The 62,419-nt window shown below is 39.1% G+C and overlaps 2 protein-coding genes across 2 annotated transcripts; both read right to left on the bottom strand.

Annotated features, from left to right (window-relative positions):
* Positions 1-2,750: 2,750 nt before the first annotated feature.
* On the bottom strand, positions 2,751-26,853 carry LOC119657931 (polycomb protein Pcl). The gene is made up of 8 exons (XM_038065119.1): positions 26,577-26,853; positions 14,968-15,861; positions 14,813-14,912; positions 14,523-14,695; positions 14,267-14,462; positions 13,987-14,210; positions 13,025-13,922; positions 2,751-6,872 (listed from the first exon to the last, which is right to left on the bottom strand). Exons 2-8 carry the CDS (start codon positions 15,849-15,851, stop codon positions 6,381-6,383), a joined length of 2,967 nt encoding a protein of 988 aa, XP_037921047.1. The 5' UTR covers positions 15,852-15,861; positions 26,577-26,853; the 3' UTR covers positions 2,751-6,380.
* A 4,927-nt stretch (positions 26,854-31,780) lies between these two features.
* On the bottom strand, positions 31,781-50,319 carry LOC119657313 (dihydropyrimidine dehydrogenase [NADP(+)]). Its single transcript, XM_038064171.1, has 11 exons — positions 50,179-50,319; positions 43,186-43,369; positions 42,930-43,100; positions 42,353-42,699; positions 41,763-42,294; positions 41,572-41,704; positions 33,671-33,855; positions 33,412-33,618; positions 32,221-33,342; positions 32,007-32,164; positions 31,781-31,947 (listed from the first exon to the last, which is right to left on the bottom strand). The coding sequence occupies exons 2-11, from the start codon at positions 43,336-43,338 to the stop codon at positions 31,863-31,865; spliced, it is 3,093 nt and encodes a 1,030-aa protein (XP_037920099.1). The 5' UTR covers positions 43,339-43,369; positions 50,179-50,319; the 3' UTR covers positions 31,781-31,862.
* Positions 50,320-62,419: the final 12,100 nt, after the last annotated feature.

Raw genomic sequence — 62,419 nt, 5'->3', positions numbered from 1 at the left:
ATAAAACATTTAATTACATTTTTTATTCGTTGACATTCTTGTACGTTTTGCCGGATGTACTGTTAAATGTTGGTTGGCGAGTATAGTTAGCTAGGGGAACCATCTGAGGAAGAAAGAAAAATTTAAGACACGCGATGTTTGGCATTAACAATATACCACACGACCCCATCAATCTTCCCCAATTGATAATCAAAAAGGCATTGAAGCGTGTGTCAACTTTACTGAGGTTATATCTACTTAGCTAAGAATGTATATAGAGAACTGATGTTCTCGCCTAAAGCAACGGAATTAGCGCTCATATCTTCGGTGGTGAGAATGTATCTCTGTGGACCATTTCAGGTGAAAGCTTCAAATCTGCGGACAAGTTATAGACATTTTTATTTTCACTGCACTGCATATAGCAATCGAAAATAAAATTGAACCAATCCCGCAGTAGTAGTAAAGGAATAAAAAGAAAATTTCATTTACCCCTTGTTTCCTCCAACTAAAGTATGAGAAGTTACCTAGCAGAAGAACTACTATCCCGGGATCGAGGCTACCGGCTCTATCCACCAGTACCAGACATCCTTTCGTTCACCGAAACTTTCATCATGGCTCGAATATCGACTGGACGGGAAGGCTCATGATACCATAAAGTAAATTGAAGGATGATAAAAAGTGAGTCGCGGAGCATTTGGGAGTGTTCGGAGAAAACCATTGAAAAGTGCTAGATTCAATTATGAAGAGAGTGTGCCTTTTATTCTAACAAGGAGGATTTGCGTTATAAGATGCGCATAATTTGATTTATCTCTAAGAAACTCCAACTACTTGTTGATTACGTGGAATAATTTTTGGAAATCAGTTTATAGGGACTTCGGCGACTTCCAACTAGCATGGGATGCATGCTACTTGGATGGGAATCGTCGGAGACCCGTCAACAGAGAAAAAATGTAGCAAATGCAGCTAAAGTTTCATCAAATTCGCCAGAGTTGCTACTCATTTCTTTCCCGATCATAGCACCCGTTCATTCTCCGATGGCCGACCGCGCAACCGTAATCCGGAACATCTTGTTTCTCCGACCACCAGATCGCAGCAAGAAATTCTTCTATTGAAATTTCCCTAGCGTCTTCTAAAACTGTAGCACAATGCTTCCTCATATTGCATTCTGACATTAGTTGGGAATTCCCCAACAAATATTTTTCCGACAATATGCACCTTTGAACTGGCGTTGAACGCCCCTGCCATTGACCTTTCGATGCGAGAACGGAAACCATTATGAGAAAGGGCATTAACATTACTACTAACAGTTTTTCCTATCTTCCCCTTTTGGGCCCGGTCAATTGGTACTTAAGAATACAATCAAAGTATTTCCTGCTTGTCGTAAGAAGCGACTAAAAGGGATAGAAATTTATGGGCTTGCAACCTGCAAATTTTAAAAACTTATTGCTACAAAAACGTCAACAACGCCTCGGATAAGGACTGACCTGGCTACGACCTTTGGCTGTCGAAAATGGACTATGATTGGTTTCTGGAATGTGCGCAAGGTCCTCGAAGTCGGTAGCGAGGGTCCTTACAATGTTCGCTTTGTCTAACTTGAGCGGGAATTCCAACGATATAAGCTGAATATTCTGGCCCTAAGCGAATTAGCAGGGGAGGCTTCCTAAAGATGACATTGTGATCGTGATGGGTGATCTGAATGCCAAGGGGAGATCTGACAACACCTTGCTCGGACATGTGATGGGGAAACGCGTCATTGATGGCACATTATTCGAGCACAGAGCCTGTCATAAGATCAGTTGGATTTCAACTGACCGACGAGCAATCACGTCGACCACTTCGCGATCAAAATTAGATTTAGAAGTTGTTTTCTGGATGTGCGCAATAAGAGATGCGCTGACATCGGCCTTGAAACGGATCACCGCTTACATTCGCCTTCGCTTTCCGTCCGCCGCTTTGGGGATTGAGGAGCTGCAACCCTTGAGTTCAATATCGACCGCTTGTATGACCCAGTTGTCGCTCGACAGTAGAAGCTGTCTTGTTGATCGAACGGCAGATATACTGAGTAACTCGCCTAAGCAATCGATGAGCATTGGGTCGCCATCAAAAACGCTCTTTTCTGGGGTGTAACTCGTATAAAGGTCGTCGGCCACGTCCTTAAGGGTCGTGCGATTAAACATGTTTATATTTGATTTCCCAAATACTGGTTTCCAGGCATTAACACACTATGCAGCATTAACATATTCAATATTTTTAACCTAATATTGATCATTTCACTTTTCTCATGCGCAAATATGTATATTTATATTATCAATATGCTGACATATTGACCTAGGTCAGTTATTTCTCGGCTTTCCTTTTTCTCCAATCTGCACAACCAGAACACATAATCTACAAATTCGCATTCATCTCGAAATCATTTTTTTCCTTTTTTGCCTCGATTCCCCACTCTCTCAAAGACATAAATCAACTCTTCCTCAGACACCAATCTTCTACCGTAAATCGAAAACATGATTCTGCCTCGATACAAACGAACTCATTTTCTATTTTCTTCCAGCTTTTCACGTCCACCACAATCATCTTCTTCCTTAACCGGATAAGAAGTCAATCCTCCAGTAAGCTCTTCCACACTCCATCCGTCCAGTAAATCAAAGTTCAACCTCGTCAGCTGGTCGGAATGCCGCTGATTCTTTTTTGTTGACGCCGACCTTGAACTTTAAATTCCAATTCGGCGTGACAAAAGTACATAAAATTTGTCCCTTTTATAAAATACAAACCAGACCCCACCCAGAAATGAACGGCAACCTCAATATTTATGCAACTTATGACGTCAACATTCTGCTTGATATATAAACTTTGATTGAATGGACCTGAGAAATCGAAACAAAAAGCCCCTTTTAGTTACAACAAATTTGCACCTCTTACTATTGGAATAATTGATTATTAATGAGATTCTAAGTCTGACCGGGCATTGAACATCTCCTATCTGCATTGATGGACAGAATATTGAGGGTGTTGATTATTTAGTAAATCAATTACCTGGGTATCATCATCAAACTGAGGCTTTTCCGCACCAATGTTCGCCCTCTGCTGCTAGACGAAAACAATATATACAGAGCGATTATTTCTGTTGCTCGGTTACTCTGTAATGGACCGGTGGGCACGTTGATTAGAAGACGAAAATGGGACGACTAGATATTTTTGAATCGAACATGATATTTGAAGGATTTTATTTATTTTTATATGCAGCGTACTGTTCCGAATTTAATTAATCAAAAGGGTCATTTTCGTATATTTCTAATAGTTTAATGGGATTCATGGATTATGTGAAGAGTTTAGCGAACGTCTTTTTCTTGGTTTCCATTAAATAGTAAAATAGTCACCAATTTCCGAACCCTTTCATTTTCTTCTCAGGAATAACAGCTAATAAACCTATGTTATGCTATGGAAGTGAAAGTTGGATCTTAATCGGACTTTGCCTGTAATGTCAGTATGAATTGGTAAACATAAAAAAACTACTTTTTAAAGATTACAGCAAACAAATTCGTTGTGCTTGTGTTTTTAAACAGGACTGGAAAACGATATTGCCACATCTAACTTTTCCTTACTAAACAGACAGTCAAAAGTTAAATCGGGAATTATTCAACTGTTCTTATTAAACCAATATGGACATATGGCTTCCAAGTATAGGAATATACTATCGAATTGAACTGCACAGAAGAGCAAAATTATACAAATTCAAATGAGAAATAAATAGGTAAAATGATTGCGGTACTCACATGATTTGCGCTTGTTCGTCTTATATCGTATCTTCCCCAAATAGGTATATTTGCAAAGTTTTTGTTTTCTAACCTTTATTCTTTAGGTACAAATTGATATTTCACGATCAATTTCATCCTATAAAAGAAGACTTGATTAATATGAATCTGAAATCAAAACACTTACCTGGTTTTTGTCTTCAACTTTGCGATTTCCACACTTTATTTCCACAGAATTTCATTATTTTATACTTGAGAGTTGAATAAAGGTTGCTTGCTAATATTTGAAAACTACTATTTGAGTTCCACGAGATTCGCGCAAAATTCAAATAAATTCTCCTAAACATAAATTTCATCTTGTAGTTGCAACAAGGCCGATTTCCACTTTTCTCATTATTCTAGCTAAACTACAATGCAAAAAGTCGATTAGGGTATCTGATAGTTGTTTTTTTTTTCAAATTTAATGGAAGTTAACTAGCTATTCCGAATATAATACACATAGCAGATGACAGATAAATTCGCATCAACGACTGAAATTTAACATCTATAAAAGAAATCTCAACCAATAAGCTGAAATCTCACTAATTTTTTCATTAAAATTTCCTCTTTTTCAGCTTCTAAAGTTATGATATTTTTACATATCGAAATACAGGCCCTTCAAGTAAAAGGCTTTAGCCTGTATTCATATGAAAACATCAGGAATCAGGAAGAGAAATACAATATTTAAAAATAAATAAACATTAGTAGATAGTTGTGTTCCAACAATGAGCCTTAATGACTTCACGACTAACTCTCTGTATTTTTAGACAGAGCGACCAGACCATAAAGCCATTAATGTTCTAAAATTAGCCATCATTATTAATAATTTTGTTTTTTGAGAAAATACATTAATTAGAACTAGCAACCTCCAATGCTTAAATTAGACTCAATTCTTATAAATTGCGAATACATTTCCTAGATTATTCATTGGCAATGGCAATGAATACCTCACAACGCTATTTCTAGCTGCGAATAACAATAGAAACTTATTATTTCACAACGTATTGATACTTAATACCTATGAAATGGTTTACTCATGAGCTTTTTACAATTCAATTCGGAATATATGTTTTGTTTTGCAGTAAAAGAATATATTTGCATTTAACTTGTCCTTTCTTCTTTACTGGATATCTTTGTAATATTTAAAACCTGTTACATGTGGAGATGTCTATCCGTTCTATTGTGTATGCACTATGAGAAATTACAGCTGTCACAAAATATACCTTTTATCTTTCAATCAAAATGCAGTTGTATAAAATTATAGTTTTTGGCAGTAGAATCTTTCTTATTGCTACTGTTCTATCTTTGCTTCCGTTCGTTATGATTTTCAAACTATTTTAGTTGAATTTATATACGCCCGTTTTACAAAATTGTGGTATCAATGTCGTGATCTTATTGTAACTCAAGTGAGGTAGCGCATTTTTTCTCCTTCTCTCAATAAGAGGAAGTCCTTATTTTTCAGTCTATATCAAACTAATTGTCCTTCGGCAACTATTTATTACCATATGATTTTTCTAGCCTTGATTTTGCTGTAGTGATTTCGAAGCGTATAGAACTTAGGTCGTAATTCCCACATTTTAAATAGAGAAAAATGTCTAGAGCTCTAGAGGAAAATTTTGGCTAATATCTCGGAACTAGCTTTTGATTTGATTATACCAATTTTATGAACACTCATGTAAACATTTCACGAATAAAATTGTCTCTTATTTCAATAAATGCGACTCAAAAGATTGAACTATATAATTATTTCCAATTATCAATAAATTTTATGGTAATTTGATTTGTATAGTTGAAATTGAATTGGTTGCGATTCTGGATAATATTTCAGTGCTTTTCAATTCACTCTTTAATTTCCTTCTACACACCATATAATAGAATGTTTGGGTATGTGCGCAAAAATTAATTTTAATATTAGCAATTCTAACTAAAAATCTACCTAGAATTTTGCTTTACTTAAGTTCCTAAACTCTTTAATTTTAAAAGGATATTTGCTAAATTTCGGATAATATGTTCCCTGTTTTCGTATATTTTCCATTTTTCTTTTTAATTGTTATTTAGAATCTACGAACAAAACACATTTCGCTCCTCTATTAAAATCTTTTCAATGACTGAGAAACTTCCGTTCAAACAGTTGGTGTTTATTCGCGAATATATGCGAAATCTTACATATTTCTATCCACGCGCTCGATTAAGTTTCTAGATTTTACCGTGAAGCTTCCTACGCTTGACTCTTTAAAATAAATATTCTATATTGTACATTTAGGACAACGATCATTTAATTCATACGAGTGTTTGTAATTTTCTACATTGTTTTATTATTCGGCAGTGATAAAAATATTATCTAAATATTCGTAGGCTCCGATCAAATTGCGAATGAAGCAATTGTCAGATGTTATCAACATACAAAAAGAAAACAGTAACAAGGAAAAATTGGAATGAATATGCAAAATAAACGGCCGTGTTTGAAGTGATAAAGAAAAATAATTTCGAAGTATAAATAAAAACGCTCAAGATCCTTTGAATTCATTCGCCAAAACTTCCTGTTTCAGTTGAAAGTAAATGTAAATTTAAAAAAAAACATCACTTAAAGAAAGTAACGAAATTGACTTATGAAATTCCTTCCCATTCAATCAAATACTGAATTTTACCGTTTGGTGTGTAACGTTTCGCTCGCACGGCAAAGTTTTCGCCGCTTGCGATCCGATTGACGGCGCCAAAATACATATTTACCGAACTTTTTAGGTCCGATAGAGATACATCTGTCGATTGGCTCCCACTCTTGGTGGGTGAACCCGGTATGCTCCTGTTATTTGCCATATTCGAATTTGGTGCGGTCAAACTAGTGTTGGAATTTCGCCGAGAAGACTCAGCATAGTTCTTTTCGCGACGCTGACGAAGCCGTCGACCATTGAATACGTTTGATATGGAACCGAGATTCGTAGGAGAAGTTGCATGAGGTGTTGTACTTGATGAAGATGACCCGTTCGCTGTTACGAGTGTAGATCTGATGGCGGCAACTGGCCATTCTTTGTTGTCGCTTCTTATTGGTAGGTAAGCTGCAGATTTGGGTAGTGTTTGTATGGTTGTAGTACTTATGACCTGCAATTTTAAGATAAAGCAAGGAATCAGGGAGTTACATTATCGATTCCATACGCTGTTTGGAAACTAAGAATTCATTCAAAGTAATCCTTCTAGTCGAGAAAAGAAAAATATAGAAATCCGCAATCTGCAATGTTATGATAATTATACTGGACTTATTTCCGCTCGAAAACCAAAACACATGGAGACGGAAGCGACAGGTTTTAACTCTCCAAGTGGTAAGGAGTTACATACTTCGAATCCATACCGCGACTTTGAGCAATCAATTCGTGACCGAGGTACACCAGATTCATGCTCCCCCGTGGAGAAATTCGTGGATGAAACCTTCTCCACTTCGATGGAAAGCATGCACTCAGTGTTTACGAGCAACCAGAAAGGAGAGTGCTTTACGAGCAACCGGAAAGGAGAGTGCAGTAACTCCCATAATTAGAAGAGCTAGAAAGCTATGGCCGGTCTGTCGGTGGTACTGTTGCCTAATTCTTCAAGGGGGTGGCAGGCTTGGCAGAAGGAAATTTCAGCGGCAAAGGACAGGAGACTACAGACTCAACATTACTTGTTGGAACTATCTCATCCGCTTCAACCAGGAAAAGCGTGAGAAAAGGAAGCTGGGCATGTGAATGCAATGCAATGTCTAATTCTAGTCGGAACCTGGCAAGCCTTTCAGCTGATAATCCCAACGAGACCCTCACTGGACATAGTATACTGTTCAGTTAGCAGCGGTTTTCACATTAGACTACGCTTATGTCTATAAACATAAAGGTTGATCAAATTAATCTGCAGCATGCTCTTCCTATCTACTGGCAACAAGGCAGGCAAAGTTGCAGGACTGCCCTTATATATTCCTGGTGCAAGAGCCATGGGTTTGAGTTAATGAAATTGGCGGTATTGGATCAGTAAAGGGGACCCGAGACCGAGAAGCTGTGCCTTATGTCAAATTTGCTAAAGGCAACCATTTTCAAAGGATCTGATAATGTATGCAGAATAAACTGATCTTAATAGGTTGTGATGCGAACGCTCAACATATTTGTTGCGACAGTAGCAAATGCAATCCTAGAGGAGAAAAGCTATTTGATTTTATTACTTCAGCTAGTTTGATGACCGCGAATTTAAGGTTCGTCCTTAAGTTTTTGGGGCCGAGAAGGATTCACTCATTGGCCTAACAATCTGCACTTCGAAGTTGTAAGAGTTGATTAGATATTGGTGGGTGCTAGACGAAGTCTCACTCTCAGATCACCGTTAGAGAATTTAAACCGGCTGTTGCAGGAGAACACACTTTAATACAAAAAGGGAATCCTAGGAGTTCAAAGTGGACGTCCCTACGCGACTAAGCACTCTTGGGCGATACAAGATCAATTGAAAACTGTGAATCGTATTTCCCGAGGCAAAATCGGCAAAATAGTCCCCTGGTAGAAGCAAGAACTGTAAAAACTCAGGCAATCAACCAGACGACTTCTGAATCGTGCTTGTAAAAACAATAAAAATGAAGAGTGGCTAAACTTCCGGATCTCATAACGTGAATATAAGAGGCTCGTAAAACTTTCGAGAGTGCGAGAATCATTTAAAGCATACTGTGAGAAACTGGAAAGCGAAAGAGAGACTTCCAGGCTGCGCCGGACAAATTAGACTCTCGTGTAAAGTCGGATGGGAACCTTCACCAATCCAAAATGGAAGTACATTATCCAGAAGAACAGAAGACGGAAATTATTGGGAGAGACTTGACGGTATCTGTAAAACTTTCAACATGAAGTTGTTGCAAAGGGGAATTGAATGAAATAGCGAGAGCTGTTACAATATCCTTTGAGCACTTCAAAACATCTAGCATAGATGGCATCTATCCAGCGATGCTAAGCTTCTAAGAAATATTTTTCGAGGCTGTCTCGCTCTGGGCTGCGCGTGTACTATTTAGCAGAAAATTAAGCAATCTTCATACCTAAGCCTGGGGTCAAGTTGAGCCTTACATTTGCAAAAAAGCGTTAACGTCACACCCATCAAAAGTGTGGAAAATCCTGTGCGGTTCTTCACTCTTTGGCTTCAAAGACAGAGGACGCAACTCTGAAAGGCGAGTACCCGATGTAGATGTTCGCATTCCCAAAAACGGCCACCAGAGAGCAGCGTGTCGATGAAACTAATTAAGTGGACCTATTCTATGCTAACGCAGAGATTTCTGCGTAATAAACATAAGAAATAAAAGGCTGTCCCCAAGAAGGTTTGCTATCGCCTCTTCTTTCAAATATGGTGATCGACTCACTACTATCTGAACTGCAAAATCTCCCAATACATGCCCAAGCTCATGAGGAAAACGTGGCTAGGCTAGCTATTTGGTCGGGATCTCGAAACGGTGCGTATACAATGCGCCGTTGATGTAATTACCAGTTGACAAAAAAAAAACGCAAAAGCATTATTTCTCTTCACTTTTTAGTGATAAGAAATACCTTTTCAACACTTCGAAGAAGTGAAATATTTGGGAGTTATTTGAGACAAGAAGCTTCTTTGGAACAAATATGTAGCGGTAAAGATGAAATGAGCTCTCATTGCCTATGGGCTGTGCACACAGGACTTTAATCGACATGGTAATGGCATACAGGATGGTACAGGTAGTAATTTAAATATACAATATGTTACTATCATTAGGTCATTTTCGCTATGCATTCGTATTGTGATGATTAAGGTGAAACGAAAGAAAGAGTTTTTACTATAAGTTGGCTTCACTGCAAAGAACTGTGTGTAGGTATTACCGATACCATGAGCATGACATCCGGCGCAGCTCTAAATGCATTATTCAATTGAATTCATTTATTCAGAGGATTGTAATGAGAGCAGATCATAGACTAATTCGATTAGATCTATGAGGGAGCAATGGAAGTGCGGTTCACAGAGCATTGGAAGAGTTATTAGGCAAACTGAAGCTAGTTTTCACAATGCTTTTTGATGCTTGAATTCCCAAACATCTGTTTGATAGTAGATATGAAATTATCCTTAAACCTAGAGAAAACTGAAATGAACCAAAAGAATACGTGGCGGGACATACTGAGATCTTTTGCATCGATGTCTCAAAAACAGAACATGGTTCTAAAGCAGGAGTCTAAATATCGGATAAAAACGAGAATTCATTCAAATTATTCCTTCTTGCCGTGAAAAGTACCAGAATTATAGCTATCTATATCCATTACTATCAAGAATTTCAGCAGCATCAATTGGACATTTTCATCCTCACTCCTGGTAGAGGCTACTCTCTGGACCTGAAAATCGGTTTCAATCAGGTTTGAGCGAAGAATTTCCAACCCAAGCAACGAACGCCACAATATATTATACTGTATACTAACGAAAGTACCCAATACAGAAAAAAAGAACTCCCGCATTGTGGCCATCACAATTACAATCATGTTTGATCTTCCACTTCGCCTGGTAATAGCCGAAAACTCTTGCTACAAAAAACTAAATTAAATATGGTACAAGATCTGAATGCCAATATACGTTAAGGCAACACTTTGGTCGAATTTGAATATGATCTTAAGAACAATAATACTATAAACCCCCCTGTGAGTTAGGGTTTTAGAATACTCTCAAACCATTCCCTGATTGACGTAAAAGCCCACTAAAAGGAGGTTACAATCTGGATATTTTGAAATTCCATTACTACCGAAATCTCAACAATGCGTCATGCCAACGTAAGGAGCATTACAATTGTGCAGAGTTACGCCGTAAAAGGTGTTGTCAGAAGGGGAAGGATGCTTTCTATGAGCAATTACATGCAGTTCAGAAGAGGCTTCCTAAAGGTGACATTGTGATCATACTCGGACTTGGTAACTTTAACAACATCGGCGAAAGGTTTGTTTCTGCAACTTTCACCCCAATCGCCACATTTGCGGCCGATTATTCGAACACAGGGCCTAACACGAGGTCAGTTGGGCTTCGATTGATTGACGAAGAGCATCGATTTAGATCGACCATATTGCGATCAATATTCAAATTCAATATTTTTGGCACAAACTCTAAAGAATCTAATGGAAAATATTGATAAGCACTGGATCATCAAGAATAATCTTGTCATAAGGATGAAGTTGTCCAGAAAGGACTGCCGAAACATGAATCGGCGAACGTAAGAGGCTAAGAGCGAAGATGGATGCGACGAGTTTCGTTACTGCCAAAAAGTGCAGCGTAGTGTGCGTTATGAGGGAAGCAGGAGCTGCCGAAAACACGGTTTCGCCACCGTATACCATAACACGAACGAAATCGTAGACCTTTCATTCCGTTCCGTTCAATGAGACGAAAAGAGTTGGATTGAAGATAAACGGATCACCGTATCATTGCAGCGTGTCCTATTTGCATCGAGGGCGTTTATAAATTAGCATATGTGTGAAGTGTTGATTCTGCCAAAGGTCGATTGACCCATTAACAGTGCGAAATTCGCCTTCGCTATTTTGTCCAAAATTTGGAAATGAAAATATCTCAACACTAATATCAAAGTATGGTCCAATATATAGTCTACTATATGGAAGTAGTACATGGAAAATGTTCACCATTTTTACTCAAAACCTCGAAGCCTTCATCAATTCATGTCATGACATTGTGGCTTGAGACAATAACCAATAGAGAACTTCGACGACGTACGGGTCAGATACTCGCGGACGCGAGCGCAAGCGGAAAATCATAAAGTCAATTGAAGCAAATTGCCCGAAACCGACAGCGATACTGCGTTAGTATGGTTGGTGGGCTATACTTCACACAGGGGTTTTCGGCAACCATAAAGACATCGTAAAATGTCAATATCACATTGAAATACTAAATACGAATATATTACGGCCTTCGTATAAATGAAACCGATGTGCACTGGAATATTTTTTATAAAAAATATACCGAACTTTCCATATCCATATGGCTAGCATACGATTAGGGTTAGACTAAACGAGCATTCTTAGGAATCCACAACGATGTCGTTTGACAACGTGCGTTCGTCGTCGAACAGTATTTCAAGAGAAGTAAAAGTGTAATTGCGATGCAGCGTGCTTTTAAAGGATCATTTAATTTAAAGCATCATGAGAATCCACCCGAACGGAAAACCATGTTGAATTAATTAGAAAAAATTCTTAAAGCAGATTGGGCATTGATTGATGTGATGGTACCAGAACCGAGAACGCTATCGAAAACGTGCACGTAGTATTGATACCAATCCCGCACAGATTAGGGCACCGACATTTTCTAGCTATGAAAATTACCCTCACCTCCATGCGATGAATTATTAAAGATCTGAACATGCAGCCGTATAAAATTCAATTGTTTATCCAACAACGTTGACATTTATTTAGCTACGCTACTATATAAACAAGTCGGAGAACCACAAGCTGATCACAACGTACAGCGTATATATGCTCGTCTCTAGAAACTGAGACTGATATACAAATTATTAAGGAAAATTAAAGGGTAGTTGTTGCCATACATATCTCAGGCACTTCGCTTTATTGTGGCATTGGTATTTGACGCTATACATATAGAACATATCCTATGAATGATGTCTTCCGAGTAGGTAATTTCAAATTGGAGACTTTGACCTGTTATAGCTTTGCTAGGAATTGTAATGTTTCTTCAAAACTTTTCATAATTATCCCCTGTATCATCCTTTACTCGTACTTCTTGAATGAATTTAAGGGGTCTTTTTGACAAATTTTCAAAATAAAGTAACATACCATTATTGACTTTATTTAAGCAGTTCAAGGAATGGGAAGTACGGTTATTTCTAAAAAGGTTTTAAGAACGAGACCTGTTACGTTTCATAGTACCTACATTTTGGGTCCTGGCTCGCTTATCTCTCATCTAATATGTAGATTTCGACTAGTTCTGAAAAGTTGAGCCCTTTCATATTGGCGCCATATGATCATATTGTAATAAAAAATACATCCCCCTTTCACATGTATGGGGAGCCTTCCTTTAAACTCACAGACTGCACGTTCAAACCAAATTTCGAGACAATAGGCTTAGCCGTTTCGGAGTAGGTTGGTTATAATGTTTTTCACTGTATTATTCCTATTTCATGAATTTAAAATCGCGGACTTCAAGGAAAGCAAGTTCATTAATAAAAATGTCTATAATTTGTAAGCCTTGTTACATTGTGAACATTTCCTATTAAGAAGAAAATAAACGTATAGACGACTTACCTCTACATTACCCGAACGTCGTCTCAGCCTTCGTCTCTTCACTTCCATATTCGGTCCTATCATTATGTCTTTGGCACTCAGTCTTCGTTTCACAGTCCGTACAATTCTGAATTGTCCAGCAACTTGATTTAAATCCACGTTGCCAAACAATTTTGAATTCAAAATTGGCTTTTTGCCCCCACTTGAATTATTATTATTATTGTTGCTACTAGCGCTGCTGCTGCTACTTCCACCCCCACTAGTTATAGTTTTATGAACTACCAGAGGACTGTTGGTGTGGCTGGTATTGTTTTCATTCTTTTTGGGGGTTAAACGAAACGGATTATTCCTTCCCTGGAAGTTTTTCGGTGGTGGAATAATAAGATCCAATGTGCCACGGCTTGATGTGTCATCAGATGAATCACAAATATCAATAACTTCAGCATGTTTTTTCGCTGCATTCTCGGCAGTGGTTGCTATTGAAGCTGCTTGCTGGAATGGAGATTTTCGCTTGCGATTACGTTTAGTCCTGGATAGTGTGCCATCAAGAGTTTCCTCATCTTTCATCTCGACATCTGCATCATCAGCAGCACAGTCGTTGCTTTTATCTGAAGAGTCTGTGATGGCTGATGTATGATCGTTCCCTAAGGAATCCTCTTCGGGAATAAGAATAGGAGAAGTTTCGCGGCACATTTGCTGCATTGGTTGTTCTTTTTGCAAAATTTCTCGTGTTGCAGCTGCTAATTGTTGCTGTTCACGTTGTTTCTCCCTCTCGATAGAAATTTTCAGAGGTAATTCATCATCCGAAGTAAACTTTGTATCACTAACTCCACCACTGGATTCATTATCAGAATTTTCACCCAAATATTCAATACCACTCATTTTGGTCTCAATATCCTTGGGAATTTCAATCGGCGACCTATGAACGAAAAAATAGGGAATTCGCATTTCAAATAAAAAAATCATGGTTGACTGGTGTTTACTCTATAGAAATGAAGTTCAATTTGGTTCGATGCCTGAGATAGTGTTCACTAATTTCGACATCAGCAGGAATAGAAACAGATGGTGCTATTGGTGGGATGCGATTTCTTAGACCCCATACTGATTGTCGTTTTTTTATTTCGCGACCGCATTTAAATCTTGGACTATTGGTTGATAATGTGCTAAGTATTTTGTCCTTTATCTCTTTTGCAGTCAAACTGCGCATCTGTAAAACCAATACACATTAAGGATATCATTGGAATTTACAAGTTATCGCCTTACACTAGGATCCAAATGCAGGAATGGCCAGTTATCAACAGCATAAGGAACAATAACTTTATTTGCATGATAGTATTTTTGCTGATTGTAGGTTGTAATATTGAATAGGAGTAAGTGAACCACATCGATCCATTTCATAACTAATCGACGTAAAAACTCCACTCCGTCATTACACATAGAACACACGAATACAAAAAATCTGAAAGGTACAAGTCAACTTGAATATTTGCGCTGCTATTTAGTTATGGATCTCACAAACCTATCACCACGATAAAGAGGATATTCTAAGCAGCGAACACATTTTTCATGAAACCATTGTTGACATTTACAACATTGCAACATTTTTTTATGCCACTCTCCATTCCCACCACAGTAGCAATATATTTGTTCCATATTAACACGGTGGTGGCTGTCCCAAGTTAACGAATCAATCTGGAAAAAAGGAAGATGCAAATTTTAAAAGATATCAATTTTTTTTAAAGATGAGGATTACAGTTGTATGTAGGACATGCTTTCAAAAAATTGAATAAGAAATAGTGATGAACTTACGTCATAAGGCAGCTGTGATTTGTCGGTTAGAATTTTGCTTAATGGTTCTATCCGTGGTGGTTGGAATTGCCTCACCTTAACACCGTTTCGCGCTGTACATCTTGAATAAAATAGTCGGTTTGAAAAGTTCAAATTCAAAAGGACTAGACTGTTACCTTCTGCAATACCAAACTCCATTCTTCTGAAATCTTTCTTCGGTACATTTCTGATGATACCCTCTGCCACATCGTTCGCATACTTCCACAATATCATTCTCATTTACCTTCTTGCATACAACACACATAGGATCATCGTTCGTATCGGTTGTGTCTATTTTCTTTATATATTCAGCTTCTGCCCAATACTCCGTACAGTCGTCCAATCGAACCAAACACTGACTTCGAGTGATTGCAATTATTGTCCCCAGATAAATTCGACCATCTTTGCGATGAACAAGAACATCCTCACCAGGCTTGTACTTAGATATGAATTCAGATGAATCTGACATCATTGATTCATTGTCATCGTCGTCGTCATCTAAGATATTGCTTGTGCTCGAGACAGGCTCATCTGTGGTTTCCTGTTTGATTTCTACTCGCTCATCTGGGAAGATGTTTTCTTTTTTGTTTTGTAAACCTGAAGTCGATGGAATTGCATTGGCAGATCTTGGATCGTTGAAGTGATTATTTATGCAAATATTTATTCTATCTAGGACTACAGTCGAACTACTCGCCGATGTTGGTATGTTGCTTGTCGAACGTTCGCCATCAGAATTATGTGTTACAATTGTGATGGACGAACTTTTCTGTATATTTTGATGACTCTTCAGCCCGCTCGGGTCATCTTGCGAATAATTATTTGTTATCAAAATGGTTTTTGGAGCCGAAGCATTGTAGAAACATGAATGATCCGTTTCTTTATGAAATGGACCGGGTTTGTCTGGAAGCCCGGTACATCTTTTCTCGTAATCACTTTTGTGTGTAGGCTCGTTTGATAATGATTCCTTCTTTACGAATTCTGCCATATAGTAGGTGGAGTTTTCCGACTTTAAATTAGACATTGTTTAAATTCTGTTGAAAGGAGAGAATGTTATTTTCGAATAAGTCATGTGAAATATTTTTTTTTGTATATTGCAAACAGCACATTATATATGTATGTATTTTATAATAAGGGCAACCCAAATGCCCTGGAAAAGGTGCATGAATAGTTCGCAATAGAATTCGGAAAGTATAAACCAATTTTTCGACTCAATTGTAGACGATATGCTTTTATATGTGGTGGAATCCCCACTTCAGCCTTTTACATTCCTCGTTAGAACGTGTCGTGAGCCCAAGTAAAAGGCGATTTAACCTACCTGGCAAGTATTAACTTTCTTGTAGGTCAAGCTTAAGGAGCAAACATTATCCGGCTTTAATTAAATGCTAGTCACTAAAGAGATCGTTACTCCGAATAAGTGAGCTTTAAATAAGCCTTAAACATTCATAATGGACAACTTGATTTAAAAATGGGCAAATGTTTTAGGTGTTTCATTTTGGAAATATCAATCGACATCGAATTATGGCATACTGCAATAGCTGGAGAAGCATTTGCGTCAACCTGAAACCACAGAATAAGTCAACAATATTAGCTGATAATCCAGAACTACCACCAAATTTCAAATTCAAGTCACTAGCTTAAGGCTGCGATACCAAATTTAAACAAGTCGGAAACTGGAATCTCGGCGCTTCAGGTATAAAAGGTTTTGTTGATTTTTTATGTAAAGGCCTTTGGGTACACGATGGTTCCACCTACAAATAGCTCATGGTGTATATACATTGAATATACTCGATATTCAATTCGATGTGGCACTGACATTTTATCCCTTAGGGTACTACTCCCCCATAAGGGACAACTTTGATAATAATAGTAGGATTTCTACCAAACTTTCCAGTATGGTGCTTCATATTAAAATCTATATTAGTGCAATTTTACGAATTTAGGCTGAACTTAATATACTACCATCGTAACAGAGAGTATTTCGAGGTCTAGATACCATGTGCATGGATCACCCCATTTTTTTCAGATTTTTCACATGGGTGGTTTCTGAGAAGTAATTGACTCCTTTTGGGCCTTTGCAACCAATGCCACAAGTAATACCTGCTTGTACTATTTTCTACTAATCGAGACCTTTCGTTTGATAACCCGAATGTAGCAATGTACATTCGGCGAAAAAATTTCGCACCTTTTTTTAAGTTATGGGGATCCCCTCTTCAGTTCAACGTGCAGGACTATGGGGGGTGTTGGGTTCACGGTTCCAATCTTTTTACCGAATGTCGTGCCAATCGGTGCAATCGTTTCTGAGAAAAGTGCTTATAGCAGACAGACAGTATACCGGTTTGTCTTCAACACGAACTTGAAAAGTGCCAACGCTTGGAGCAAATTGCAGTAAGAAGAGAGAAAATAGCATGTTCAAAATCACCCAATAAGGGCAAATGTTGTGGTAGAAATTATAATTATTCATTTCATTTGTTTAAGGCAGCTCTGACGTTTGAGTTATGTCGAAACAAATGTAACACGTTGACTACGGGTGATAAGCGTAACACTTCTTTGTGGTGATTTCTTTTTAAGTTGGTATGAATGTTTTTTCAAATATTTATTATTTTAATACGTTTTTTCTGTAATTTTGCAAGTCCCTCTAACGTGAGGATCGACATACAAATACCTTCTGTGGAGCAAGCGTTCAATATCTACAAAAAAGAGCGTAGGAGTGCGCTCTAGCATATACGGTGCTAGCGTCCTGTCCTGTGATGAATGAGACCACGGACATTCAACTACCTTAAGCTAGTTTTTATAATTATTGTAATTATGCAAATAAATTACGGCTCCCTTATCGCCTTCTCCAAATGCAGAGCCGTTTAGCAAATGTGCATGACTGAAATTGTTAAGATGTCATCAGCTTGATTGAAGCGTTTGAGCTTCCATGCCTTTCGGTTAATGCAAAATGAAGGGGGTCACGTATAACAAGAACAAATTACGGTGATAGAATGCAGATCTACAGACTATCAGTAACGTAAGTTTCGAACAGACCACCTGCTTAAGAAACAGCGGCTAATATTTTTGGAGTGAAAATTTGCATACGGTATTCATTTGTCATTGTAGTGTTACAATAAATAGTGAGCAATAGTGGAGACAATTAGTTTTAGTTTCTCTTGGAGCTATAATTTAAAAGCTGAAGAAAGAAAGAGGGAGGAGAAAAATGTAAGTTGAGGCATTGTGGCAACTTCATGCTGGGCCAATCGCTCCGTGAATTGTCGTTGTGTGATCACAGGTGTTCGAATTGTTTTCTGTGCATTCCCGGTTAGCCCAGAGATAAAAAAATTGAATGACACCGTTAGTCAAAAAGGATCAAATCATGATTTTCATCTTAGACTTGCTCAACCAAGGCTTTTTTTGGACGAGAAGAGTTGATTGTGCGCCCTTTTGAAGTTTGGCGTATCATTTGCGAGTCGATGGTGGAAACACCAAATTTCATCGCCGATAACCACGTTAGAAAGGCAATTTACATTTTCTCTTATGCATTTCAAAATGTTTGTTGAAATATGGATGCGACTGACATAAGGTGCTTGATAAAAACAAAAATATTTATTACTTTAATACGTTTTTTCAATGGAAAAATACTCACGGTAGTTGCTATGTTAATTTGCAAGTCCCTACTATGTTAGAGCACAAATACAAATGCCCCCTGTGAAGCACGCGTTCTATATCAACAAAAAAAGGAATGTGCCGTAGCATATACGCCGTCAGTATTTGAGAAGAGACTTTCAGCGCCCACAGACAATGTATTAACGCCTTAAGAGCTTTATTCACTGATGGCGATAAGAAAAGTGCGGCGACAAGTCAGAATGAGAACCTTGGCTTTGTTGTTGCTTTATCTTTAGTCTGACGTTCTTGACTCGATGAGAAAACAAGCAGGTGTCATTAGAATGTCGCCCCGGCGAGCTCCGCTTTATTTTTCAAATTCCTCTCAAATGGCAACTCAATGCAGCACTTGATATTTTGTGACATTGCTCCACAATGCCTCCTCTCCATAGAGTATGCACATGTTCTTATCAAATTTTGTAATAATCGATTCAGCCTTTTCGGAGTAAATCAGGTGTGACAGACAGGCAGACATTGAATCGACTTTAATGAGGTTTTGCTTCAGACAAAACCTTACAAATAGTGAAAATCAAAATTTTTTTTTTTTCACATCTGCAAAATTTTTGATTATTTTCACTGCACTGAGTTCCATATTGGAATATGAACAATACCATGTCCAAATTTGAATGAATTCCGAATAATTCTTCTTACAAAAAAAAAAATCTCAAAATAGTATGTGAAAAAAGGCCTTCTAATGTAGTTTCCCCCCTCAAAGAACGAATACATTTTTAATATTTATATTATATGTAGTATGCAGAGAGTAGCTATTAAGGAATGCAGCATCTCGCTATACAATTCCGTAACATGAACACAGTTGCAAGAAGGGAGGGTAGCGAACGTCCGAGAAAATCAACTGAGACTCAGGGCCGTCTATTTGTCCGTATTATGTGAAAAGTTGCATCAGATACAAAGAAATATTTTATGATGGACAACGAAATTTGCCTTTTTATGTCTTATGTATGCTACATTTTGTTGTAAGATATTTGCTCTTTTCAACAGAACAAATTCGACATGTTCGACTACTTTTGAAAAACGTTAGGACGCCAAATACCAAGAGCAACTAAATACTGTAATTTATTATCGGGATCTATCGTACCTCATACCTCGCCATAAATTGGACAATAATTCGATTTTTATACACCACAATAATTTGAAGCCAAATTCGCAACAGATTAGATTTTGTCTCTGCCCATCAGTTGCACTATTTTTTCATCGACTTCAAAGCCGCCTATGGCAACATAGGCAGGGTAAAACTGTACACGGCCATGAGAGAATTCGGTATCCCGACGAAATTGAGAAGATTGACTAGTCTGTCCCTGACCAATATGCAAGGCCAGATAAAAGCAGTAGGATCACTCTCGAGACCAATCAACATCAATAAAGGTCTAAGACAAGGGGATGTCTTATCATGCGTCCTCTTTAACCTGGCCCTGGGGAAACTGATTTGCGATGCATATGTGAATGCAAGAGGCACCATTCTCTTCAAGTCCACCCAAGTACTAGCCTAAACTGACAACTGACATGGGAAGAGCAACCCGAGATGTAAAGTCTACCTTCATCCACATCGAGCAGGCGGCGCCAGATCTTGGGCTGCACATTAATGAAGGCAAGACGAAGTACATGCTAGCAACGTCAGCGCCAAAAACCAAACAAGTCGAGAAACCGGAAGCTTGACGCTTCATATATAAATGGTTTTGTATTTCCCTATGTGAGGAGCATATCGCAGTTCTCCTGGGCAAGTTACTGCCATTGCCAGAAATGAGCGATTTAAATATCTCGAGGGGCAGGTTATATTCATTCCCAGAACTCAGCGATTTAAATATCTCTAGTCAATGCTATCATCCAATGGAGAACTGCGTAATGAAATTGCTTCACGCATTAAGGCAACCTGGATGAAGTGGCATTCCACAACTGGTGTTCTTTGTGATCGAAGTATTAACGAATGTTTCAAGTCTAAAATTTACCGCAATGTCGTCCGTCCTGACGCCCCCTATTGTTCTAAGTGTTAGTTGATTGTAAAAGACAATGAACGGCGTCTTGCGGTAATGGAGACGAAGATGTTGCATTGCACTGGTGGCGTGACACATTTTGATTACGTATGAAATGAGAATATCCGTGATCGATATGGGTTTGCACCGATCATGGAAAAACTACGAGTGAGGCGTTTTCGATTTTGTGGTCACGTAATTCACGCTAACAAGAATTCACTTACCAATATTGGTCTGAACATCGAAGTCAATGGTAAGCAACCAAAAAGCCGGCCGAAACGACGGTGGCTTGATACACTGGAAGGGGGTTTAAAAGTCTCGTGATTACATCCTGATCAGGCATTTGATAAAATCAAATGACGAAACCGATCACGATGGTCCAACCCCGCTTGTGAACGGGACAAAGGCTGAAGAAAAATTAAATGATGGGAGGAGCGGCGAGCGCACGACATCTCCGTGTCACATAGTTAAAAATTCCAGTGCCCTCTATTTTTTAGAGAGCGATTTAAATAAATCATTTGGTGGAAAGTCCCGTATTGACAATAGCCAACCACGCTTCACACTCTGAGTTTAATATTATTAGCAAATGCCAAGAATTTAACCTAGATCAAATTTAAACAAGTCGGGAAACCGGAAGCTTGACGCTTCAGGTATAAAAGGTTTTGTGTTTCCCTATGTGAGGAGCATAACGTAGATCTCCATTGGCTTATAGCATTGACCCGAGATATTGAAATCGTTCAGTTCTGGGCAGGTTACTGCCATTGCCAGAACTGAGCGATTTAAATATCTCGAAGGGCAGGTTGCCGACATTGCCAAAACTCAGCGATTTGAATATCTCGAGGGGCAGGTTACTGCCATTGCCAGAACTCAACGATTTAAATCTCTCGAGTCAATGCTATCTGCCAATGGAGAACTGCGTAATGAAATTATTTCACACATTAACGCAACCTGGATGAAGTGGCATTCCCCAACTGGTGTTCTTTGTGATCGACGTATCAGCGCACGTCCCAAATCTAAAATTTACTGCAATGTCGTCCGTCTGCCGCTCTCTATAGTTCTGAGTATTGGCCGACTATAAAGGTCAATGAACGGCGTCTTGCGGTAATGGGGACGAAGAAGTTGCATTGCACTGGTGGCGTGACACGTTTTGATTAGGTCTGAAATGAGAATATCCGCGATCGAACGGGTGTGCACCGATCGTGGAAAAACTGCAAGAGGGGCGTTTTCGATGGTGTGGTCACGTAATTCACACTAACGAGAATTCAACGACCAGTATTGGTCACAACATCAAAAACAATGGTAAGCAACCAAAAATCCGGCCAAAACAATGGTGGTTTAATATGCTGGATGGGGATTTAAAGGTCTCAAGATTACATCCTGATCAGGCATTTGATAAAATAAAATGACGAAACCGATCACCACAGGCCGACCCCGCCTGTGAACTGATGGCTGAACAAAAAGAAAAAGATGTGAGGAGCGACGAGTGCACGACAGCTCCGTGTAATGTAGCTAAAAATTCCATTGCCCTCTATTTTCTAGAAAGCGATTTAAATAAATCATTTGATGGAAAGCCCTGTGTTGATAATAGTCAACCTCATACGCCCCTGTTTATTATTATTATGAGTTTAATATTATTAGCAAATGCCAACAATTTAACCAACATCAAATATAAAAAAAGGGCTAGGCAGAACTAGATTCTTCTTGAAAGGAATTTTAATATTTCACTCGAATGTCAATTATTCACGTTAATTATGACGTCAGCATCTTATTTGTATGACTTAGAATGCTGTTAATTAGCACGAAATTTATAAGTTTGAACTGCTATAACTTTCCCATTAATAGTTGGATTTTCATGAAACTTGGCATGTGTATGCATGTGGCTGTCCTCTATGTCGGTACACTTAGGATGAACTTAAGGGGAGTTTTTTAGTCTATTTCTAAAAGTTGATAATATACTATTAGTAAATTTTTTGAGCAGATACCGGAATGGGACATCTCTCGAAGCTTAGATTTCACATAAGTGTTTTACACAAAACCTTAAAAACGGCTGCAGATAAATAGATTCTTCATAAATGTGACTTTAATATTCCACGCGAATGTCAATTATTCCGGGTAATTATGACGTCAGCATCCGATTTGCATGGCTTTGGAAGCAGTAAACTCGCGCGAAATTGCTAAGTTTGAACTGCCATAACTTTGGCGTTAATTGCCTGATTTCTATGAAATTTAGCGCATATACACGAAATATTGTCCCCTATGCTGGTACAGAATCCGGAAGTCCTAGGATGAATTTAAGGGGGGTTTTTCGGTAAATTTCTAAAAAGTAGTAATATACTGTTAGTAAGTTTATTTGAGCAGTTATCGGAATGGGACATATTTTGAGGCCTAGATTTCATCTAGGCGCACCACCCCGATTTTTTTCGGATTTTTGGGTTGGGTAGTTTCCGGAAATGAGTCCTGTCTCACTTCAAATGCGTACATTTTGACTCCTAACTCACGCACTTTGCAATTTATGCCAGAACAAATGTCAGTTTCGGAAAGTACAAATTGAGACCTTTCATTTGATATCCTACACACCTATATCCGGTGAAAAAAATTTTTGAATCCCCTCTTTGCATGTATGGAGAGCCCCCCTTTAAACTCCACCTAAATTTATGCCACTCGTTGTATGCGTGGGATTTCATAGTTCCCATCTGTCCACCAAATTTCGTTCGGATCGGTTCAGCCGTTTTGGAGTAAAATGCGTGTGACAGACAGACAGACAGACAGACAGACATTGAATCGATTTTAATAAGGTTTTGTTTTACACAAAACCTTAAAAAGAGCTGGGGAGAATTAGACTCTTCTTGATTGGAATTTTAATATTTCACTTGAATGTCAATTATTCTTGTTAATTATGACGTCAGCACCTTATTTGCATGGTTTTGGAAGCAGTTACTTCGCGCGAAATCGCTAAGTTTGAATTGCTAGATTTCCATGTAACTTAGCACATATATACGAAATATTGTCCTCTATGCTGGTACAAAATTAATTTAAGGGGGGTTTTCAGTAAATTTCTAAAAGTTGGTAATATACTATTAATAAGTTTATTTGAGCAGATATCGGAATGGTACATATTTTGAGGCCTAGATTTCATCTAAGCGCACCATTCTGATTTTTTTTCGGATTTTTAAGGTGGGGAGTTTCCGAAAATGAGTCCTGTCTCACTTTAAGCGTGTACATTTTGACTCCTCACTCGCGCACTTTGCAATTCACGACTAAACTAATATCAGTTGCGGAAAGTAATAGTCCTTTCATTTGATACCCTACAAGACTATATCCGGTGAAAAAATTGTTGAATCCCCCCTTTGCATGTAGGGGAGCCTAACTCCACTTAAATTTATGCCACTCGCTGTATGCGTGCGATTTCATAGTTCCCATCTGTCCACCAAATTTCGTTCGGATTGGTTTAATCGTTTTGGAGAAAAATACATGTGACAGACTGACAGACAGTGAATCGATTTTAATAAGGTTTTGTTTTACACAAAACCTTAAAAACGAACAACATTGAATCGTACTGGTCAAATGAAAATAAAGATAGGAGACCACAATTTTGAGACCGTTGAAAATTTCTCCTATCTAGGGTAGATGATGACCTTTGCAATTGAAAAAATATCCATTTCTAAGAAATTTTATGTAGTTTCTGAAAATGGTATTAAATGTGGGATTAAATGGTTGATGGCGTGGGAGATTGTATTTTTGGCAAGGTAAAGCTTTTTGACATTATTCACGAAAAACACTATAACTCTGTAACGGTTAAAGGAAGAATGTCCATTCACCAATTTTCCTCAAACAAGTGGTACTATCCACCCAAAAATGCCATCATAAACGGGACACCACGTATAGGTATAATCGAAAAAAATCTTTGATCACCGTAAATTAAAAATACGATTGGTTCGACCGCCCTTCAAATAAGAAAGTTTCGTCGGAGAAAAGCAGTGTAGCTGCCATTTTCTTTTAGATTACTTTGTCCGGCTAAAAAAGGGAATTCCAAAATATACTAATTTTTTTTCGAAGCTATAGCGGCCTAACTCCGTAAAGGGACTAGGAGTCTGATATTCAGTTAATAATCATCAAAAATAGAGAGAAAAATCAACAACTGGAACTTAAGTTGAAACTATGTTTGATTGCTGAACAAAAGGTCACCATTGTCTTGGAACTGTAAGTTACAGATCCTCAAATCGGTGTGCAAACATTCATGGACATATGGGATTCAATTATGGGGTCCTGCAAAAACATTTAGCATAAATCTGCAGCGGCAGTTTCAATCTACAATTTTGAGATGTACTGCAGCTGTCTTATTGGATACGATATTTGCAAACGAAGTGGAATAGCCGAAGAGGGGTTATATTGAACTTGTGGAACACTTGGAAACTTAACTAGAATAAGTTGATCCGCAAGCCTTAGGCAAGGAGTCTCCATTAAAAGTTAATTAGAGAAATTTGAATGATCCTTAGCCTTCACAAAAGATAAATTTAGTCACGATGCCTTGTGCAAAATTGGAAATTAGGAAACTCAAGACATTGCTTGTTCACTTGATTTCTTCTAACCTTTCGGGTTTGTACATCATCCATTAACATTTCTCCTGCTATGGAATATTCGTGCACATTTCCATTGGTATTTCTTCATATATGCTATGGCGAATTCCTCAATATTTTTTTTTTCACTAAGAGTGTACTATCAGCTGCCAAAACGACTAAAAATAATAGGGTGAAAAGTGCTTTGGAGGGTCGAAAATTGTATGAGGAGGCAAGGGTTATCCATCATTTGCTTCCGGCAGCAATTAGATGCATGTAAAGTTATGAGCTAAATTACAAAGCTCCAAAGGATTGGAATTGATTTTTATTATCTGAGAATGACAAGAATGATCCTCCGGATACTACGAAGATACTTTCACCCCCGCTAGTTTCTGATGGAACTAATGGTGGATTTCAGCATATAATTCAATTTAGTAAGCTAAATCTCCAAGACAATCTACAATCAAAGCTAATTCAACTCAAGAATAAATGGACGAAGTTGATTCAAGTAAACTTGAGAGAAAACTCAAATCAAGTTTGATCGGTTTACGGGAAGTTTACGGCAGAACCCCTGTATTAAGAAGGCTTCAACTGAAGCCCTCGAAAACAAGACAAATATTGGAGGTTGGGTCTATATAAAGAACTTATTTAGTTAATTAGGACCTGTTATGAGTGGGCTGGCTCTCAGCACCTTCCTACCCTCTTGTGATTCCTTTGTGAACTGTGAATTATAATGTTTGCGCGATTCCTAGTTTCGGACCACCCTGAAGAACAAAATAGTTCGGGTATTCTCAAAACTACGCCCGTATTCCAATGGATATTGAAACTGTTTCCATTTTCCCATTATTCCCAATCAAATCAACAATTTCTTCGTGGCAGAAACAAGTGAGATTAGTGTAAACAAAGAGAACGCCTCTGGCCCTAGCCAACTTTGAAATGGAAATTGCTTCCAATCAACGTCAAATTGGATCCTGGAGGTATCCTTATTCGATCACGGCAATTACATCGACATTAGTCAGGAAAAATGTTTAACAGTATTCGCGTATGCTCCGCGACAAAAGGACTCACGATCCGCACAGTATAATGGATGCCATGGGCGACATCAATACACGAATGTCCCATAAGTCACGTGTAAGGTGAATATTCGAAGATCTAGATATTTAGAGGAGTGCATGCAACGCTCGTAATTGATAACATTTTGTACACTATGCTGTGAGGTATGTGCGCGCAGAAATGGCAGCAATTCTGGGGAACGTGATAATGAGCAGCCGTCGCTTGGGTAGGCGAGCTCAGGAATCCTTTTTCCACCTGCCACACCAAACCTACTATAAAATCACCTACGGGATTTACAGCATTATGGTATCTAGACTTGGTTTTCAATTCATTTTAGTTGTTTTCACCGTGCACAATGGAAATTTTCATTGAAAATTTTACAAACGCCGACACGACACCACCATTACAAAATTGTGTCAGTAGTCGCTTGAATACGGCGAATTGGCATATTCTACGATTTTCTCGAGTTAACATAACAATTTCTTAATTCAAATAGAATTCATTTATAACCTTTTTAACGATTATATCCAACACAAACATGTACACTTTGAAATTTGACACAACAACCCTCAATTCGCGCGTATTTTCCACCATAGTTTTCGCTTACATCAAACTTATCCGAGTTCTTGTGGTTCAGTTTCCGTCTATTCCCCGTCAACTGGCGAAACTCGTCGAAAATAGAGTCTACGGAATGATGGGATTGGTCTAAAGTTTGTTTCTTTTCCAAACAGCTGAAAGAAGATGCGGTTGATGTTCTTGTTCTTATCGAATGGGAAAAGGTCGAACTCTATTGAGGTATGAACGGTTATTAACGGTCAATTTTCTATAATAGATATTAATAGTAACATCAAATATAACGGTATATTTTTCCGTTAAACAGTTCATGAATTTTCTATTTTCATTCAGTGCTTGATGGGTATGTGGAAAATCTGCATGGTGCAAAGTTGTTTGTCTTTTATCTTATTATTGAAGTGCTACAATATTCAAAATTCGAAGATAAATGGAAATCCTCCTCCCAGTTTTCTTATTTATTTATTTTTTACAATCTATGAAGTGCAAGGAATGTATATATGTTTTCCCTCCTCTGCTTAGAAGACACTAGTGAGGAAGTAGGTCTATTTCTGCTTAAACTATTCCGATCGCTCTTCTTCTTCTCTAGGCTTAGATCAGTAGCGCGGTCGACTCGTCGAAATGATTCTCTATGTTTCTCCATCATAGGCTTGGTCCGGGCGGGGCGTTTGGATCGTTTCACATCGACTTCAATGTTTAAACTTATCTTAGTTGACGAGTTCTCATTAACTGGGATTATATGACAATGACGTCGAAGACACTTTTCTCGTAATTTTTCCATGAAGAATGGAAACCCATATCGAAAGCGGATGTTTTCATTTCAAACATGATCATAACGTCTTATGTCATTGATTTAATGCAGCATTTTCAACTCCGTCACCGCGAAAGGGTGTTCATTATCTTTGGGGCCTGGCCCAAGTGGTGCGTGTAGTCTCCACCCTTAACAGTTACCAGCAGCCGAGGGACTGCCAAGAGGAGGGCCACGTCTGGCCATTCCGTTAGCTTGCTTATTGCCCTCTATGTTCTTATGACTGGGAACCCAGAGGACGGTGACCTTGATTGTTCAGCGCGGAAGAGGACGATGTCGTCACTGAGTACAAGGCGTTGATAGTGGCTTGGCTGGCGGTCAGAATGGTTACGTTGCGCTTGGGGCTCAGATCATCCCGCAATCATCGACAAGCGCCCAGTATCGCCAGTATTTCCGCTTACGATTGCAAGACGCCAAGACCCCACGTCAAAGTGCTCCGGCAGGAATGTTTCGTTCAGTCGACCAAGTTTCAGCAGCACCTGAGGACAACTTCACACCAACTGGCTTGATATGTCGTTGCCACTTAGTGTTGATAAGGCCACCCGACTATCGGAACAGATTCGAATGGTGCCACCCCTCCACTTTTGTCGCAGACAGTCTTCTGCTGCCAATGAAATGGCATATATCTCCGCCTGAAATACTTAGGCAACCAAGTCTCTGAATCTGGATGTATACATCCAGTATATTCGTTTTTGTGAAAGTCCTCAGCTCTTACCTATCGCATTCCTACAGCACCAGAGCAATCTGCAGGATTTCTGATATTGTTTCTGAATATGGTGCTTCCACGTTAACTTGGATTCGAAATGTAATCCTAAGTACTTGACTGTTTGTGCCAGCTAGATTTCCACCCCTCACGTTCCTAGTGAGCATAACTAGTCCAGTATTCCTTCCGTTCTCCCTGAGTTCATTGCGGAGGCACCAACTTTGGATTTCATGCAGAGTTGCATTCAAGCGGTCACACCGTGACAGCACTGCACACTACAGCGTAGTTAATGTGCAGGTCTTGAGGGAGGACATGTATTAGTACATTGAGAAAATCTGCCGGGCAGGACTGCAGAGCTCCAAAAGCAACTGCACACGAGGTCCTTTGAATCGTATTAAGCTTCCTTCTATGATATTATCCTTTTTAATCACAGCCTGCTAACACACCTAACGTTAGAATGGGACGTACCACAGTTGTGTACGTTCAGAGAATCATCCTCGGTCGGAGAGCCCATTTCCTTGCAAATGTCCTCTTCCTGGCATAAGAAACTATACAGGATTTCTTAACCCTCGGTTCTAGTTTCTATTTCAAATTTAGCTTAAGATCCAGGATTACACCCAGATATTTTATATCGGAGGAAAGAGTCAATTTTTGTTCATTTAGCCGCGGAGGTTGAAATTCGGGTACCCTTGTATGGATGGTGAATAGCACCAGCTCCGTTTTGGTTGGATTTATGCGGAGTCCGCATCTTGCGGCTCACAGGTACACCTTCCCCAAAGCTCCTTACACAATGTCACTCACAGCTGAGGGAAACATCCATGACACCAATATCACCAACCCGTCGGCATATTCCATCACCTTGACCAAAGCACCGTAGAGATGACGTGGGGCGTGTCTCTGCTCTCAGCTCTGGTAAAGTGGCTATCTCCCAGATTAGACTAGACTAGTTCTTAGCATCGATAATATCCGATGCGTAGACTACCCCTCCAATCCTAGACCGATTAAAGCTTTCTTGATGGTGTTACTACTAGTATTGTCGAATGCCCTCTCCATATACAGAAAGGCAACTGGAGCAACAGAAACTGCAGGAGCAGCGGGGAAAACGTCAAGCCTAGCGGCTTTACTACTTTTAAGTTCAATATTGGCCAAGATAATTTCTTTTCTATTTGGAGGAGCCGTCCGTATCCTCATGCTGCGGTGACTAGCCATATGGTTAAGAACCGTGAAGTGTGCCTTCCACTTATTCAACTGGTAATCATCGTGGATGATGAGTCTATTTAAACTTCCTTCAGAGGACCGTAGTAAGATTTGCGACCACATGCACTTCCTTTCGTAAAGCGGTATACGGTTGAACAGCGCAATAACAAATTCCTTTTTGTCATGGCGCACACTATGTTGAACTTACCAGGGTTTGGTATCGGAGCTCGAGCGCGGCATGCTCACCATCTCTCGCAGCGGTAAATAAAGCCTTCAATCCCTTCCGTTCATTGATCCGCTTCCAGATCTTGTGATGTCCCTTCAGAACGTAGCTGATGACCTGCGTAGCATCCGAGAAAAGAGGGCCAATTTGTATTAATATTCTCAAGCAGATTATTCAAGGTATCCGCCGATCAGCAAGATAACTTGGCCACTGTTGAACGACAACTGGATCATATAAGAGGACGATGTTGAACGGATGCAAAACGTAAGCGTATGGCAAGCGACTTTCAGATGGTGCCTGGATACTCTTCCGAGGTCGATGTTAGGGTCTCTCTTGATATGCACATCCAGAAGAGAATTCTTAAATCTAATGCTGATTGTAAAGTGGTAAATCTGATTGCCCGTAGTTGTCCGTCAGTTGAAACTCAACTGAACTTATGGCAAATGCTGTGCTCGAACACATGTCCGAGCAAGGTGTTGTCAAACTTCTCCTTGGCATTCGAACTATCGATTACTGTACAAATGTGATGCACCTTAACCTGGACTGGAATCCTGCAGTCAAAATCCTGTCAGAAACCGGCTCCCAGGTCAAGAGAGCGCGTCATGCGGTAGCCACCAGTCACATTTCGATACCGGATCCACGTCTGCTATCACTTGACTTTTCAGAATACAAAAACCCATTACCGCAAGAGGGAGAGGAGTGCTTTCCAGAGTCCCACTATCTTATCACTCTTACTGGAATTCTCGTTCGAGTGGGAGAAAGCGATTATTCTGCGTAACATCGATACCGTTGTCGAGGATCCTGAGCGCATTAGAGAAACCAATGATAAACCGTTTTCGATTGCCAAAGGTCATAGACGTGGCATGAGCCCCATATCCGCAGCGTTGTTGACGTTTCGGTAGGAGTAAAATTTTGAAATTTTTTAGACGCCTTTCAAGACAAGTAGGGAAACTTTGAGTATAAAGCACATACCCCAACTTGCATTATTGAATTCCCTTAAAAGTTTTACGAATACGCATACGAAAAGAAGTTAAGGGAAGAGGATACTAAATTTTCATACTAGGGTACCAATTTCCCTTGAGCCGGTCTTCACATTATACTCTTTGATGAAAAATATGTGGTAATAGTTGTTAGAAGGAAGCGAGAAAAATTACTTCTTTGCCAACGTTACAAACCGAATCTCGATGCCAATGCTTTTTTAAGGTCCGATGGAGCAATAGCTTAAGCCAGGACGCCAGATAGCTGTGTCAGCTCAAAAGCTTACAATGACTAGATCAACACACTTCGATTCATTTTGAAGCAGTATTCGGCGTTCAGACCTCTGCTTTATCTGCTCTTCAACGATTTTGAGGAAGCTGTTCATAGTGTAGACAAGGAGTGTATCTGGAATGCTTTATGCGGGGGGGGGGGGGGGGTGGATATTCCGCAGTAGCTAATATGTTAGCTATACTCAGAGCAATATATGATGGCGCAAAATGTCACGTCTTCGAAGTAAAATTTATGGAAATTTTTAGGTTCTGAGCGGAGTTTGTTATCGGTGATGTCCTTCGTGCTACCTTGTCCGGAGGAGGTGGGTTATTTCAATGGACCATGACATTTTTCTTTAAACACCACGAATACACTGATGACATCAGTCTGCTTTCTCATGGACATTGAGGTAGATCGGCACCAATATTCTCTCGGTACTGTTAGACGGTAGCAGCACATGTAAAATTACACTACTGTTAGTCAAAGGTCCAAAGCCTTAGTTAATCCTGTCTCTGCCTTGCCATCGGTGTATTCCAGCGCGATAAAATCTTGATTGAAGAGCTACATCGGCGTATGGGGCAGGTACCGGTAGAGGCGCTAATTAAAATGTCGAAGTGGCAGTTTAGGGAAGGACGACGACTTCAATTCATGGCATAGCCACCATCCACTATCCCAGAATGATTAACGAGTTTGTCGCCTGGAGTTAGGGGTCCTCGGGAAGACCTGGAGAGAGCTAAAGAGCATTTCGTAGAACCGGAACTGATGGCTCATAGGCGTGGTGGATGCTTCGTATAAGAGACATTTGTCACTATAATTATTTTTCTGGGGAGTAAAACATAACCAGCCCAGCATGAAATGAACTTTGTCTTGACATATGTCGTTACAGTTTCTCGGGCATTTCTATCTGTAGTGTAAATTAAAAGAAATGTAAGAAAAAGATGCTTAAGTAATTAATCAAATTCCCATTCATTTTTCAATTAATCCCATTTATTTTTTTAATTACTTTACGTAAAAATAGAAATTTTCTAAAATTGGACTACATTCGTTCTACTGCATTGGGCTAAGTGCGTGTGTGTGATGAACCTTATCCAAGCCTCGTTTGACTATGTGCGGAATTTGCTTTGGCACCATGCTATGATGAAAAAAGTAGAAATGTAACACACATATTACAATTGAAATAAAAATGCTTACCTAATGCAATCAATAATTGGACATACTGAGACACAAAGGGTGCAACCAGTACAATCGTCAGTCACATGCGGCATATGAGTTTCGGAATCAAAAGTGATTGCTTGGTAACCAGAATCAGCGCATGCCATATAGCATTTTCCGCAATTGATGCACATGTCCTTAAAAATAAAGAAATTCTCAAAGAAATGTAACGGGAGAAACTATCCACACTTACATCATCTATAAGAGCAACGACTTGTTTCTTATTATCCAAGCTCTTATATGATCCAATATGTGGCAAAGCTAAGCCAATTATATCTTTGATTTTCGGCGCAGGATTTACAGTCCTATTAGGAATGGTGTTGCCATTCACGGAATTATTATCTTCTAATACACATCCAGACTTGCTTCGCTGCTCCGTCAGCTTTTCTTCGCGCTGTTTCTTATATGGACCAAAATGAGGCAATACTTTACCGCTTTCATCTAATATTGTTTGAACTGGTTTTCCCTTTTGCACTTTGCGTGTTGGCGGTGACTGTCCATCCCAAATAGCTATTCCTGGTGGGGGATTTGCTTTCAGGTATAGTAACGCTTTGAGCCCTGTACAATAATCTTCAATCAACGTGAAGTCTTGGTTCTGCACTGATGAGCATACTTGAACAATGCTAGCTCCACATTGCAAGAACTGCAATGCAACATCAGCTGAATCAATACCTCCAATACCTAGAATTGGGAAGCCTGGCAGCTTGTTAGCAATTGAGGAAACGGCTCGCAGGCCTTGAGGTCTTGTGGCATTTCCAGATACACCGCCGTAAGTGGTCCGTTTATCGGTGCCCACTGCTGGCCATGGGGATCCATCAGCTTTGACACTCATGAGTCCTTGAACTGTATTAATTGCTGACACACCATCTGCATTGCCTTCTTTAGCCGCCATTGCAATTGCTACAATGTCTGTTATGTTTGGTGTTAGTTTTACGAAGAATGGAATTTTCACTGCAGCTCGAACCCAGCGTGAAATATCTCGGACAAGAATAGGGTCTTGGCCACAAGCCAAACCCATCCCAGACTCACCCATGCCGTGAGGGCATGACAAATTCAATTCTAACGCATCGGCACCAGCGGCTTCAGCCATTTGAGCTAATTCAGTCCAGTCGGCCTGATTGTAGGTACACATGATGCTAGCAATAACGATTTTCGTTGGAAAATCTTTTTTCAATTCAGTAATGCTACGGGTCCAATATTCGCAACATTTCTCCGAGATCAGCTCGATGTTCAAGAAAGCACCTTGCTGCGGTCCGTAGTTATGACCAGATGTTATGCTTCTCACAATACGTGGTGATACGTTAGTTACAAGGTCCTGAAATATACGAAATGCAATAATGATTAGTTAATAAAACGTTTCTACCACATTTGGTGATGAACTAACCTTATCTAATCCAAACGTTTTTGTAACAGCAAATCCCCATCCTTGTTCGAATGCTCGTCGAATCATTGCTGCACTAGTTGTCGGTGGAGCTGATGCCAATCCGAATGGATTTTCAAATTTAATTCCACACATTTCCACAGAAATATCAACCAGATCAATATCAGTATGAAATAGTGGCAATTCTGGTGTTTTATCGAATGTGATTCCCTGTAATTAGCTTTTAAGTAATGCCAATAAAATCTCGAAGAAACTACAGTACCTGTAAATAGCAGTGAATATACCAAGCAGCAGTTTTTCCATCGTTTACAGACTCAACAGTTGTATCGGCTGATCCTGCAAGATCTCCACCACAGAAAACTTGAGGAATAGATGTTTGATGAGTTTTGGGGTTGATTTCGGGCAAATTCCATTTGGTTAATTTGACTGGTGCCATGGCCTGGATGACTGAAAGTTAAAAAAAGCATATTTTTTACTCTGATCCAATCTTTATTTTTTTTATTATTCATAAATTATTTAAGCAGTTGATTTGAGATGGTTTTGTACTGTTGTAGCCTTAAATGTCCCAGTACTAAAGTTGTCGATGGGCGACGGAGTCTTTGTTTAAAATTTGCATTCGGGAGCATTTGGCCTGCTGAAGCTGAAGCACTTCCCCCTCCAGAAACATGTTAAAATAAAATACTTAATTCGCGATATATGACTATTTCGCCTATTGCAACAGATAGGAAAAAAGAAAAAATGCAACAATTCTTGAAAAAGATCTAAAACGAAATGGAGGAACTCGATAGGGACCAAATTTTCCAGTTTAACTATAGATTTCATTTAAGAATTGCAGACACGTGTTTTGGACACAACATGTGCCCTTCTTCAGTACTGGTTTTGTAAATCACATCACATCAATTACAATCCCAGTACTGAAGAAGGATACATGTTGTGTCCAAAACATGTGTCTGCAATTCTCAAATAAAATCTATAGTTAAACTGGAATCTTTTCCTTTTAATAGTTTTGTTTATGGCTTTTACATCTTACTTCGCCCATCGGCAGCATTCACAACCGCGCTTTTCTCGACTCCTCTATCTCTAATAATCTGCGTTGAGTTCGCTCCATTCTTGGTTAACTGCATTCCAGTTTTTCTGGAGCGCAAGAATTTCTCCTCAAGGTCTCCTTTAGACTGTTTCTTTCTTCTGCGAATCTAGGACAATGGAAGAAGACATACTGCGATCCCCCGGAATGCCGTTGCAACTGGGGCAGTTAACAACTTTATACAGTCACAGGGGAGCTGCCTCCAGACGTTTTAAGAGAGATGCTGAGGAGTGCTGGCAGATGGACACGTGCTGCAATTCCCTTCCTTCTTTTCCCTCCCATTGGTGAAAGGAATTCTTTGACCTGAAGGCTCCCTAAATCGGGAGAGTGGGAGGGTTAGCTCGAAATAATGTGTCAAACGGTTCTAGGTTAGCTCTCTCGTGACGGTGAGGTGTTTAGTTGGTAGTCCGACCGGGTACTGTTGCTGGAGTCCAACACTCTGTACGTAAACCCATTCACACCATTGATTCATTGGCTGCGTCCATTGTGTTTGTCACACCAAAGCTTTCTTCCTGTTAGATAGCTGTCGATAAACGCAGTTAAATAACTGGGCATATAAGGTTCTAATTGGCCGAGTTGAATGCCGTTTGCATATCATCGGTAAACACTGTGCAATTCCCTCTTAGTATAGTATTGCACTTTCAACCAAGGCAGTCACTAATTTGAATGCATCGATGGTTGATCTAGTTGTGCAGAAGTTAAATCGCTGATCTGATCAACATCCTAGACTCTCTACAGCTTACCAGATTTACGCCACACTAGCCTTTGGTATTACTATATTAAAAGAAGTATCTCATCCACTAGCGTGTTTCAAACAATTCTGCAAATGTGTCTGGCCTCAACATAACAGCCAGCTTAAGCGACTTTCAAACTTAGACGATGGCCAAAGGAGTTGAGGTCTAGCGTCTTGCTTGTCATGGATGTTCAAAATTCTATTGGTATTTTCCCCGCTGCTATGCTTATCATCTACACAGAATTAGATTTTTTTTAAATTTGTTGATAATGAAAGACACTTTACCGAAGTTTCGTCGAAAACAAAACAAAATAGGAAACAAGTCGGAAAACCGGAAGCTTGACGCTTCAGGTATAAAAGGTTTTGTGTTTCCCTATGTGAGGAGCATAACGTAGTTCTCCATTGGCTTATAGCATTGACCCGAGATATTGAAATCGTTCAGTTCTGGGCAGGTTACTGCCATTACCAGAACTGAGCGATTTAAATATCTCGAAGGGCAGGTTACTGCCATTGCCAGAACTCAGCGATTTAAATATCTCGAGTCAATGCTATCGGCCAACGGAGAACTGCGTAATGAAATTATTTCACACATTAACGCAACCTGGATGAAGTGCCATTCCCCAACTGGTGTTCTTTGTGATCGACGTATCAGCGCACGTCCCAATTCTAAAATTTATTGCAATGTTGTCCGTCTGCCGCTACCTATAGTTCTGAGTATTGGCCGACTATAAAGGTCAACGAACGGCGTCTTGCGGTAATGGGGACGAAGATGTTGCATTGCACTGGTGGCGTGACACGTTTTGATTACGTCTGAAATGAGAATATCCGCGATCGGTTTGCACCGATCGTGAAAAAACTGCAAGAGAGGCGTTTTCGATGGTGTGGTCACGTAATTCACGCTAACGAGAATTCAACAACCAGTATTGGTCAGAACATCGAAAGCAATGGTAAGCAACCAAAAAGCCGGCTCAAAACAATGGTGGCTTGATATGGTGGATGGGGATTTATAGGTCTCAAGATTACATCCTGATCAGGCATTTGATAAAATAAAATGACGAAACCGATCATCACGAGCCGCATCCGCTTGTGAACTGATGGCTGAACAAAAAGAAAAAGATGTGAGGAGCGACGAGTGCACGACAGCTCCGTGTAATATAGCTAAAAATTCCATTGCCCTCTATTTTCTAGAAAGCGACTTAAATAAATCATTTGATGGAAAGCCCTGTGTTGGTAATGGTCAACCCCATACGCCTCACACCCTGAGTTTAATATTATTAGCAAATGCCAACAATTTAACCAACATCAAATATAAAAAAGGCTAGGGAGAATTAGATTCTTCCTGAATGGAATTTTAATATTTCACTCGAATTTCAATTATTCTCGTTAATTATGACGTCAGCATCTTATTTGTATGGCTTAGAATACTGTTAATTAGCACGAAGTAGATAAGTTTGAACTTCTATAACTTTGATACTAATAGTTGGATTTTCATGGAACTTGGCATGTGTATGCACGAGACTATCCTCTATGCCGGTACATTTGGTACACCTAGGATGAGCTTAAGGGGAGTTTTTTAGTCTATTTCTAAAAGTTGATAATATACTATTAGTAAATTTTTTGAGCAGATACCGGAATGGGACTCTCTCGAAGATTAGATTTCACATAAGTGTTTTACACAAAAGCTTAAAAAGGGCTGCAGATAAATAGATTCTTCATAAATGTGACTTTAATATTCCACGCGAATGTCAATTATTCCGGGTAATTATGACGTCAGCATCCGATTTGCATGGCTTTGGAAGCAGTAAACTCGCGCGAAATTGCTAAGTTTGAACTGCTATAACTTTGGCGTTAATTGCCTGATTTCTATGAAATTTAGCGCATATACACGAAATATTGTCCTGTATGCTGGTACAGAATCCGGAAGTCCTAGGATGAATTTAAGGGGGGTTTTTCATTAAATTTTTAAAAAGTAGTAATATACTATTAGTAAGTTTATTTGAGCAGATATCGGAATGGGACATATTTTGAGGCCTAGATTTCATCTAGGCGCACCACCCTGATTTTTTTCGGATTTTTGGGTTGGGTAGTTTCCGAAAATGAGTCCTGTCTCACTTCAAATGCGTACATTTCGACTCCTTACTCACGCACTTTGCAATTTATGCCAAAACTAATGTCAGTTTCGGAAAGTACAAATCGAGACCTTTCATTTGATATCCTACACAACTATATCCGGTGAAAAAATTTTTGAATTCGCCCTTTGCATGTATGGGGAGCCCCCCTTTAAACTCCACCTAAATTTATGCTACTCGCTGTATGCGTGGGATTTCATAGTTCCCATCTGTCCACCAAATTTCGTTCGGATCGGTTTAGCCGTTTTGGAGAAAAATGCGTGTGACAGACAGACAGACAGGCATTGAATCCATTTTAATAAGGTTTTGTTTTAATGAATGAGTACCTGAGTCAAATCTCGGGCGAGCGCAATGCTGACCACATTGCCTTCTACAGGGTACTGTAGTCCTGTAGTGTACCGTTACGGCCTTGAATGAAGTGCTCTAACACACTTCAAGGCCCTGATCCAATATGGATTATGGCGCCAACGATTATTATTTTCCGAGTTATCACAATCTCGGCAGATGCCGGATTTTACCTAATACTAGCACTAAGTGCCAAGCATTTAGGCTCGGACGATCCTACCTGCTTAAAAACTAAAGGGGCACTGGTGGTGGTGGCCGGTGGTAGGTCAGTGGGAGAATCCGTCGAGTACTCCCCGCAACATCGAGCACGTATGCAGAATGGTGTACTTCTGCATGGTTTGAACCAGACTGTGCGAAAGTCCCAGGACATCAAGGGAAGCCGTGAGGGATTTAGGTACAATACCTAGCGCCAACGATTATTATTATTATTATATTATTGGACCAGTGTTTGGACCTCGACAAATTTCAAGGTAGCTAAAGGAATCTCTTTTTATGGATGGATATAGAAATCTTAACAAGCTCTTGTTGTGTTAGGTTGCAGCAGTGTGTAGGACTCATACCCACAAAAACCACATCCAATACTACAGCTATTTCCCTCCAGCACCTCCGTAAAGTACTACTTTGCGGGAACGGCTTTGCACTACACCAGCATGTTTAGGTCACGCGTTCGACACTCTTTTCAGGTTCGTTTCATTTGAAAAGTGGCGAATCTAATTCGCTTTTGACCTCAGCATCTACTCTACAAAGTTGTGGAGCACAATGTCTGCGTTCAGAGCGTTGTTCAGCCTTCTTCTCTCCCCCATGAAGCCCGGGCAATGGAACATAATGTGCTCCTCGGGTGTAGTGACGCATTGGGGGTAGTCTATTGACCCTTTTTGAAATTATCCCACCGTTGCTGCCATCTTCTATGCAGTTCCTTCCTAGTGCCTCTTCAGAGTGCAGGTATCTCATATGGATTCGCTTTCCTTCTCAGGTAGTGCGCCTCATTCGATAGAAGATCCAAGGGTATTATTCCTGCAATGACACACACTGCGAGGAGAAAACAGTAAATATATTTTGACCTTCCTATGTTTTGCTAAGCCTTGCTAAAGATGAACTAGCCTTGGTTGCTTTTTCTCGCATATAGTTCAAGTACCCCATGAAGCTCAACTAGGTGTGGGGGCGCGAGCTGATCAACCAATACTACAGCTATTTCCCTCCAGCACCTCCGTAAAGTACTACTTTGCGGGAACGGCTTTGCACTACACCAGCATGTTTAGGTCACGCGTTCGACACTCTTTTCAGGTTCGTTTCATTTGAAAAGTGGCGAATCTAATTCGCTTTTGACCTCAGCATCTACTCTACAAAGTTGTGGAGCACAATGTCTGCGTTCAGAGCGTTGTTCAGCCTTCTTCTCTCCCCCATGAAGCCCGGGCAATGGAACATAATGTGCTCCTCGGGTGTAGTGACGCATTGGGGGTAGTCTATTGACCCTTTTTGAAATTATCCCACCGTTGCTGCCATCTTCTATGCAGTTCCTTCCTAGTGCCTCTTCAGAGTGCAGGTATCTCATATGGATTCGCTTTCCTTCTCAGGTAGTGCGCCTCATTCGATAGAAGATCCAAGGGTATTATTCCTGCAATGACACACACTGCGAGGAGAAAACAGTAAATATATTTTGACCTTCCTATGTTTTGCTAAGCCTTGCTAAAGATGAACTAGCCTTGGTTGCTTTTTCTCGCATATAGTTCAAGTACCCCATGAAGCTCAACTAGGTGTGGGGGCGCGAGCTGATCAACGAGTATTCGTCGGAGCTCCGCACCAGAATTATATTAATTCACCAAGAAGTGAAACCCATCCGTCTGAGTGGCTCACCCATCTGTTGGTAGTGGGGTGACAGTCACGGGGCCGGCAGAGCAATCGTGGAAGTTTAGTCAAGAAACAAAATTGATTTGGTTTCTGAATTAGAAAGATAAATAACATATTGTAATTATGTTTTAGAATTTATAAATGTTTAAAATTACTTGATGTGTTTAACTGAAACTGAGAGTATAGTTAAACAACAATTGGAGACCCCGGACGACCAAACCAATCCCAGCTAGTGTACAGTGTAACCATTCGTCCAGTGTAAATTCAGTTAAACTATACTAATTGTAGTTGAACATATTAAAACTCAGGTCCATAAGAGTCCTATTCTGTAGATCCACTAGCAATCCATAGTGGCCTAGAAAGTCGCTAGTTTGAGTTTTTGCGAATTCAGTTTGTGATTCCGCGATATAGGGAGAACTGAGATGTCTGTGTCTGTGCTCAGATTCTGAAGAAGAAGCGATCAAAATATCATTCAAGTACACGAAACAAAAGTTAAGGTTTCGCAGGACAGAGTGGATGAATCTCTGAAAAGGTTGCGGCGTATCCGTGTGAATTCGAAGAGTCCTAAGGGTGTGTATATTGCCGTTTTCGGAATATCTTCTGAAGCTACAAGGGTTTGATGGTACGCCTTGGCTAAGTCCAGGGTCATGAAAACACGGCAGTTATAGAGGTTGTGCGCAAAGTCATGGATGAGTGGTATGGGATAGCGGTCTGGAATGGTCTGAGCATTCAGACGTCTGTAATGGCCACATGATCTCCATTCGCCGTTGGACTCTGGGATCATGTACAGAGGAGAAGACCAGCAACTATTTGCTGGTCTGCAAATATCCTGCTTTAAAAGCGTGTCGAATTCTTTCTTAGCAACAGTGAGCTTTTGGGGTGGAAATGGACGCACCTTCAAGAAGATATGAAAGCGATTAGTGCGGATGTGGTGCTGTACATCGTGCTTAGCTTTCGGTAGTTATGCTGGTATCAACACTCTCAGTAGAGTTTCAAGCAATTGGAGTCTAGCTAAGCTAGAGTCGTCAGCACAGAATTAATCTAGACATCTTAATTTGACATTTGATTTAATACAGAGCCATGGTTCAATTAGCCCGGCGACCTTCCGGTTTTCATGTTGGTGCTACTAACTTCTACCTATTGATGATTGATCTAGAAGGTGTAAAAACCCTGCATTCGGGGTGAAACTTATAGGAACCATTTTTATAAAATCCATAACAACCGGTGGGAATATAAAGGATGAATATAGCAGCAATTTCACACCAAACTTCCAACATTCAAATAAGATAATCCAAAATAAAAAAAAATGTATTATTTTCTTCTCTCGCAGTTGTTTAAAAGACATCCACGTTAGGCCACTCTTTAAACCTTGAATTCCTTTTTGGGGGCTATTTTATTTTTATATAAGGCAATAGTTCGAATTGATGCGTGCTAATGATATTTCTTAATTGAACTTCTTATTAGGTGTAGGTTTTCCAACTCACAAAGGCATGATCGAAGTAGCTGCTAAGATATGCACCTATGTACGTTGTTACTAGTATTTCGTTAATCGAAGTGCGTCGATTTCAAACCTTGTCAAGAAATGTTATTATCAAACGCGTGTATCCATTGCTACAACTGCAAATGGTGTCATGTATTTAGCATACTTGTCATTTGAGGCAGAATAATGATGGTGCACTTTACATCATGATATGGTTGGCTACAAATTAGTATTCTGTCTGCTTTACTGTGCTAATGTTTCGAATACCTGTGAAACTTTTTAGCACATCATTGGGGGGAGGAGACATTTTGCTACTTATATACACAAGGCTATGGTGAACATAGAATTTTGAATGCTCCAATGCTGTTTTTCTGTTGGTTTCCTGAACCCATTAAATTAAAGTATTTCCTTCTGGTGAACATAATTTTTTTTTCTATGAACTACCCACCTAGGCAAGTATGTATGTATTCATACTAATATTAGCTTCTGAGCGAAGCCTTTAAGTTATTAGGAACTTATTTTTAAACAAAATCACTCTACATACCTTCGGCATCATGTAGTCCTGATCCAAAAGCAGAAATCACAAAATTGGCTTTCAATCGGGTGATTTGCTCATGATCTTCTGCCCAAACCCCATTTTCATCTTGTTCATTTCTATAAAATTCCATGGCTGCGATCTAAAAGGGTCCATTGTTTGTATCAAAATTTGTCCATATTGAACCCTTCAAGATTTACCTTATCATTCTTCACTATTACTTTAGCTGGTGTTAAAAATGGAATAAATTCACATTTTTCATCACGGGCAAGTTCAGCTTCTTCGGGAACAGCCCGAATGTTAGATGTTCCTCGTCGGAAAACGACAAACACTTTACGTGCTCCACAACGGAGAGCAGATGTAGCACAATCGAATGCTGTATCACCAGCACCCAAAACAATTACATTTCCGTATAGGCTGGGAAGAGCCTGACTGGCTTTACAAGCACAGAGTCCTGGTTTACTACCATTAGCGACTTGTGGCAAAAAGCTCTTGGAAGTATAGAAACCATGACTTTCATTTAGACCTTCGAAGATTTTATTTTTTGTCGGCTCGGGTAATCCAATCCCCAAGAACACAGCATCAGTTCCGGCGTCAATGAGCTTCTGAACAGTGATGTCCTTGATTGAAAGTGCACGACCGGTCTCAAATTTCACTCCTAAATCTTTCACTAGTTGAATCTCAAAATCAACCACCTCGTATGGAAGACGGTATTGAGGAATTTCTGATGAACTACAATTAATTAAATTGATCAAGGATCTTGAAAGTTATAAGTTGATTTGTAAATTACCTCAATCCACCGAAATAGCTGCGCTTTTCATAGATTGTAATGTCGGTATATCCCAAGCGTCCAAGGAATGTAGCGCAAGACAGTGAAGCCGGTCCACCTCCCAGCAGTGCTATTTTTTTATTGGGATGGGCCAGTGGTTTCTGATTTGGAGGGCGAATTTGGCGAATGCCCATTTGTTTAAAAACCTCGGTGGCATAATGTTGTAAGCCACCAATATTGATGGGACCCTCCTCGGAAGCCTCCAGATTGCAGCCTCCCACACAAAGATCACTAGTTGGACATACCATGCCACAGGTAAGACCCAAGGGATTGTCCGAGAATATTGCTTTAGCTGCACCATAGTAGTTCTACAATGAAATATTTTTCTTTTTTAATTTGCAAGTAATGGTTTCACTACAAAAGATTTATCTTTATGTTTAAGGTATTGATTTGGATTGATATACTGGTGTCTGGAACCATTCATGTTTAAACAAAAAGGTGTTTATACTGCTTCGGGAAGCCACATTGAACACTACATTTCAAATGAATTACAAAAATTAGATGAAGCAGCAAAAGTAGCATTGTATAGTTTACGTACCTTATTTGAAATGCTCGTAATGAAGCTCTTTATATCCAATTGCGTAGGACACGACTTTTGACAAGGAGCATCCGCGCACTTCAAGCAACGGGCAGCTTCCTTCAATGCTCCTCGTTCCGAAAGGGTGGTGTGCTTGATATCATCAAAGTTGTTCTTAAGATGAGAAGTCGACTGTAATGAACGAGAGTCAGATTTATTGGTGTCATTCTCGTATATGCATCAATAATAGGTAACAAATATGGCAGTATCGACTCACCGTACAGGACCTATCACTATTGCGCTTCCAATGTTTTTTATTCACTTTAGTTTCCACAGATGGTACTAACGAGCAATTGCTTTTCACTCGTGGATTTAGTGATAATAAATTTTCAATATCAGGAATTTCTTTGCTTAACAGCGGTGGACTCATGGTTGAAGATGGGGTAAGAATATTAATGATTCTGCAAGAGAAAAAAAATCATTATTCGCGGTATACTCTATTAAAACGTTCGAATTTCAATTCTATCCTAAAAGAAACATCTTTGCTCACATCCTGAATTTGATTTGACAAATAAACACGAAAACATTAAGAACAAGGGAAGGTTACCACAGGATTTGGATTTTACCTGGATCAATTTTACTTTTAAAAGGGTCAATATTTTTGAGTTCACTTGATTGAATGGACTACCTGACAAGACAGGTTGATGGCGAAGATTATACAATATAAGTTATGAAGGCAGTGACTGGAATTTCTCACACTCCCTTATACGTGTAGTAGTTTCTGCCTGAATATTATCTGTGGGTTATTGCGCATTTTACCTCGAATAAAAGAGCATAGCAACCTGCTTTGATGATACTTTTTTTAGCACAGACGAAATTTAGGTGTATAGGAATGAATTGCAAAATTCATACATCTAGATTACAACAACCAAAATATGCAAAGAAATAGCTATTGAATATTAAGGCAAACAAGGAAACAGATCTTTTGATAAACAAGTCGGGAAACCGGAAGCTGGACGCTTCAGACATGAAAGGTTTTGTGTATTTCTTTTTTAAAGACATTTGAATGTGAATTTTTCCCATTAGTACGTAACACGTAATATACGCATATATTATGTGAGAATATTCACTTCGGGTGATCTTGAATTTCTAAAGAAGTGGCAAATTTGACCTATCATAACTTTGTTAGTAATAGTGCGATTTTCACCAAGGTAGGATCAAGCTCTATATTATAGCTTACGCTGCTGCAAAATTTCTTGGTGCTAGGATGAACTTAAGGGGAGTTCTGCGGCCAGTTGCTGAAAATTATATTAATATACTATTATTAACTTTATTTGAAGGGATATAAGTATGGAAGGTATTTCGGAGCCTAGCCTTTAAACCTTCGATTCCAATTTTCTCCTTCGATGCTCTGGATTAATTGTTGGTCTTCGCGGTGCTTCATCTAGACATTGTTTTTACCGCACAACATCTTCACCAAATTTTAATAGTGCTTTCGGTCATATTTTCAACAATCTTTTCAACAATGTAGCTAACATGCCAAACATTTATTTCACATTTCAACATTTTTGAGAAAATATCCATGCCCGGTCAAGAATTGCGTTAGACAGAAGTTTACTTCGCCAGAATCCTTTTCGGTCTATTTGTTGTATTTGTTTTTATCTCAGGAAGGTCTTGTTTTGGGGCTCAGGTTCCTGAATTGTTTGAGATTCTGCTCTCGACTGGATCATGACGCTGGAAATAAATATGACTGTTGCTTCACATGCTGTACGATAAGCTAAGTACGGATATACGTTGCACGGTCAGTAGAATTCTACATATGCGCCTGAAGTGAATCATTTCAGATTCCACTGCCATAGAGGAGTGTTGAATTTTTATTAGTCATTAGAAATTTACGTTTGCTCCCATGTAGAACCTCCGATATTTGCTATCAGCTTGCTTAGCATGCCGACAATTTTTCTTGCTTTAATTCGTGCGTATTTCCCTTGAACCCAGAAGTTTAGTGTGGTATCAACCATTATGCCTAGATATCTAAATTTCTTTGTTACCAATACCATATGTTATCCAATAATTGTTCATAACTTCTAACAATATGTGTCATTTCGTCAGAAGTATAAGTTCGTTTTTTTGTAACGAGTATGAGTTTCCATCCATGGCGGAGTCCTTAATATCAAATGGTTTAGTTTTCCGTATTGCGCGTCTGACATGAAACCGACATATCGTATCACATAGATCGAAACTAGAGTGGATCCCTGGGTTCCGCACGTTATTTGTTCCTTTCACATGACACACCACCTAAAGCAATTGAATGCCTTGTGTCCAGCGCGGCGAGCAGTGTTTCAACTTTGAGCTTGTTCTATATTAACCACTAAATCTTCAATTGCTCCCAGAGCTCTCAGGCTGAAACCGTGCTACTTCTCAGGAAGCCCCCTAGCATTTTAACTAGCCTCTGCTAGTCCCAACTTTAGCATTCTTTCGAGGAAATCGTCGGCTACAGCCAGCACGCAGCGGGATCTGTATGCAGATGGCAGGATGAATTCCCTTTTGGTTTTATTAAGCAAGATCGACTGTTGCTTTTCCCTCAATTATGGAAAACTCCTTGGAATGTGCAAACGTACGCTAGTAGCTTTTTGACCTCCATAGGTACCCCGTTAGGCTTGGCCTATTCTTCAGTGTTTTCAATGTTGCGGTCAATATATCTTCTGCGAACAGAAAAAGACACATCAGATGTCATTTCAGGCTCTTCCGTTAGCGATTCGCGGTTACAATCTTCGACCATCATGTGTAGGAGAAACACATAGGAGCATAGTTTCTACGACAAATCTTACGACACACACAAACAAATATTTAGTTGTAACCTCAAAATATTTTCCATATCTGCAAATTATAATAACCTGTGCATAGCCCGATGGTAAGGCTTCCAACCGGATCATACATCAATGTATGTATTTTCAATGTAACTTGAATGAAAGCAGAAGCCCAAAATTTGATTCGAAGTTTAAAGGGCATTGAGAAAGCGCGTCTGAAGAAACTATTGATAAGATCAAGCACTTATAGGAAAGGATATTTGAAAAAAACGCTAAAGATGACCTGGTATATTAAGACCTAAATGACGAACTATTGGTTTCACGAAGTATGTTAAAGGGGCAATAGTCCAAAATCTTGCAAACTTTTCATCAAAGGACGTACCGAACCCACGAAAGAAAGGTATAATTAATTTAGGTGCAATGCAAAAAAAAAAAAAGAAAAATACAGTCAAAAGAAATGCGCAACTGACCTGGAGTTTTCTCGGGATACAGAATAGAAATTTCAAAAAAAAGGATGAGGGAGCCGTAAAATTTTCAAACCAAGCCTGCATAATTTTTACCCTGGGTAACAGGCAACAGGCAGACAGGATGCAATTTTGATTTCATTGATTTCCTACAATAGACTAGGCCTTAAAAAAATAAGGCTGTATTTTCCTGTCTAAGCATAGTAGAATCATCTGCTATCCATTTGAAAAGGTTTTTTTGAAATGCTCATTAATTAATTACAATTTTCCAAGGTTTCAACAACTCACGGGGGTAGTGGTTTGAAACTGTCAAGTTACAATTAAATTAATGTAAATTTTTCTCACATTTCTAGGCACACAAATCAATTTACGGACAGCTTCCAGAGACATCGAATTGATGGATCTCGGTGCAAAACCGGGATGTCTGGAGTTCCTTATTAAGGCAGGTCTAGACCGGATACCGGTTGCTGCTCCGTTGATCATGATGATGATTAATTAAGACGAATACATATGTATTTATATAAAACACTGCGTATGATGTGGCTAATACATATTATATATGTACATATTATATATGTACATTCTTTCCTGTTTCCCTTTTGTAATTATACTTGTTCGGTTCCGTCAGTGGTCCCATTAGACAGGTTTGACTGTACTAATTTTTGGAAATTAACTTCTCATTTGTCACCAATTTGTAATTACTAATAGACCAAGCAAAAGTGATGGCAACCGACCCTATGCATAACATTTCAGTAATTACAGAAGTTCCATCATTCAACATATTATTCATTTTCACTTGCATTTTCATTCCTCCTACTGCACAAGATTGAACTCGTTATCGCACTGCTAATTAGCGCATACAGTGAACGTCAAAATAAAATATACATCACACTTTAAACATTTTCCTGCTTTATTTCAGTCCTTTGCAAAGTGATTTTGAGAAATAAAATATATCTATTTTTTGTACAACATCCTTAATTTTTGGAGCTATATGTTTGGCATCAGTGTCCTGCTGAATGATCCAGCTGCTATACAATTACAGTTTATCTCCACTTCCGGGAAATTTTTAAGCTTTTGTGTAAAACCAAACCTTATTAAAATCGATTTACTGTCTGCCTGTCTGTCACATGCATTTTTCTCGGAAACGGTTATAGTGAGTGACACCAAATTTGGTAGAAAGGTGGGAACTGTAAACACTCACGCATACAGCGAGTTACATCATTCTATGCCGAATTTTAGGGCATACGTGCAAAAGAGGGGTGTTAATTTTTTTCACCAAATATAGTCATGTGGGGTATCATATGAAAGGCCGCGGTAAGTGCTTTCCAAAGCCGGTCTTAGTTTTGACATTTGTTGCAAAGGTTGGGAGTGCGAGGGGTCGAAAGTGATCATTTTTTTTCCCGGAAGTATTCTCAGAAACTACCTAGTCGAAAAAAAATTAGGAGGATGCCACTATATGGTGTCTAGGCTCCGAAATACCCCCCATACCGATGTCTATTCAAATAAAGTTAATAATAGTATATTGCCATAATTTTTAATAATTGATTGGGAAACCACCCTTAAGTTCATCGTAGCACCACACAGATTTTGCAGCAAAGCTTCCGGTTTCCCGACTTGTTTTTTAAATATCAAGATTTTGTTTTTTGTGCACACGCAATACACCGCCACACCATCAACGAACCTCTATCGTGCTTTACTTTTATCCAAGTGTTCCTGATTTTTTCCCTCCTTATCTTGACGAGCGTTTTTTTGGCAAATACTTTAAATTTGTTTTCATCGTTAAATATCACATTATTCTAAAAGGAAAAATCATGATTTTGATACTGTTTTGCAAAGTTTACCCAGCTTTTTCGATTGATATCTGATATGAGTAGCTTCTTCCTTGGAACCCTTCCGAATAAACCATTATCATATAACGCTCACCTGATCGTACTCGCGCTAACTTTGCCTGTAGGTGTCGTTTAGAGCTTCTGTGAATTTTTTACCACATCCAACAACAGAGCGTTTTTCTGTTGCAATGAGGCGCTTCGATCTGCGAGCATCCAACTAATTCCCTACTGGCAGCTTGAACTTGTCAATAATTATTTAAATTGTATTATAGTTTCGATCAGTTATTAAGGAGGTCTTCTACCGTCGTGGTTTCAATAAATCGATATTTTTTCTCATATTTTGAAAGTAGATGATGTTAAGGACACGCCATAAGAGGGTTTCGTGAAAAGCAGATTCCTTTATGGATATTTCGGAGGGGGAATATGAAGAGGTGTTATTTTTGCGACCGCTCCCCTCATCAAATGTTGTCACGCTGAGGACTAAAGGACTTTCACAAGGTTTCAGTATGACAGAATTCCCATCAATCCCAGATTGTACAGTTGATGAAATCGATATACGAGAATCTGTCTTCTGATAGTTTATTAGAAAATTGTTGGGTGCACAAACTCAAAACAGCGACAGCATTTTTGAAAAGTCAAAACATATATAAATTAAATAAAAAAAATCATTAGATTGTCTTCAAGGGTTGCTTTGCAATTAATTCCCAAAAATATGTCTGAAATTTACGCTTGACGATAGAAGACCGCAGGGGATTCCCCTCCGTATAAAATTTAATAACAAAACAAAAATTGAATAAAGTTCTTGTGTAACGATAGAAGTTTGTTTATGCATTTTTTAAAAATATAATTGACTTTTTTTCACATATTTTTGAACAGCCCAGATACAAGAGGAATAACTAATATGCAAACGATCGTTATCGTTGCAAATATGAAAGATAACGATACATATTTTTTTTTCTAAACGACCATCCCTCTGTTTCTATAGTAACCTCGTATATATCGACGCTAAGAATATGAGCAATGTTTGTTTTTGTTGTATTACTGTTGTTGTTGTTGTGGGGTAAATTAAAAATTTTGTTTCTTAGTTACAAAATACTGAAATATTTGGGGAAACCACTTTTGAGAGAGAGAGAGAGAGAGAGAGTTTAAATAAATAACAGTAGCAGCGTACAACACATAAACTACGGATTAGGAGACTTTTTTTTCGTTCGACTTCCTCAAAGCTTAGTTAATTTTCAAAAAAAAATGTCAATGAATGTTCTAGACATTAAGTTTTAAAAATGAACATGCTTTCATAATTTTTTTACGTATTTTCGAAACAATACCAATCTGTCCATATGTAAAACTCATTTCAATAGGTTGCAGCTGTATGTTGTTTATAAACAATTTTCACAAGGTACTTTATATCTTATCTTAACATCTTATCACGTTTGCTTTCTTGAGAAAAAGTGAAAACCCTAAATTACCACTAATAAAAAAATGAAATTATTTATACACATTTGTTACAAAAACGACATTGAAAAAAATTACTTTAATTAATCTTATCATTTTGCAAAATTAGGGGGTCATTCAGATTACTTATCAAATCATAAATTCAGTGAAAATGAAATGGCTGATAAGAAAATACCACACGAAGCAAACTATCAATTAATAGTCATAATTTCCATCAACTAATAATAGTCGTAGATCAAACCCAGCGTCTATGATATCGCGATTCCTCGCCACACTTGTTTATCATAGTTGTGCTGTCCAAAAATAATCGAGTGAGTGTGTTGCCATGAGCAGGACAGATTATCGTACGATACTATCAAATTAGCCTTGATCTTAGCAACACGAGATCGGGAGTAGGAAGCAAGTGGCAAGAACAACAAAAATTTTGGGAAAAAGTTGCTTTCATTCAACAATTTGAGGTGCCAATTTTGGAGACATATTAGGAAGCTCCAGGCATTCTAATTCACTTCATAGATCTAGCGATCATGGGCCGGGCCCATTTACAGGCTATACATATGTATGTGTATCTGATCTTTCAGTGATTTATTCAGCTCGTGAAACTAATTATATACTCCGATGTAAAGTATCTTGTTTTGGTTGCTGATAGTGACTTTATGGTGCTACATCTAGTGCCCTTATTAGTCTAATAGTTGGGGTTTAAAGGTCAAAGCTTACATACCTCCAAAAGTAGTCGGGTAATAGCAACAAAATTGATTACACGAAAAACACTTCCCGTAAAAACTTGAACTTATTCAATTTCGAACCTCACACTGGAAGCGTCGGAAATTGACTGAGAATATTTTCTCGTTTTTCGCTAGTACGAGCAAGAGATTTTCACATACTTCATAATATGTGGCTGGCGCTCGATCCGCAATAGCTCTAGATAGAGTATCTAAGATAAGTTTACTAACTGATAGACACAGAACCGAAACGAGGCGACAGTCCACTTTCGCTATTTACTTGCTTCGTAGAATAATTATTGCTCTGAAGTAAAATTGGTACTGTTGATTAGAGAGACCCTAGAGACGATGCCTTCCATATTCGTGTTATATATTTTGTAAGTTGAGCGAAAATAAAAGTCTTATCATTTCCTTGCTTGTAGGCTGGATGCTAAAAGCGGCATTGGTTTAACTATGAGTTACATGGAAGGTAACTGCCAATTCAGTGTCCAGAAAGACCATTTCTACATTTAACCCTACGATATGGAGTACAGCTTCAAATAAGTGTCACTAAGCCAAAATAGTAAATAGTTAAAAACAAGAGATATATAGTAGTTCCACATTTCATAAGGTTTGCTATTTCCTTATATAAATTTTATAAGAGCAACTATTAGACTATTTATAAGAGCAACTATTAGAAACAAAAATACCATTGGATACTATTTTTGGTCACACCCATTCTAATGTGGTACCCATTCTGTGATGTTGACAAGTATATATAGTAACTTCATAACTACCTATTGTAACTCCGCCATAGATGGTTGCAAGCTCGTTTGGGAGAGGGAAAGGTAGGAGTTACCACAGTCTGAATGACTGTGTAACACTTAGTCGTCTCAGAGTGCAGGTGAGATAAACTCTTCTCGGTCTAATAGGATTTACTATTAAGTAGTTGAGTAAGCAAGTTGATGATCCTTTGAGGTAATGACTTCCCCATAAGCTGCGGATCGATAATTAGCTGGAAGTATTCCCTGCTTGTCGTACAAGGTGACTAAAAGGGATATAAATTTGTCAGTTGGCAATTCGCATCTGAGACCTAACGCTTCAGGAACGGCTACTATGCTAAGCGTAGAGACTAGTTTTCCGGCTATAATCTTTTGGTTTTGTCAACGTTTTACGATTGGATTGGATCTCAAGAATTCTCGCTTGTTCCAACTTCAGCGACACATAGATTGGATATTCTTTGGTTAGCAGCGAGGTGGTTGGCCTCTGGGGATTTTCCACTTGTGCCATTATATTCTTGTTTCCTGGCAAGCTTGCTGAAAGTAGGTTTTTCTGGAACCTGGTTTCCGATAGAATATTGACTGATAGTTGCCAGTCCAGAATGATAAACATCTCAACAGTACAGTGCTACGCACTAGTGTAGTCTTCCGAATGAAGGAGAGTCTCATCCCCCTAAATTCTCTAAGGTCAACACAGGCAGCCTTCGTGATGAAGCTATCGTTTGGCATTGGGAGATTATTCTTTTGAACACATCTTGAACACCTCCCTGGAAAGTATTGAAGAAAAATGTAACCATCGAAAGTGCTATTTTCGCTTTCGTAATTCAAATTGTTCGGCATATCTTGAATTAGCGCAATAAGCTCTGGTTGGCTGTAGAAACTTGAAAGCAGGTAGGCGAATATAAGTAATTGTCACCGACAGGCCCGGAATTTATTATTGTGCCGCTCAAGTGAAGCTTGCTGCATACCGCATCACGAAAGTATTTGCAAATGTAGTTTCCTCATCCACGATGATGAGCAAATTAAGAATTGGAAAAAACATTTCACTACGATTCTCAAGCGTAAGTCGCCATAATATGTGAATATGGACTGCTCCTACAGGCAGGAGCGAAATCATCTCAATTATTGATACATTCAAGCACTTTGATAACAGAATTCCAGGTACAGCAGGAAGCACGCAGATACCCCCTAGCTATGACCCTCAAGACGAATGTCCTTCCTCCTGGGAAAGATCTCACATTTTCAGCATTTTCGAATGATTTCAATTCTGCAGAGACTGCATTAAAAAGTTCCGCCTGAAGATAGTCAAGGTCAGCGACTTTATTCCACTTGAATGTGATGATGATAACCATTAATTTGCTTCTGTTTGGAGGAGCAATTCGTATCTATAAGTGGGGATATTTCCCCCCATGTTATACAATTCAGAATCGTGGTGAAGCAGCTCATTAGTTTGTATGAAAAGTCTACTGTTAACGTTCCTCACAGGACTATCGGAAGGTTTACGACGGTATATAAAAGGGACGTCATCGCTGTTTGCAACACCTCACTTAATGACCGACCAACCGCCGCAAAAATATAGAGGTTCTCATTTATCCAATGGAAGACCTTTGAAAACGAATCGTGGCATTGATTTAGCCTTTGTAAGTTGCCACAATACCCTGCAGCTTAAAATCAAAGGGTAGCCAATCGATATAAGCCCTACAGGGGTATCAAAAATGATCAAATTATCAGAGAAAAACGAAATTTAGCCAAGTTTAAAAGCTGATCTACCAGAGGCAACAGAAAACTTACGAAGAGCTCTGAACGATATAGCACTACCTCAGAAGTTTAACTTCGACAGTGGACGTGGACTATTCTCTTTGAAAAGACGAAAACAACATTCTACACCCTTGCGCCTAAGAAACGGTGACTAAATGTGACTGAAAAATGCGTTGCACCTGAAACTCACTTGTGAAATGTTTTTGCATCTAGTGAAAAACAAACAAAATCACAACCGATAACAGCTACGATGATGAAATCCGCGCAAGGTTGTTGGTAGTCAACAGAACCTATTTCAGTTTACAAAAACTGTTCCGCTCGAAACGTTTTACTGACCAAGAAAATGATCTTGCGAGTCTTCATGTACTCCTTAGAAACTTCTTAGCAAGAAAAATTGCGAACTTTTCGCCGCGTTTGAGAGAAGAATTCTACGAAGATTTTTTGGCCTCCTACATGAGGATGGACGATTCCGTAGTCTACACAACGACGAAATCTATGAGCGATACTATGACCGTCAGGTTATGGATAAAATCCGGCTCAATGCGTTTCGGTAGGCGGGTCACTTAATCCGTATAGATGAGATTGATCTAGCTCGGAAAGACTATAAGGGCAATATCAATGGTAGAAAAAGAAGACGAGGCGGACCCTATCTAAGATCGAGCGATGGCGTAGGTCAGGATGCCAGACAGCTTTTAGGGATATCGAATTGGTGGACCTCGGCGCAAAACCGGGATGTCTGGAGTTCCTTATTAAGGCAGACTTAGACCGGATACCGATTGTTGCGCCGTTGATGATGTTGATGATGAATGGAACTGCAGCTTGTTGCACTCGCCACTGTTCGCAACTATCAACTAATCCCGTGTTTATGTGAACCGTCCAAGAACCCTACAAGATTTGAAGACCAACATCCAAGAAGAAATTGCCAACATAACACCTGCTATGCTAACAAGAGTCATGACAAACGCCAGAAATCGGTTTACGCAATGTATGGAGAATGGGGGACGTCACCTAACAGATTTGATCTTCAAAACAATGTAAATAAAAACTTTAGACATGTACCTACATTATAAAAAATAAATAAATATTTTCCGATGCATACAATAGTTTTTATTGAGTTTTGAAAAAAGGAAGTTATGCTGCCGCACCCTGTACTTTCCTGGTTTCCAAAGTGGTTTTCAATGCTCAGTTTGTACTTTAATACTTCTATTACTTAATTTTAGTTTTATTTTTCATTTTTTATAATGTTTTTAAGAAGACTTTACATCAGTTTCACTATTATCACACTTACCGTGCCCAACTACGTACAAGTACAGAGTCAAACAAAAATATTCATGGCACAAATACCAATCGAGCCGGGGCACGAGTTCGCTCGACGATGCGAGTACCGTACTCCAGTTGCTTCTAGAATTGATTTAAATTGAAACGGTAAAACTAATAATCAATCTCCCTAGTGGCGGAAGCATTTCTACTAATGCTGGATGTTCAACATCAGTCGACTCAGCTGTGCCAGCAACTGAATCAAATCAGAATTAATCTCGAGCGACGCAATACTTAGCACACTGTATGCTAATAGTGTACCGAGCGGTCTAGAAATGAAGTGCTCTAACAGATTTCAAAGCCTAGGTCAAAATTAAACAACGCGTAATCGATTATTATTGTTATTACAGATAATAAACCGTGAATAGCTCTTCTAACTGCCGCTATTAAATAATAACATGTTACCCGCCATCTGATGAGAAATAGCTCTACTAGGCTCTAGATAGCATCAGAAAATTTCCCGGCTTTTCAGTGAGTTTAGTGCGACATTTTAAATTTAATAGAAACCATTTTGTTATATCATTTCCTGTCTCATTGCGTATATTCGGAAATAGAAATTTCCTTTAATTACTGGTCATTCATTGTTTAATCTTCTAAAAGAATTAGAAATTATAATGGGAAATATTTGGATCTCATTGCCATGGTATTAAAGACAACTTCCAAGGCGGGTAATTTCAAAAATTGTACAAATTCCTCTTACGCTCATTTATGGCATAAAACGGGATACGAGAGGCTTCCATAAATTCAGAGATATTTGGAGATTGAATTGGAATTGGAATTTTTTTATTTCGAGAATAATTGTAATTTTATTTTTAACCCCATTTATTGGGTCGTTAAAGTAAAAATACCCTCTTATCGATGATGCCTATTCCTTGTTTGGTATTCTCAATCTCGTCCCATGGGATTACAGGAAAACGAAAGATTTATTGATGTTAGTTTTCTGCTATTGTTATGCAAAAAAACTTTCAGTTTTAATTTTCGAAGTCCTCGAACGCTACCCTCTTTTTGTCTTTTATTTGTAGAATTAGTAGATGCTTCTAGAATCATTTAAGTCTGAGTTTATATTTTTCCTAACTGCCCCTAACCCCCCAACCAACCAACGCCTGCTCAACCCATACCGACAGCTCTGCCAAAAAATCCCACCTCCACATATCGATTGCTCAGATTTCTTTCTTAACAAAAAATTTCAGTTAGAGAAGGATAAAGGCTAGCCTCCTGCCGGATAGCTGAGTGGTTAGAGCACAAAGCTAAAGCAAAAGCTAAAGTTAAATCAGGGTAATAATCTCGGGCGAACACAATGCTGACCACATTGCCTCCTATAAGGTACCATATTCGCGAAATCGTTGAAATATACGTGAATCAAGCCGGATTTGTCAAGAACTGCGGAACTACTGACGCAATACACGCTGCGCGGTTACTCATGAAGAAAGACCGTGAGAAGCATCACCCTCTTTACATTGCCTTTCTGGATCTAGAGAAAGCGTTTGACCGTGTACCACACGAACTTATCTGGTATGCTTTACCTTGATCCGGAAAGTAAAGTTCGAAGTATGGCGGGTGTATCAAAACCGCTTTGTGTCTCTGTTGGTGTTCATCAAGGAAGCGTCCTCTCGCCACTCCTCTTTGTTCTTGTTATGGACATCGTCACACAGGATATCCAACGTCCAGCGCCCTACACACAGCAGTGTGTGCATTATGCAGATGATGTTTTCCTAGCATCTGATAGCAAAAATGATCTCGAGCAACTTGTAAAAAAATGAAATGATCGTCTCATGCAACACCGTCTCAGATTGAATTTAAACAACACTGAATTTTTGACGGCCGATCTCTATGAAACAGGCACAATCACTATCAACGGCAGTGATCTGCCCAGAACTGAGCGATTTAAATACCTCGGGTCAACGCTATCAGCCAATGGAGAACTGCGTTATAAAATTGCTTCACGCATTAACGCAACATGGATGAAGTGGTGTTCCACAACTGGTGCTCTTTGTGATCGACGTATCAACGAACGTCTCAAATCTAAAATTTACCGCAATGTCGTCCGTCCAGTCGCTCTCTATGGTTCTGAGTGTTGGCCCACTATAAAAGATAATGAATGGCGTCTTGCGGTAATGGAGACGAAGATGTTACGTTGGACTAGTGGCGTCACACGTTTAGATCACATCCGAAATGAGGATATCCGCGATCGTTATGGGGTTGCACCGATCGTGGAAAAGTTGCGAGAGAGGCGTCTTCGATGGTATGGTCTCGCAATTCCTGCTAACGAGAATTCACTTGCCAAGATTGGTCTGAACATCGAAGTCGATGACAAACGACCAAAAGGCAGGCGTAAACAACGGTGGCTTGACACGCTGGATGGGGATTTGAAAGCCTCGTGATTGCACCCAGATCAGGCATTCATAGAGCCAAATGGCGAAACCGGCCACGATGAGCCGACTTCGCTCGTGAACGGGACAAAAGCTGAAGAAAAAGAAGAAGGGTACTGTAATCTTGTAGTGTACCGTTACGGTCTTGAATGAAGTGCTCTATGTTAACACACTTCAAGGTCCTGATCCAGTATGGATTGTTGCGCCAACGATTATTATTATTATTATCTTGCTAGTTATCAAGCATTCCTCAGAACTTTAATGAGTTGATAGCCTACACAGGATATCCCTCATCAAATCCCTATCAAATCGTGAATCTTATTTTTATTCATTACAGTGAGCCAAATAATATGGTTGTCATAAATTCCTATTCCTCCGCAATTTCCCGAGAAGCTTGCACTCTTCCTTCACTGCTGTACGCCTCGTCGACCATCCTGAGATAGTAGGTTTCAGGACTTTGTTAACATAAGGCTTAACCACTGCCACTTATCAACACGTCCTCGGTCACTTATTTACCCGTCCTGGGGTAATTGGCCCGTACAGATGTACTGCTGGAAGTTCATGCTGCCATCGGCAGAAACAATGCTACCTAGTTAGTACCTAGTTAGGTTGGAAAAAAGCAATGGCAAATAGTCGTCTTTACACGACTTAAATTTCTCGAAATCTTTGTAACAATTTGTAATTAAGGTAGGCGTGACATCTTGGGTACGGACTGGAACACATTTTTTAAATTCCGTTTCTTGTAATGCATTTTGAAGTTCTAAATGACTCGCATGTCAATTGGTTGACTGAATATTCATAATCATAATATTAGTATGTCGAGAAAAGAATTCAATTTTAATGGATATCTTCGATTACATATCTTTGGGATGTGGAGGGCAGTTGTCTTATGCATTGAAAACTGCCCTCCACATGACTTTACGTTTAGCTGTAGAAAACTTCTTGTAAGAATATTTCAGGCCATCCATGATCGCCTATTTGCCATCTTCGGTAATTTATTCGTCAAAAGTCAAAAAGATTTGTTACCTCTGTCTATTATTAAAACCTTCAACTTGTTCTACCCAGCCTTGTCGGCTCCAATCAGCAAAATTACCCTTTCTTTGCACTGCTTTCTGTCAAAATATTTAAATTTTTTTTCACTAAAGTACCGTGCGGTGAGCACTTACAAAAAAAACTGTTCTATAATTTTTTCATAGACCCAATGTGTTTTTGAATCACTTCAGCTAACCGCAACAGGCTCTGAAAAGAGGACACTTCAAGCTGTTTAACGCACAATTTTAAATTATGTCTGAACTCTTGGGGAATATTCCAGATTCAAACTTAATTGCAATCTGAATGGATCATTCAAAAAACCGTTGGTTGACCGAATGAAAATTATCTATATTATCCGTTCTCACTTTATTATACATTTACCTAAATTGCTAATAGCAAAAAAAAGTTGTTAATTAGGTCGAAATTAAATAAAGATATATTGGAAGAGAAACTGTTTATGTGGATTTTAAGGTAAAAAAATAAACTTGGTATTGATATATTGGATTTATGTTGGATTAATGAACCAAAGATGACCGAGAGGGGAGAGCTATCCCATAAACCTGAAAAGGTGGCTAAATTGACCGTGAGGCTCCACCCGTAAATATTGAAGCTCCATCTAAATGTTCCATCGACACGTGCTTACACGCCCCTGTGCTAGTCATACTCCGAAATGTGGGGCAAGGGTCCTTCGAACACTTCGATCTCTCAAGTGTCATTTTACTAAAATTCACGTGCTCCTTCCGATGCTTGGGTTCGCACCGGGTCCTGAAAAATAAACAGACTGGAGGGTTCGTGCGAGCCTACCGAAATAAAATCACGTGAGCTAAACTGGAATGAAAATAAAAAATATAGCGGCTCGACCACGCGCGTGGAGCCATAAACCTGTGGGCCCGAGTGCCGCGATCGAAAGCAAGGATCCATGAAGATCACATCTACGAGCAATGTTCCTCTCGCCTCAGATATATGATGAAGCGCCGCCTTGGAGATCCCCACCCTATCTTGGCACCCTCAGGACATTTTGTAAGAGGAGACCCCTATTTCATATCAATTTATTGCTAAGAATATTCTTTAATTTTCCGGGAATTATTCGAAAACGTGACAAATTCAATTACGCATCTTCCAAGACTAATTTTCTTACTTTATTTAGCTTTATAGGTTCAGGTGAAAAGTTTGAAATATGTCATGGTGGCAAATTGAAATCAGAGATCTTCTTTTCAACTCAGGGCCAATATCTCCTAGAATCCGATCCGCCCACATGGTTCTTAAAAACACTAGTCACTGGAGCACACCGTTAATCGCTGAATATATAATTTTTTTTATTAATTAAGTAAGCAAACATGCCCTAATATCAAGAACTCCCGTGCTCAAAAGAAATTTCAAATTGGGTTTTTCAACATCCTTTGGATAATACAGAATTGAAGTTCATTGCCGCATCAGGGATTCAGGAGCTTGACATTTTTTGATTGCACAGTAACCAAATCCAATTATATGATCGAAGTACTTCGATCCACTTCAGGTAGTAGTCTGGTAACTTATGCCTATTTCCATGACTTTTTTGGAGGGTGGTTTTTTATAGGAAAATGAAAATGAATTATCTTGAATATTTAGAGTGTTTTTATTTACATATTGAAAATGTAAAAAAAAATTTATTTGAAAAAATTTAATAGTTTATAACTATTATTATTGTCACTCGAAGTTGGAACCTCAAAAAAAATGCACATGGGTGGCCCGGGTGATTTTGGCTCTTGATGTCATCTGAAATCAAATATTCTTGATTATTCTTAATCTATAGACATCTCATTCTGGTCGGATCTACCGAAGTTAAATTTCAAGCGTAAATCACAAAATGGCGGACTTTGAAAAAAAAGTCCTTTTATTTTAGCAAAGAAAGGGTTGTAAAATAAAAAGTTAGGGGTGGAAAAAATTCTCTTTAGTACCGACGAGAACTATACGTGTGTAGAACAGCCTGTTAAAATTTGAAAGCAATCGGTTCAGTAGAAAAAAAGTTAGGACCCGGGCCGACCAGAAAAACAATGTTAAAGTTTTTTTAGCGTTAAAGTTTTTTTAGCTTCTTTGACTCGTCTGTACATACGCTTTTTCACATGTAAAACGCACTCATTTTTTTCAACTTTAGGATCATTGTTATAAATATTTGCTTCTAGTAAATTTTTATAAGTGTTGGAGTCCCCATCACCAATATATTTTTTATATTTTACACCGAGCTCTTCAACGGATCGTCGAAACATTTCAATAACTCCGTCAACCTCCATCTTACCAGAACTTCCTTCGTGATTCGCCGTACACTCTGTCTGATGATCCTCGTACCATTCTAAATATTCATCTTTATTTTCTTTACCCACCCACTTTTCACAAGCTTTACAAACTTTAGATTTAACGATAACGTCTATAACTTTATTAGAGTACTTTCCGATTAAAGAAACGATACCTAGTAGTGACGTAAAGCCACGTTTTGCCCATGAACCATCACCCGAAACTGTTATTTCATCTGCAATATTTCCTTCTTGCTCATTTGCTTTTTTTTCTTCTTGTGCTGCTTTACGAAATAAAACTTTAGCAACACTTTTAACAGCAATATGTATTGTATCAAGGATACTGTAGTATCCGCTCTTACTTAACCCTGGTCCCAAATCCATCATGGCACAAAAAATGTTTATACCCGATAAACCAACACCGAGTAGTCGCATAACAAAAGTAAGACGTCTGTTGACCTCAAACGCATTCCTCACTTTTGGGCAAGAATTAATAGTAGTGAATTCATTGCACTTACACTTTATACACAAGTTAAATCCCAATCCAACTTGAGATTTTTTAAGAAATTTTATATCACTCTTGCAAGCTTTACAAATCAGAACACTTTCTAAAGCACTGAATACTAAAGTAAAACTTAAAAGAGCGTAGGTTGAGCTCTCATCAATGGCTACTTCAATATCTTCTTAATTTTTTAATTTTTCAACAGACTTGCTCACACATGTTACATCTTTTTCAGCAGTGTATCTATTACCGTGTAATTTTCGCTTGATGCCTGGATCTCCAGGACTTTTCGTACCACGTTTTTTTCCTTTCCTATCCATCTTAGATGCTTACGTGTCAACGCACGATCAAATACTAACGAGTACTGTGACTCAACAGAGTCAACCCAGGTATAAAAATGCGCGCAAACAAAAGAAGGGTCCAAGCGGTTGCAGCTGTGGGTCAACTTGAAAGGTTGGACTCCGAGGCGCTCTAGGAAACTCGTTATAACTCCCGAAATATTTCGAATTTCTGTCTGAAATTTTCACAGTATATTCTCAAGACATTGCACTTTCAAATTAAGCAAAAAAAAAATTTTCGATTTTTTGAACTCAAGTTACCAGACTACCACCTTCAGTCACCAGAAATTCACTTCATCTTCGTTGTCTTCCTTCTTTGGTTCACTTGATGACTTTGCGTTCTTCGATGGCGGATTCCTGTCATCCGGTCCGGAATCGCTGTCGCTGTTGCTGGAAGCGTCCACTTATTTTTCGGCATATCTGTTACTTTTGTATATGTGTCTAAATACTAATTCATTTTGGTCCTTAAGGAATTGTTCTTGGAAAATCTGGATCCGAAAACGACATGAATCACATAATCCCAATCGACTACACCACACCAGCTATTTCTTTCGTTTTTCGTTCGTTCGAAGAACTAAAACCAACTCCCCGATTCAGCTGTCCCTCTAATCAGCCAGTCCCGGTTCCGCCAATGTTGATGCTGATCCCGTCGACTCCGGCCTTGAACTTTCAAATTCAACGAAGGTACAGCAAAAGCAATGACTACAGCAACACTTCTCATGCGTCGTCTAGAAACAAACGACGGCTAGAGCATACACCCAATAACACGATTATCCCTTCGCTGTGTTGGAAAATTGCGTTGCGGAAAGAACAACAACGTTCCAAGCTAAGGTGCAATTTTTGTTTAGGGATTGAAGAGTCCTAAGTCCGGATCTACTTGATGTCAGACCGGAACTTACTTCCACTCTTTATGGTACACGGATTCCTCTTTTTGGGTTTAACACGATCAAAAGGGGGATAAAGACGGCTATGATTTCAGATCAGGGTATCTCCATTTAGTCCATCAGGTAGATACAGACTTAGGACTCCTCAATCCCTAAACAAAAATTGTCTAGCTCTAAAGTGTGGGCGGATTTACGTTGGATATAATCCGCACTCTTGGCGTATTTTGCGAATTATAAAAGCGAGCGTATAACACCTTCGAGTCGCTTCGGTCGCCCTGCTTTCGAGGCACAGGTGAAGCAGCGTCTGATAAGTTGCCTCTGCCCTGGTACGAAACGGTAGCCGTCTTCGTCCCTCATTTGACTTAGGTATAAAAGAAGCTAAATGTACATTTTCCCCGTTCAATATTGACTTGCACTATTCGGAGGTGATCAAATGTAAATGGATCCTTGAGTTTAGGGGAATACCAATTATTAGGGTTTGTAAAATAAATAAAATTAATTCTTTTAATAGTGAAATATTAAAGGTAAATGAATGTAGGGATGGAAATTCAGAAATTGAAAGGAGTAAATTGGGAAAGCTAAGTCGTATTAAGACACAAAAAAACCAAGGAAGATTAGATATAATTAAATGCATTTCCCCCATTAGATTGTCCCTGGACAAGGCAAAGAAAATGTTGCCTATGTCGCAAAGCCATGGACGCTACAGAGCTTTGGTTTTATTTGCGAATCTAGTGACTGTTTCTTCCATGTTTGGGGAGACTACTTCCTCTTATTAAACTATTCGAGAATAGCTTTACCAACTGTTTGGCATTTGTATGCTCTTTCCCTTTCAATATTTCCATTAGAACTAACATTTCCTTTATATTCCAAAATGGTAGATAAAGTACTAGGGGGAATTTGAAGTTTAACAGCATATATCTTTAAGTACATTTCTCAATTTCTTCATTCGGTCGCATTTTCGTAGAACGAGTCAAAGTTTTTAAATCCCGGAAAACTAAAATGGAGATCGTGT

This window comes from Hermetia illucens, chromosome 5 (genome assembly GCF_905115235.1).
Source record: "Hermetia illucens chromosome 5, iHerIll2.2.curated.20191125, whole genome shotgun sequence".
NCBI lineage: Eukaryota > Metazoa > Arthropoda > Insecta > Diptera > Stratiomyidae > Hermetia > Hermetia illucens.
This window is presented reverse-complemented; position numbering and strand designations above follow the sequence as displayed.

Coding starts and splice junctions, on each gene's coding strand:
- LOC119657313 (XM_038064171.1), bottom strand. CDS start 43,338: ATGAGTCCACCGCTGTTAAGCAAAGAAATTCCTGATATTGAAAATTTA. Junction 43,101..43,185: donor ATAGTGATAGGTCCTGTACG/GTGAGTCGATAC, acceptor CGTTCATTACAG/TCGACTTCTCATCTTAAGAA. Junction 33,343..33,411: donor AAACGTTTGGATTAGATAAG/GTTAGTTCATCA, acceptor CGTATATTTCAG/GACCTTGTAACTAACGTATC.
- LOC119657931 (XM_038065119.1), bottom strand. CDS start 15,851: ATGTCTAATTTAAAGTCGGAAAACTCCACCTACTATATGGCAGAATTC. Junction 14,913..14,967: donor GGAGTTTGGTATTGCAGAAG/GTAACAGTCTAG, acceptor ATTTTATTCAAG/ATGTACAGCGCGAAACGGTG. Junction 6,873..13,024: donor GACGTTCGGGTAATGTAGAG/GTAAGTCGTCTA, acceptor TTAAAATTGCAG/GTCATAAGTACTACAACCAT.